This window comes from Dendropsophus ebraccatus, chromosome 12 (assembly GCF_027789765.1).
Source record: "Dendropsophus ebraccatus isolate aDenEbr1 chromosome 12, aDenEbr1.pat, whole genome shotgun sequence".
Classification (NCBI taxonomy): domain Eukaryota; kingdom Metazoa; phylum Chordata; class Amphibia; order Anura; family Hylidae; genus Dendropsophus; species Dendropsophus ebraccatus.
Genome location: NC_091465.1, coordinates 11,037,329 through 11,109,057, shown reverse-complemented (window position 1 = coordinate 11,109,057; position 71,729 = coordinate 11,037,329). Strand labels below are relative to the sequence as shown.

Genomic DNA, 71,729 nt, shown 5'->3' with positions numbered 1-71,729 from the left:
ACAGCTTGACAGGAATGCTTCTGTGAGCATCTGCCGGCCGGGCTGGAGGGCCTGATCTGTAACCCTGCCCTCAGCGTTTAATATACATTTATATACAAGCTATTGTTCTCTGTTATCAGCCATTCTTGTCAAATTGAAGGTCACTTATAAAAGCTGTGCACGTTGCAAACATCCCAGATATTGCAAAAGAAAAAGAGGAAGGGCCCCATAGCAAAAAATTCCTTCCCTACCCACAACCCAAAGCACTGTGTGTGTGTGTGTGTGTGTGTAATATATATATATATATATATATATATATATATATATATATATATATATATATATGCTTCACTGATGGTGCACTAATAACCCCTGACCTCTGCACAGAGCTCTGCACATTTTCCTTCCCTACTTGATTGCAGCTGAAGAACAGAGGTCAGAGGCTATCAGAGCAGTGAAGCAGAGATCTCTGTCTTCTGCTTGTTAACCCTTTCTTTGTGTTGCAGCATGTAAGTAAACATTGGGACACTTACACACTGCAGTACATGAGGGGTTAAGCAGAAGGACACACTCTCTTACCTTCTCCCCCAGGCCTCCCTCCTGCACGGGCCCCATAGCAACTGCCTACCCTGCCTTTATGGTAGCTACGCCACTGGGCTGAGTCGTGTTTTGTGGAAAATTAGAAGTAAAAAAGTATTTGCCCTTTAAAGGGCTACTCCGATTTTATTTTCTTTTTTAAAATCAATTGGATTCAGAAAGTTATATGGATTTGTAATTTACTTTTTTTTAAAAAAATCTCAAGTCCTCCAGTACTTATCAGCTGTTGTATGTCCTGCAGGAAGTGGCATATTTTCTCCGAGCAGCAGCAAATCCCCATAGAAAACCTCTCCTGCTCTGGACAGTTCCTGACATGGACAGAGGTGGCTCACACCACTTCCTGCTGGACATGCAGCAGCTGATAAGTACTGGAAGACTGGAGATTTAAACAGAAGTAAATTACAAATCTTAGTAACTTTCTGAAACCAGTTGATTTGAAAGAAAAATATTTTCGCTAGGGTACCCTTTTAAGAAGATCTCTTAAAGGGAGACATTTTTAAGATATTTTGATATGTCACTGTCTGATCCCAACCGATCAGGAGAACGGGTTGGGAGGAGTGCACACTTAGCGCATTCTCTCTCAGCTGTGTGTCACATGATTGAGACCGCAGCATAAAAATGTAAGTCTATGGGGCTGTCTGACTCACATAGACACAGACTGAGAGAGCGCTTACACTGTCTCTTCATTCCATCAGTAACGTCCTAGAAAACATCGGCGGAACAAATAGCCTTGAGGTTTTACTGTAGCTAAAAAAAAAACGTAAAAAAAAAAAGTTTAAAAAAAAATAATAGTCCAACAAAAGCAAAAAATTAAATAAAATAAAAAAAGTTGAATTTTCAGAGCTATTTGCCTTGACTTTTTATGTGAGGCTGTAAATATGGTTATAACACCAGTCTGCCCACAGCCATAGAGTTACTGTTACAGCGTCAATGGAAATGTCCACCCAGCTTTTTCAGACCCCTTAATGGCACAGCTGAGCCCACCCTGTATACACCATAGGGGTGGGCAATATATGTGGCTGGGGGGTCAGATTCTAGTTAGTGAGGGGTCAGCGTCTCTTTTGTCTTTGATAAATACACGTCTGGTGTGTGTGACTAGGATAAGCGGCTTACAGGGCCCGGGAGGCCCTCACATCGGCCATTGTGTATAATGCAGAGCTGTCTGTGCGCACCTGAGATACACTCATATAGGGGAGATGAGGCGGCAATAGAACTCTCTGTGAGGGGAGGCTCCAACCTTACATGAGGGAAACATGTACAGTGGTTTGTATCAGAGTGCTGCGGCCTACACACCGTCGTGTTCATCTAATACAGAGATGGGGAACCTTCGGCCCTCCAGCTGTTGCAAAACTACAATTCCCATCATGCCTGGACAGCCGAAGGCTGTCCAGGCATGATGGGAGTTGTAGTTTTGCAACAGCTGGAGGGCCAATGGTTCCCCATCCCTGATATAATATAACATGGCTGCCATAAAAACCCCTGCACACAAGACTGATCGACGCTTATCTCCCAGCGGCTGAGGATGAGTTTACACAAATCCTCAACATGTCTGCTGTGACTTCTCTTCATAACCCCATACTAAAAAGGTTCTGCTTTTTCAGTATGACTTGTTATACAGTAAGTGTGGAAAAGACTGCTTCCTGAAATACTCTGCACTGCTGCTGCACCAATCTTAAAGGGATACTCCAGCGATTTTTTTTAATTTATTTTAAATGAACTGGTTTCAAAAAGTTATATCAATTTGTAAATTACTTCTATTTCAAAATCTCCAGTCTCCCAGTACTTATCTGCTGCTGTATGTCCTGCAGGAAGTGGTGTATTCTCTCCAGTCTGACACAGTGTTCTCTGCTGCCACCTCTGTCTATTTCTATGTCCAGAGCAGCAGCAAATCCCCATAGAAAACCTCTCCTGCTCTGGACAGTTGCTGACATGGACAGAGGTGGCTCACACATCTTTATTCGCACTCTGACATTATGCAGCCTTGTTCTCAACAGCATATGTTAAGCAGTCTGATCTCCTAACTACTATATGGGGGTACAGAGGGAGGCCAAAATTGGGGACACAGAGGAGGCCTTTATACTATATAAACGCACAGAGTGAGCCTATTAATGACATGGGGGGAATACAGAGGAGGCCTAACTACTATACTGGGGCACAGATGGGGCCTAACTACCTCATGGAAGCACAGGAGGGGCCACCTACTATACTGGGGAACAGATGGGGCCTAACTACTATATGGGAGCACGGGGGGGGGGGAACTACTATACTGGGGCACAGATCGGCCTAACTACTATATGGGAGCACAGGAGGGGCCACCTACTATACTGGGGCACAGATGGGGCCTAACTGCTATATGGGAGCACTGGAGGGGCCACCTACTATACTGGGGAATAGATGGGGCCTAACTACTATACTAGGGCTCAGATGGGGCCTAACTACTGTTACTGGGGCACAGAAGGTCTTAATAGACAAGGCACATATGAGGGCTCTAAGTACTATATGGAAGCACTGGGGGGGGGGCTAAGTACCATATGGGCACACGGAAGGGATTTATTAAATGGGGGCACGACATGGACACTACTACTGTGTAAGCAATTCAGGTGGTTAGTTTCCATAGAGATGAGAATGCTGCGTAGTGAGAAGTCTAAAATGTTTGTCCAGCAGATTCTGCAGAGGTAAGTCATGTCCGGGAGACGTCTTTGGAGGGAGAGGATCGGCCGCTGTGACCGGTGGGCTGTTCTTAGGTTACCCCGGACTCAGGTTACTTAATGAAGCTGTGGACAAGAACAATCGATGAAATCTAAACCACCAAATGTCCATGTTAACTTAAACTTTTGACTAAGCAAAGAAGCTGAAATTACCGGCGGCGCACAAAGGGCTCCAGCAACACAAAACCCTTCATCTCCTGCTGAACTGTCACCAAGATGGAGGAGTCAGGAGAGGCAGGCACGTCCACAGCCCCTCCGGAGGACGCAGCGGCCGTAGATAGAGGGACAGTGACAACTTTCTGAGATGACCCTCGGGACACTGATATATAGCGTCACACCAGGGCCCGGGTGTCTGGACATAATTTCCTTTAACAATATATAAAAAGTTTTCCCATGCTGGAGTACCCCTTTAAGAAATTAATTACAATTATTGAATACAAAGCCAGGAATGGCAAAGTAGCGAGGTCTAATGCTGCGTTTACACGGAACGATTATCGTTCGAATTTGCACGATAACGATCGAATTCAAACGATAATCGTACGTGTAAACGCAGCGAACGATCAAACGACGAGCGAGAAATCGTTCATTTTGATCTTTGAACATGTTCTTAAATCGTCGTTCACAAAAAATTCGCAGATCGTTCCGTGTAAACAGTCGTTCACCTATTTAACCTATGTGCGAGATAGGCTTAAGCGATCGCAAAACGATTTTTCCTTACTATATATTGTTCCGTCTAAGCACTGATTGTTATTAAAAAAAAATTGTTACTTCGAAATTGTTAATCGTACGATCGGGCGAATTATTGCTTCGTGTAAACGCAGCATAAGTCTTCCCTTTATAAAAACCTGACCACACAGAGAGGTGTCAGGGCGTGGCGCAGAGTCCCTATCACTTCACACGGCGGAGCTGTCATAGTATGCCGCCATATGATGCTTCTGCAATACTGATACACATGATTCCGCATGAAAACAGAAACTGACAGAAAGCAGAAGGGCAGCACAGCTGGGAAGCACAAGACAGGTGTCCTACAATCCCCACAATAGTCACAATACACTGAACAGCAGTGTATACAGCTGTATACAGCTGTAGTGACATCACATCTGGGATACTGTGTCCCGTTCTGGAGACCTCACATACAGAAAGATATTGATAAAATAGAACGGGTCCAAAGACGGCTACAAAAATGGTGGAGGGTGTGAGGTAAAAACATATCAGGAAAGATTTAGGGTATGTTCACACTTACCGAATCCGCAGCATATTTACTGCTGCGGATCCGCAGCAGATCCACAGCAGATTTCATTTAAATAACTGAACACAGCATCAAATCTGCTGCGGATCCTGTAGGGGTGCGTTCACACCTACAGGATCCGCAGCAGATTTGATGGTGCAGATTTGATGCTGTGTTCAGTTATTTAAATGAAATACGCTGCGGATCCGGTGTGAACATACCCTTAAGGATATGAATCTGTATAGTCTGGAGGAGGAAGAGAAAGAGGGGACATGATGGAAACCTTTATATATGTTACAGGACTAAATAAGGGTCACGAGGGAAGGGATTTTTGAAAAAAAAATAAAAAATGGTCTCAAGAACAAGAGGACCCAGTGAGAGGTTACTGGGGGAAAGATCAGAAGCAATGTGAGAAAATATTACTTTACTGAAAGAGTAGTAGATGCTTGGAACAAACTTCCAGCAGATGTGGTAGGTAAATCTACAATGCCAGAATGTAAATCTGCCTGGTATATACATATATCTATCCTAAGATAATGAGAAGGGAAATACTAAAAGGGAAGACTAGATGGACCCAGTGGTCTTTTTCCGCCGACAATCTTCTATGTTTCTATTGAAACATAAGAAAAGTCAATGAGGGAAAGTCATATTAACAAAAAAGTACTGCAGATTACTACTTTTTGTATTATTTTCTTTCTCTTAAAATCTGTCAGAAAAAGTGAACTCTCTAAATAGTCTTGATTAAAAATGTCCTACCATTTAGCTGCTGCCAATGGTAGAGGAAAAGCTGAGCAAAATTTATAATAAAGACATATGGACAGAATGTTGTCTTTCTTGCACTATAGTTAGTACAATGCAAGAATAATAGAAAAAAAACGACCGTAACATAATGCAAGAAAGATACATAAAGAGTATACAATACAGCATATAGTTCAATGCCTTAAACAGAGATATATACAGTTGCGGGTTGATAGAGCTCCATAGGTTTGTACTACGGGTTTCTACCACTTGGTGAAACTACATCCATATGGCGGTGAAAGCAGGAAAACCTCCTTGTAAATATATACAACTAAGGTTAAGCATGGCTCAGAGCTCTAGATACTGTATACTGCCGGCAGTCCGGTCATTACAGGGACTGTCCGCAGGAATACTGCACTTTACTATTTCATGGATTTTATGTAAATTGGTTTATAATCCATGTGAGGAGGGAAAACAAATGAGAAGCCAGATGGCCCAGGATTATGCGGAAATTACGAAACCGAACGCAGACAATTTGCATCATTTTGTTATGTGACCCATTAACGGTGACCTCCAGTCCACATGGGGCACTAACCAGACCAGTCAATCTATGGAGTATTATACACACCTGACAACGCAGCATTCATATGGAGATCAGCAGAATCAAAGAGAAACCTTCAGTGAACACAGCCATATCATGCATAGGGGCCGGGCCGGATGGGGACCACAAAAAAAAAAAAAACTACCCACAATATCACAAACAAACAAAAAAGTTGCACGGTAGCTAATTATGCTTGGATTCGGTCATTTTTGTGATTCACACAAAGAGGAAAAATCAGAAGGTGGAACATAGAAACAAAGGACAGGTGTATGCTACTACTATACAAGTACCAATATATCTAACACTACCGCCATGCAGTGACCATATAGTGCAGAGGTAGGGAACCTGGGCTCTCCAACTCTTGCTGTTTCGTACTTGACGTACTTCTTCCGGCCAGGTCCTTCCTTAGTGTTCGCTAAGTGCTTGACTTGTGTTACAAACCCCATTTAAATCAATGTGAGATTTAACCAGCTTTAAGCTGATGTCCTATAGAAGTATCACTAATAGTGGGGAATCTCTCTGTATATTGGCGGACATGGAGGTCCCATACAGCAGCATGGTGGTGCCTACAGCACGGTGTGTCCCTGCTTAGCGAGGTCCCTCCTCAGTTTTTCCTCATTTAATGGCTTATTCCTGCTGAATGGAGACGGCTCACTGTAATGTAACTTATTTTCAGTGCAGTGAAATGACTGATGATTCCAGGAGCTCCAAAACTGACTAAGAGACTCTGTCAGCAGGTTTATTCTGACCTATCTCAGGGTAGAATGATGCATCACTTACATCGTTATGTGCAGCTGATCCAGAGATCTCCTCCTGAATAACATGGACAATAAGTAGTCCTCTCCATTATGTGCATGAGCTCAGTAGTCCAGGATATTCATGAGCAGCAGCAAACTCCGCCCACCAGCTGCTGATTGGTAGTTATCTATCCATGCTGTGTATAGGCAGTCAGCTGGAGAGCAAGAATCCTATTCACCTGGATATTAGGAGAACGGCTGAACAGAACGATGTCAGTAATACACCAATCTGTTTAGCATTTTTGTCGCTAGTTTATGCTTCCCTCATTTAAGGCAACATAAACGTAGTGACAGATCCCCTTTAAATATTTGTGCTTCTGTACTGACAAATATTAAGGTGGCTAGAATTACATTACTTAGCAGCTGGCTAAGGCTCTGTTCACACTACTGTCAGGTTCTCCATATAGAGCCATGGTATGCTGCAATTATCTTCCCATCAAAACAACAGAAACTGCTACAGATGCCACTAGATGCCATTCTACATCAGTGGGGTCCGACGGCCACAGTTGATGTCCGTTAATGGTTTCCATTGTGACAGAATCCAAGATGACAGTGTAAACAGAGGCTTTAAAGGGGTACTCCGGTGGAAAAAAATCTTTCATAGCAACTGGTTATACAGATTTGTAAATTACTTCTATTTTAAAATCTCCACTCTTCCAGTACATATCAGCTGCTGTATGTCCTGCAGGAAGTGCTGTATTCTTTCCAGTCTGACACAGTGCTCTCTGCTGCCACCTCTGTCCATGCCAGGAACTGTCCAGAGCAGTAGCAAATCCACATAGAAAACCTATCCTGCTCTGGACAGTTCCTGACATGAACAGAGGTGGCAGCAGAGAGCACTGTGTCAGACTGGAAAGAATACACCACTTCCTGCAGGACATACAGCAGCTGATAAGTACTGGAAGAGTGGAGATTTTTAAATAGAAGTAATTTACAAATCTGTATAAGCAGTTCATAATAAGATTTTTTTTCTTCCAGATTTCCCCATTAATATAAGTGTAGTTACAAGCAGCAGGGGCGGCCATGTTGTCAGGTGATGGGGTCTAATCTAATAACGGTGTTAGTGTAAGTAGTGAGGCCCCCAGCCCCACCTCCTCCCTCTCCTGTATTGTGAGGCATCACCTCCAGTTACTCGTCTGCTTAGAGGAATTCGCTGACAGTCTCCTTGGAGAGAATCTTCTGCACTTTCTAACCGCCTCGAGATTGCAGAAAATGAGGGCAATTTCCGTAAAGTGACGGATTTACCGCTTTGTATGTAAGAGGGAGCCATTATCCTGAGAGTGCGATGATCTGCAGGAGACAGAGGAGCGCTGACAGGATGGAGGATGAGGCCGCAGCCATGACAGAGAACAATGTCCATGATATACCACATGGAGAGCTGTGGCCTGACATAGAGATATAGCTGAGATGAGGATGGAACAAGTCAGTTATAATCAGTGTCAGACATCTTTTATTTTTATTGATGACCTGGTGGTAACCGATGATCAGCTGACTGAAGATAAAGGGGAGATCCTCACTTCCTGCCAGGCCATACGCTTAGTGGTGGTTGTCTCTGGTACTGCAGCTTGTCCCATTGAGGAAGTGAATGAATGCTGTGCCCCCTTCAATCAGTTGACCGGTGGGAATGTCCAGGGTCAAACCGCCACCAATCTGATATTAAAAGGGTACTGTTTTTGCTTCAAATAAACTGGCTTCAAAAAGTTAGATTTGTAATTTACTTCTACTTAAAAATCTCCAGTCTTCCAGTACTTATCAACTGCTGTATGTCCTGCCAGGAAGTGGTGTATTCTCTCCAGACTGACACAGTGCTCTCTGCTGCCACCTCTGTCCATGTAAGGAAGTGTCCAGAACAGCAGCAAATCCCCATAGAAAACCTCTCCTGCTCTGGACAGTTCCTGACATGGACAGAGATGGCAGCAAAGAGCACTTGTGTCAGACTGGAGAGAATACACCACTTCCTGCAGGACATACAGCAGCTAATGAGCACTGGAAGACTTGGACCATGGATTGCACACATCATGTATTATCACAGTAATATTGGGTGTATCACTGTATACCTAGGGTGCAATCTGTACTATTACTATGTAGTATGATGATGTAAGGGACTTGTATAAAGGGTCCCGGACACCGCTCTGTTGGGAGATGCCGCTATCGCTTTGTCAACTGTGTGATTTCTCTATTATTACACAGGGAAGTGCGGTCCCCAGAGGTTTCACTTTCATCCAAACGTATGAGTTTTGGTTCCTTATCTGCTTTGTTATCACTGCCGCCCAGATCCCCTGAGACGAGTCGGAGGAGAGCAGCGGCTGCGTCACAGTGTCGCAGTGTACGTGGGAACCATCAAAATCCATGGTATCCATGAGAATGCCTAGAGACAACATAGTTCTCAGACACCAGTAAATAAGGGGTTTGTTTTTTTTTAACATATTTGATTTCTCAATATTATCAAGATCTATGCATGGATGCACTTGGAGGGCTTAAAGGGGTTATCCAGGACTAGAATACCACAGCTGCTTTTTACTAAAAACAGCGCCCCTTCTGCTCTCAGGTTGTAGAGCTGAGCTGCGGCACCACACATGGATAAAATTGGTGCGGTTCCTGGAAGAAAGTGGCCATGTTTTTCTAATCCTGGGTAACCCCTCCTTTAAGCAATGCGAATATAATCACTATATATATATGTATATATAATTTGTTATGAGACTTGATGCTGCGCAGTCACAATGTAGTGCTCACTACTCCTGATCCCATATACCAGAACAACAGTGACACCTTCAGGATATAAGGGGGTACTACAAGAAGGGATAAAGGAAATTATTTTAATATGCTCTGATGCCATTACAGACAGATAAAAAATTATATTTTTATTTCGTCCTACGGCAGCACAGGTACATAATGGGTTAACTTAGTTTCCTCATCCTGCCAGGCAGAAGGAACAACATGTTTAAATGATTAGAGTAATTAACCATCCAGTGAGCCCTATAAAAGGCCCCAGAGACCACACAACCTCGTGTTTTGTTTCTTCTGCAGGCAGAAGGGAAAGGGCGTCCCTTTCCATGGTTTCTTTGGTTATAGCAGCGACAGTGCTGTTCAGGATCCTGAGAAAGCCTGTCATCCCCCGCTACCCTATCAGCAGGGCCGATTCTAGCTTTTCTGCCGCCTGAGGTGAAAACTGACAAAGCGCCCCCCCCCTCAGAGCAATAGTCAGGGAGAGAAGATCCAGGACAGGCACAGTGCAGCGTCGCAGTGTGTATGGGACAGCACTATAGATAATAGTGTGCTCTGTGCGGTGACCAGATTTTTTTAACTGTTTGAGCCACTATGGGCCCCCTGGGAGCTTCAAAACAAACAACAATCTACAACTGCTGACCTCTGACCTCAGGAGCCAGAGAAGAGCCATAAAACAGGCTGCTCTGTTAACTCTTTCAGTACTGCAGAATGTAGAGTATTACTGTGCATCACTTACATTCTGCAATACAGAAAGAGTTAACAGCAGAGCAGAACATGACTTTTATGCCTCTTCTCCTGCTCTTGCACTGTGGTGAGGTCAGCTCGGAGTTCGGCAGGGCAGAGAAGACATAATATAGCGTCCCCGCTGCTGTTAACTTTTTCTTTTCTACAGTGTGTAAGTGATGCAGAGTATAATAACTCTGCATTATTGAAAGGGTTAACAGCAGGAGACACTATATCTATGTCTTATGTGATGTGAATACCTGTGAATACGAGGCTTCCAGTGCCTCCTCAGCGCTTCTCATGAGGCAACTGACAGGAAACACGGCCGGGCACTGAGCCGTGACTAGTTGTAATGATAAGGACACAGGAGGCTGATGCCGCCCCCCTCAAGGGCTGTGTTATCTGCCGCCTGAGGCAAACACTTCACCTCGCCTCATGGCAGATACGGGCCTGCCTATCAGGTTTACCGGTAGACGTCCCAGCGGCTGCCAGTTGTACGGGGAGGCTCAGCGGCTCTGTTTGCGGGTGTCCGCCGACTTCCGCTGTGCGGTCCGCCGGTGGGAGATCATTTCAAGCTGACTCCCGGCGTTAGACCATGCTGCAAGGGATGATACGCCGCCATCTTCCCCGCGAGGTCTCTTCCGGTTTCGTGGAACGCAGAAGGGCGGTATCCCGGTACCATAGACTTCCGGTTGGTCAGCTACGTCATTTCAGGTACCGCGCATGCACGAGCGGTCTCAGTTCTGCGCGTGCGCTAGAGTGTTTTTCCGGGCGGCAGCATTTTCTATTTAAACGTGCTGGCGGGCGGTCGCCTCTGCCAGCACTCTGCCGGGAGCACTCTCTGTTAGGAGTAAGGTATTGCTCTGCACTACAAAGATGGTTTGGCCCTGTGCATATTTGTATGCCACATTTCCCTTATGCTACCTTTCGTTGCAGATGTCTTCCAGGAATCGCTCAGGAAAAAAGAGAAGCAAGTCCAGGCACAGAATGTGCTCTAACTGTGAACAGCCATTGCCGGATGAAGCCACCTCTAATGTATGTGGATCATGTGCTATGCCTGGAGGAGGTTCTAGCTTCCAAACTGAAGCCCAAAATTTCTTTGGTTGGTTCAGATCCAAGATTTCTGATGTCTTTAATGAAGCATCCACTTCTAAATCGGCAAAGAAACGTAAGACAGAGAGAAAACCATCCTCTTCATCTGATTCAGACGTGAGAGTTTTGTCAGAAGGGGAAGTGCTTTCCTCCTCAGATTCTGATGCTGGAGCTCCAGAAGATTATTTTCTCTTTAAGAAAGATGATGCCAGCTCTCTAATAAAGTCTGTAAAAAACACCATTGAGGGTGATCCCTCATCTAGTGGGTTACCAAAAAAAGAAGGTCTCTTCTATTTTCCTAGTACACCACACCGGGTCTTGCCATCACATAACCTGTTAAAGGAATTTATGGAAATAGATTGGGCTAAACCGGATAAAAAATCTGAAGCCAGTGCTCGCTTCAAAGCCGTTTATAAACTGGATCCTAAGTGTTCGGCGGAATGGGAAAACCCGCCAAAAGTGGACTTAGCCGTGACGCGCCTAAGCAAAAAATCGGTGTTCCCCATGGAAGAGTCCTCTCTTCTGAAAGAACCACTAGACAGGAGGGTGGAAGCTTCTCTAAAACGCATTTATTCCACTGCAGTCTTAAATGCCAAAGCAGCCATGGCTACGGTACCTGTGGCAAGAGCTTTACGAGTCTGGATCAGCCAATTATCTAAAGACATTGCTTCAGGGGTACCAAGAGAAGATCTCTTGAAAGATATCCCTAACATTAAAAAAGCTTCGGATTTTCTGGCAGATTTGCCTCTGGACTCTCTCAAGCTCAGCTCTAAGACAATGGCCATGTCTACAACTGCAAGGAGAGCTATCTGGATTAAAGAGTGGTCTGTGGACGTTTCATCGAAAAACCATTTTTGCTCATTACCCTTTCAGCCAGAAAGTATGTTCGGGCCTCAATTAGAAAAAATCCTGGACTCTATTAGCAAGAATAAAGGTTCAGACTTTCCTTACACCTACAAACCGTCTAAGCGATTTCGGCCCTTTCGGAGGCACACCCGCAGATCACCAGCGGGGAGGAGAACCTGGCCGCAAAGGAATCAAGGGAATTACAAACCGAGGAAAGACTCCAATACCACAAACTATAAGAAGAAGCACTTCTCAGACAATAAAGATCAGAAGGCATGACGCCAGGCCTTCAACTCACCCAGTAGGAGCCAGGCTCGCTGCGTTTGCCCAAATCTGGCACAATACCACCACAGACAACTGGGTCAGATCAGTCATTTCAAGGGGATACGCCATAGAGTTTGCCCGTCCCCCTCCAACCGCCTTTTTTCTCAATACAGGAAAACCTCATCTTCTGAACCTCTTGCAGGATTTCATAGACAAGGGAGCTTTGGAAGGAGTTCCTTTCCACCAACAGGGTACTGGCGTGTACTCAAGGATTTTTGCCGTTCCGAAGAAAGAAGGAAGCTGGCGTCTTGTGATAGATCTGTCTTTCCTAAACAAGTTCATACACTGCAGACATTTCAAGATGGAGAACATCAGGTCTGTCATAACTATCATCCAGAAAGACGACTTTGCTGCCACACTCGATTTAATGGATGCATATCTGCATGTCCCTATACTCAGATCTCACCGCAGGTTTCTCAGAGTAGCAATCTCTCAAGGGAAGAAGATTCGCCACCTGCAATTCACATGCCTACCCTTCGGTCTCTCCACTGCCCCAAGGGTATTTACCAAGATCATCGTGGTGCTAGCAGCAGCCCTAAGCGTGCAAGGCATTTTTATAGTACCTTACCTGGACGATTGGTTCATCAAAGCGTCCTCCCAGGAGATGCTGCTTCTCCATATTCAGACCACAGTGGACATGCTTCGGAGTCATGGTTTCATCATCAACGAGGAAAAATCCAATCTAGTTCCATCGAACTCTTGCAAGTTCCTGGGGTTTGTCATCAACTCGACAGCGATGAAGCTATTTCTGACGGAGGACAGGGCGAAGAATTTGTCCTCAGAAGTCCAGTCTCTGTTATCCAGTCCTCAGAATTCCATCAGGAGGGGGATGAGAGTCCTAGGGTTGATGACTGCCTCTCTCGAAGCGGTGCCATGGGCCAGGTCTCACATCAGGTTACTTCAGTACGAAATTCTATCTCAATGGAATCACCTTCAGTCAGGACTAGACCATTCTCTGTCCCTTTCCAGTCAGTGCAGACAAGATCTTCTTTGGTGGTTACGGGAAGACAAAATCTGCTGCGGGAGGTCTCTGTCCAGTGCTCCCCAACTCGTGGTCACGACAGATGCGTCCAAATCAGGTTGGGGTGCTCATGTGGAGACCCAGTGGGTTCAGCGGAGATGGTCAGCCCAGGAGGGCCAGAGTTCTTCCAACCTGAGGGAGCTGAGGGCAGTTCATCGGGCTCTTCGTCACTTCTCATCCCTGGTCCATCAGAAGAATGTCCTGATCCAGTCCGACAACCTGGCTACGGTATTCTATATAAACAAGATGGGGGGAACCAGGTCCCCGACTATGATGAAAGAATGCAGTCAACTTATGCTCTGGGCAGAAGATCATCTCCAAGAGATCAGAGCGATTCACATCAAGGGGGATCTGAATGTGACTGCGGACTGGTTGAGCAGGCATCAAGTGCTTCAAGCAGAATGGAGTCTCCATGCAGAAGCATTCGATTGGGTCACAAAGTGGTTCGGCATGCCCGAAATAGATGTTATGGCGACGAGGAAGAACAGGAGGGTAGACAAGTTCTGCTCAATCTACAAGGCGGATGCCCCGGATTGGCTGGACGGCCTATCCTTCAGTTGGAGCAGTCACCTAATTTATGTTTTTCCTCCCCTTCCTCTCATACCCAGGGTGCTCAGGAAGATACAGGAAGACCGGGCCAGAGCTGTGGCGATAATCCCCTTTTGGCCCAGGAGGGCGTGGTTTCCGCTCGTGTTAGAGCTATCGAGGGGCTCTTACAGAGAGATTCCTCTTCGCCCGGACCTGTTAGCCCAGAACGGTCTAATCCATCCAGCCCCACAGCATTTGCATCTCACAGCCTGGAGTCTCACAGGACATCTTTGACGCAAAGGGGCTTTGCAAGTGATGTGATCGACATCTTGGAATCTTCCAGAAAACCCGCCACTATTAAAGTGTATGACAGAATCTCCAAAATTTTCAATTCTTGGTGTACCCAATATAATATCACAGACCCTGAGCTTCCAGATGTACTTAAATTTTTGCAACTAGGTTATGCTAAAGGATTGAAGTTTAACACACTTAAAGTGCACTTCTCTGCTATCAACTACCTTTTTGAAGGCAAATTCTCTAATCAGCCTTTGACGCGCAGGTTCTTTAAAGCCATCAAGAATCTTAGACCACCGGTCAAAAATCCTGTAGCCTCCTGGGATCTAGCCGTGGTCCTAGAAGCATTATCATCTGCTCCCTTTGAACCGTTGCAAGAAGTGTCAATAAAATATTTATCATTTAAGGCTGTTTTCCTGGTGGCGATTGTCTCAGCTAAAAGGGTTGGAGAGATTCAAGCCCTCTCTCACAAAGAGCCATATCTCCTGATCAACCAAGAAGGTCTTATCCTGCGCACCCGAGCAGGCTTCTTACCTAAAGTCACATCAGTGGATAATATTAATCAAAAGATCATCCTACCTTCACTATGTGAGAATCCTCAAACTTCAGAAGAAGAGAAGCTGCATTTATTAGATGTCAAAAGAGCGGTTCTGACTTACCTAGATCGTACCAAGGAATTTAGGTCTTCAGACTCTCTTTTCATCCAGTTTCAGGGCCCGAACAAGGGCCAAGCTGCCTCAAAGGCGTCGATATCCCGTTGGATTAAAGACACCATAGCTGAATGTTACCGTCATCAAGATCAGCCTCCACCAGCAGGTATTAAGGCACATTCTACCCGATCTACCTCAACATCATGGGCCGAGCTAGCCCAGGTGTCATTGGACCAGATATGTCAGGCCGCTACATGGTCTTCACCATCGACATTCGTGAGGCACTACAAGATGGATGTCATCTCTAACAGCAGAGTGTCCTTTGGCAGGAAAGTGCTGCAATTGGCATCCTCAAGTTAATTGCCCCCCCTTTCATTTCTATTGCTTTGCTTTCCCATTATGTACCTGTGCTGCCGTAGGACGAAATAAAAAGTCAAAATTTACTCACCGAAATTTGTTCTTTTTATGAGTCCATAGGCAGCACAGCATCCCACCCTAATAAATTTTGTTATTGCTGCAAACTAAACACGAGGTTGTGTGGTCTCTGGGGCCTTTTATAGGGCTCACTGGATGGTTAATTACTCTAATCATTTAAACATGTTGTTCCTTCTGCCTGGCAGGATGAGGAAACTAAGTTAACCCATTATGTACCTGTGCTGCCTATGGACTCATAAAAAGAACAAATTTCGGTGAGTAAATTTTGACTGTATACACACATCATATATATCTCAATCTTCCATTCAAAGGAATAACTCATGGCAGGTCTGATAAACACATGAATTAAAGGGATTATCCAGCCTTGTAGTATTGATGGCCTAATCCTTAGGATCACTATTATACCAGTAAGATACTAGATACTACAGCACTGCCTCATTGACTCGGTTAGAATAATGCTGCAATATCACACACTGCTGCTATGAAGGGTACGAGGGAGGGATCATGAACCAGATCCAACCCAAGGGACCTGAAGCTAACAAAAAGTTATGGAATACATTGTGGTACACTGATGGCAGATACTGATGGCAGTCATAGTAACCTACTGGCACCTTGCAGACATATTGCAGTGTTTTGATGGCCAGCTTTCTCTACATCAGTCTAGATGCCGTGCCTGCACTAACTAAGGGGTGGGAGCAGAGTTCCCTCCGATCACTGCAGTTGTGCCCGGCTGTATACAACAGGCGCCATCTTGTGGTTACACTGGGCAGCACCTACAATGACATGTTTGTCATGGTGCAAGAACCGCTCCTGTTGGATATATCACTCAGGCATTGTAAATATGGTGGAAACAAATAGCTGCATGGAGGAAGACCTCTATATAATCAGTAAATTCCTAGGATTCTGTAGCGAGGCCTCACAGCCGCTCCCCACATCTGCTGCCGCACATTCCTGGACTTGGCAGGGAGCCAGAGCTTGTGGTCTTAAAGGCGCATTATACTGCAGTCTCTTCTTACCAAGAATAGGGGGGGATCCTGGAAACTAGACTCACACCGATCATAAAGCCATGACATCAGTCTCTCACACAACTATAGTACAGCTGGCAGACATCTTAGGTGTGAGCAGGCTCTGAGCCTCTGGCTATAAGCACTGAAAGTAAGGAGCACTTCCTTTATGATGGCAATATAAACCATGATAGATCACATGGGATTATACACACATTTATATTTCATACAAAATGACATTATAAGTCCTTGTCAGAAGCAGCAATAAATGGTTAAAGGAGAGGTCCGGCCAGAATGACAACTCTGCTGAAGGCAGGGGGTGCGGGAACTTTGTAAAGAATGGATACTCACCTGTCCCCATAGTGCTGTGTTACCAGCTCCCTTACCACTATCATGATCCATTGTCTCTCGGCTTACTGGTATGTCACGATCCTGGCCTGACTACATTTAGGGTAATTCACACATCTCCCGGGTCATTGACGGCCTGCTCAGCCAATCAATGGCTACGGCAGGACAGAGCACTGATTGGCTGAGTGGGCCATCAGTGACCCAGGAGCCAGAGAAGCAGGCAGGAGCAGGGGCAGGTAAGTGTGACCTGTTTAAGATCCAGCAGCTAATGAGTTAAATAGGCAGCCATAAGCCATAACAGCAACAAGAATATCTGAGCGTGAAGTCTGCTGCAACTTCAGTACATGTGAATCCTCGCTTAAAGGGATTTTTCTTCAGTAGAAATGAGTTGCAATACCACACACAAAGGAGGACAAGGGTGGCGCGGTTTCGGTAGATGTTGTTTTGTAATCCTGGAGTACCCCTTTAAAGTGGTTGTCCTGAGTAAACTGCTAATCTAGGATACTGCCAGGGATATAACGGACCTGTATACTTACCCATACTGCTCTGCTGCCGGTTCCCAAGTCGCTCATTGGTCTTTTCTGCACCATTTGCGCTGATGTGCCAGTCTAACAGGACGTGATCCCTCAGCACAGAGAGTCTAGTTCTGTCTGCTAAGTGTCATTGGAAGGTGTAAAACTGATGACAGCGTGTGCCCTGGGAGACAGCGGCTGCAGAACAGGATGGGTAAGTATTAGGGTATGTTCACACTGAGTAAATGTGGTGGAATTCCGCAGAGGAACTCTCCACTATGTAATCCCGCCTGCCTCAGTGTGCCATAGCCTGTCTATGGGACAGCTAGTGCACCTCCGCTCCCAGGGCAAAGAACGGACATGTCAATTCTTTGCAAGGAGAGCGGCGGCATTCAAGCCCTCTCATAGACTATGGCACACTGAGGCAGGCGGGATTCTGTGGTGGAGAAGAAAGTGGCCGTGTGAACTGGCCCTTAGAGATGGGCAAACCTTAAGCATGCTCAGGTTCATCCAAACCTGAACGTTCTACATATAGTTACTGGTGGCAGAAGTAGTTGTATGGAGTCCTGGGAAACATGGATACAGTATATGACCTCTGGCTGTATCCACGAAGCCTTAGGGTTCTAGTAAGTATAAAGCTCCCTCCTGTCCTCCGCAGCATCATCATCATAGATCAGCAGTTCACACTAGACAACCCCTTTAAGACAGCAGCCAGCCAATAATAACCGCTCTGTCTAGGAATAAAACTGTTTGTTGCCCATAGCAACCAACTTTCATCTTAACCAATGCAGAAAACAAAAGCGGAGCTCTGATTGGTTGCTAACCAATCTCAGCTTTTGGTGTTGTTGGTGCCCATAGCAACCATCCAGGACTCTGCTTTCATTTATTATTAGAGTATTAAGAGGACTAAAAGCTGAGCTGTGATTGGTTGCTATGGGCAACAGACAAGATTGATATATGTTCAAATGTTCCATTTTGAAGTTTGTATTGAAATGAGGAGTTATCCAGCGGTACAAAAACACAGCACCACTCTTGTCTCCAGTTCAGGTGCGGTTTGCAGTTAAGCTCCATTCACTTAAATAGAACTGAGTTGCAAAACCTGCACCCAAACTGGAGACAAGAGTGGAGCTGTCTCTGGAAGAAAGCGGTCATGTTTTTCTAAGCCTGGACAACCCCTTTAATGGAGGTATTAAAGGAGAAGTCAGACCAAAAAGAAAGATCTGCTGCAAGCAGGAGGGTGCGGGAACATAAGAATCTATACTTACCCTTCCCCATGCCCCTGCTGCTGATTGACAGTAGACTGCCTATACACAGCATGGATAGATAACTACCAATCAGCAACTGGTGGGCGGAGTTTGCTGCTTCTCATGAATATCCAGGACTACTGGGCTCATGCACATAATGGAAAGGACTACATATTGTCAGCCAAGTACTTGTAGAGCAAGGAGCGTCCATTAGACCCCCACCCATCCAATCTTCATTCTGTGATTATGGGAGGATAAGAACGAGACGTTTATTCCGGAGTCTACGGACAAAAATAAAGCCAATACGGGTAAAACAATATCTATTCACAGTTCTTTTATAACGCAATAAAAATATAATAATAATAATAGTTCATATAACACAAAAGCTTAAAATTCCTGATACATTTCCTATATGAAAATCAGCTTATATGGAGGAGATCCCGGGCGTCCTCACACTAACAGGACGGATGGCTCAGAGACACGATCGCCAGTACCCATGATCCTCTGGGGTCCATGACAGCACTGCTTCCTATGTGCAGAGCGCATTCTGCAGCCTTCCCATACAGGACAAGAGGCCAAGGATATAAATAAAGTATAAAGCGACTATAAAAATATAATCTGGAGTCAGTAGCAGTTCATATAGACCGTATACACCGCTCCTAGACTTCATACTGTAGCGTCGGGATGTACAGGGGTAATACCTGTAAAGGGGTGTGGAGGTTAATGCATGGCAGTCTATAGGGTCCAGCACTTTGTGGGGGAGGGGTGGACTTGTGGCCCCCAAGCTGTTCTGTATTCCATGAGGTAGGCAGCGGTAGCCATGGTCTCACAGTCACTGCTCAGAGGGATTATCATGTTCCTGGAAAGTGTCCTCCATCACCTGCCACAGACAGTTCTCCAGGGGGAAGTCATTGTCCACCAGGTTCACCAAGTAGTAGTTATCATGAATGTATTGGACGATCATGCGGGACGGAGACTCCTCTTCATACAGTTTTGCCCACTGCTCGATCCATAAGGCAAAAGCTTCATCCTGTGGGTGAGACAGCAATAAAGTCACTAGAACTTACCAAGTTACATCCTGTATTATACTCCATAGCTGCACTCACTATTCTGCTGGTGGGGTCAGTGTGTCCATACATTATATTACTGATCCTGAGTTACATCCTGTATTATACTCCAGAGCTGCACTCACTATTCTGCTGGTAGGGTCACTGTGTCCATACATTACTTACATCCTATATTATACTCCAGAGCTGCACTCACTATTCTGCTGGTGGGGTCACTGTGTCCATACATTACTGACCCTGAGTTACATCCTATATTATACTCCAGAGCTGCACTCACTATTCTGCTGGTGGGGTCACTGTGTACATAAACCCCCTGTCCAGTACTTATCTATAACCCAGTAGACCTGGTCTGTAACCCAGTGGCACCATCTTACCTTCCAGTACATGAAGCTGACTGGATCCACCACTGTTGGCTGGATGATCTCCCGGCCGGGGAATATGCCCCAGGTGACAGCATTTGGCTGGAGGTCGGTGGAGTTGGTGATGTTCTTACCCTGCGGTTACATAGGAGAAGTCACATTATCTGTCATTCCTTCTGGATAGATCACCGCTCAGTGTCACAGATAAGGCCGTACCTGGACGTTCACTATATGGTAGTTGACACGAGGCTCGTATCTCTTCAGCACTTTGATGAGAGCCGTCACCATCTCGCTGGAGGTAAAGAACTCCAGGTAAGCCTGAGCAGACAAGGGAGGGGAAGATCACTAGAAATCCATGCTAGTCTTACTTATTAGACTGTCTGAAAGAAGTTTTCCCATCCTGGACAACCCCTGGTGGTGGAGAGAGAGTCCTGGCACTACCATTGTGCAGTTGAATGAAGGAGTCAATGCTTTCAGATGAGCACTGCAGCCTCATCATTACCAGGCACAGCGCCATACATTTTGTAGTGGCTGTGTCTGGTACTACATGGAACTCCATACCATTCACTTGAATGGGAGTGAGCTGCAGTGCCAGGAACAGCCACTACAAATGGTATGGCGCTATGGCCATTAACGAATGGGCAGTTACACCTGCCCAAGCGCTGTAATCTCTTCAATCATGATGGGTGACGGTGCCAGGACTAATGATGGCCTAACTTAATGGCGTACTCCAGCGCTAATGTTTCAGAAAATTCTATCGTTTTGTAAATAATTTCTATTTAAAAATTTCCAGTACTTATCAGCTGCTGCATGTCTTGCAGGAAGTGTTGTATTCTCTCCAGTCTGACACAGTGCTCTCTGCTGCCACCTCTCTCCAGAGCAGCAGCAAATCCCCATACAATACCTCTCCTGCTCTGGACAGTTCCTGACATGGACAGAGGTGGCAGCAGAGAGCACTGTCAGACTGGAGAGAATACACCACTTCCTGCAGGACATACAGCAGCTGATGAGTACTGGAGATTTTTTTTAAATAGAAGTAATTTACAAATCTACAACTTTCTCGGTTGATCTAAAAGGAAGAGATTTTCGCCAGAGTACCCCTTTAAGGCTAAGTCATTGATAAACCCTTTAAATTGCACCCTGATAAATATATATAGTTGCATTGCATTCTCGCAGGGGGATCCGCACTCTGAATTTCCCCCGCGGCCCCCTACCTTCTGAAAGACGTAGCCTCGGCTCGGGCCCCAGCCCACTATGGGGTCTGTGGAGGGTTTCCCGTTCACGTTCGGCTGGGAGTTAATGGTCAGGATTCCTCGCTTATTCACCCGCTCCAGTTGGTCCTTCAGCAAATTGGTTTCTTGAGCCAGAGGGTCGTCGTTCCAAGGGAGGCATGTGACCTGGAGAGAATAGGTTGTAGGGTTAGATGCCTTCACCCCCCACACAATGTGATGACCTCCTCAGGGTCACGTTACAGATCCTCACACTCACCTTGTGGCCGTTCTGGTTAGTGGTTCCGGTTATGTAACATGTAAACACCTCGAAGACGCTCTCCTCGCCGCTCAGCTCCTCCCCCCACATCTTCAGTAACTGATCCCGGGGAGACTTGCTCTTCAAGTAGAAGAGGTAATAATCCTTCAGCTCCCCGAAGGCCGGAGAGGACGAGTTTCCCCTATAAAAACAATGTTGCATAAGTCTCTATGATCCTGAGAGGATGAAGAAACAGACCGAGACAGATCCCGACAGATACGAACCAGCGGCCATTGGGGAAGTCGTCCCACTCCTGGGTCCTGTGGATGTAACTCTTAGGGCGAGAGGCCCAGAAGATGGGACGGACGTCTTCTTCTCGTCTCTTGGGATGAGCGCTCACCGCCCAGGGCAGGGGTCGCCTAATGAGAAAACAACAATGGTCGCAGGTTATTCCACAGAAAGGCTGTCAGTCAATGGGGTGCGTGAGCAAGATGAGAGTCCTATTACTGGGATCCCCACCACTTTGCATCCGTGCCCATGGGATATGCCCAGAAAGCCAGGGCCAACCCCTTTAACGTTTATAGAAGATTTGTCCTACAAAAGTGTATGCACACCATATAGTAGGGCACCCGCTCCATTGCAAATTACCACTGTAATTAAAGGGAAACTCCTGTGAATTTTTTTTCAAATGACATTGCTTTCAGAAAGTTATATCGATTTGTTATTTACTTCTATTTAAAAATCTCCAGTCTTCCAGAACTTAACAGCTGCTGTATGTCTAACAGGAAGTGGTGTATTATTTCCAGACTGACACAGTGCTCTCTGCTGCTCCCTCTGTCCATTTAAGGAACTGTCCAGAGCAGGAGAGGTTTTTTATGGGGATTTGCTCCAGCTCTGGACAGTTCCTGACATGGAGAGAGGTGGCAGCAGAGAGCACTGTGTCAGACTGGAGAGAAAACACAACTTCCTGCAGGACATACAGCAGCTGTAAAGTACTGAAAGACTGGAGATTTTTAAATAAAAAACACATTATAAATCTATATAACTTTCTGGCAAGTTGATTTGAAAAAAAAAAATAAATAAAAAAATTATATATCTATATCACCGGAGTGCATATCACTGAGGGCATACTATGTGCGCATCATCATCATCATCACGCACTCACCTCGGATCCTCCTGCCACAAGCCCAGCCGCCTGAGCAAGTCAATGGTGGCCACTTCCCGGTTTAGAGTATAGAAATGTAGCCCATGCACCAGTCCGCTGTCCAGCAGCTCCCGGCACATGGACACCGCCAGGTCAATGCCATAATTCCTGATGGCGGCATCGTTGTCTTTGATTGGCTCAATAATATCCTTAATTTCTTGCGGCACCTCAAGTTTGGAGAGTTTAACCAGCTGCCGTAAGGAACCGTAACCCTGAGGGAAGAGGATAAGGTGTGTTAGATAATGCCATCGGTTCTCCTCTCCTTTAAAGGGGTACTCCACTCAAACACTTTTGATATGTTGCTGCCCATGGTGAGACCAATATTTCCTTCCATACTTGGTATTATCTATAAAGTATCCTTCCCTCCAAAATCTGTGAGCTTCTCCGCCTCCCCCCTCCCTTCTGAGACAGCTAATGTAAACAAGTCCCTGGCAGGCTTTATCTGCAACTTTGTAATGCTGGGAGGGATAATCACATTGAATTCATCAGCAACTTAACCTCCGAATAACCCTCAAAGCATTACAAAGAAACTACAATGTTACAGATAAAGCCAGTCAGGGACTTGTTTACATTCGCCCCCTCAGAAGGGAGGGGGGAGGAGGGGAAACAGAGAGAAAAGTTCACACATATTTTTGTGTTTTCAGCAGAAAGCAGCAGCTGAGAAATGGGGGAAGGAGACTGAATAGATAATAACAAGTATGGAAGGAATTGTTAGTCTCACTATGGGCACCAACATATCAAAAGTTATGTTTGAGTAGAGTACCCCTTTAAGGGGTGGGGGACATTGGGAATCGACTAACAAGTAGGAATAATTCAAAGCAAGGACCCCCATTAATAAAGCGATATACACACCTGGATGGGGAATATTCCCGGCAAGATTGGACACATGATGCCGATGGCTCTACAATCCTTCAGGAACTGCAGGAAGGTCTCCGACCGGAAGAAGAGCTGAGTGATGATAAAGTCAGCTCCGGCATCCACCTTCTCCTTCAAGTGCCGGAGATCGGCCTCATAGCTCTCGGCCTCGGGGTGCCCCTTGGGATAACCTGTACAGGTAGAGAGGTCCTCAGATTACTGATACTCATCATCTACACAAAGTGGAAGAACCCAGGAATGGAGAATTACCGGCAACACAGATGTCAAAGTAATCGTCAAATTCATTGCGGATGTGCTTCACCAGATCCACCGCGTAATTGAAGCCTTCAGCTTCCTCCTCCCACTCCTCACCAACGGGATCTACAATACGGGAAAACAGGAGAACTATTACTATACACCAAGGGAATGTCCTCCAAATAGCTGCCTATAGTCTCCACCGAGAACAATGCTGGCAGCTAGGCGGTTAATTTATGTTTGCATCTTTCAGCAACACACTCCAGTCCAGCAAGGTCACTATTGTTGACTGTATGGGTATGGTTAGATATATGCTTACCCAGAGAACTACTACATTCCTGTATATAGGGAGCAGTATTATAGTTGTTATATTCTTGTATATAGGGGCAGTATTATAGTAGTTATATAATACTGGGGATTGTGGTCGCTGACCGGCACAGTGATGTTTTTTGGTTAGGGACTCATGTGTATCAGAAGACCTGCACGTGGTACATGAGGCAATATGGTTTGGCCAAATTATATACTAACTTCTGATGTTGGTTTTAAATGTAGCTGAATAGGCTTTCGTGTCGGCCATGGGTGCGATGTGCAGCCATTTCTGTCTTTTTGGCTTGTGCATATTTTATGTATTCTGTCCCTTTTTTCATTGTGGCTAGCACTCGTGCTTTGTAAGACCCATGTGATCCAAATTAGCAGGAAGCACCTGTGTACATAAGGGGAGGATCTCCTAGTATTCTCCCCTTCTACCAGCAGAGGAATGGAGAGAGGTAAGAGCTTGTTCACACTTGTGTTGCTTGGCGTCCACTTTTTCCGCCGGTGGCGCCTGCAGGGTTTGGGGGGGCCCTTCAGGGTCTGGTCCTGTGACAATGGGGTTGCAGGGCCATTCCGTGGCCCCCCTTCTCTGCTTGCGCACGTTTTGCGGGGATTGTGGTCGCTGACCGGCACAGTGATGTTTTTTGGTTAGGGACTCATGTGTATCAGAAGACCTGCACGTGGTACATGAGGCAATATGGTTTGGCCAAATTATATACTAACTTCTGATGTTGGTTTTAAATGTAGCTGAATAGGCTTTCGTGTCGGCCATGGGTGCGATGTGCAGCCATTTTTGTCTTTTTGGCTTTTGCATATATTATAGTAGTTATATTCCTGTATATAGGGAGCAGTATTATAGTTGTTATATTCTTGTATATAGGGAGCAGTATTATAGTAGTTATATCCCTGTATATAGGAGCAGTATTATAGTAGTTATATCCCTGTATATAGGGAGCAGTATTATAGTAGTTATATCCCTGTATATAGGGAGCAGTATTATAGTAGTTATATTCTTGTAAATAGGGGGCAGTATTATAGTAGTTATATTCTTGTATATAGGGGGCAGTATTATAGTAGTTATATTCTTGTATATAGGGAGCAGTATTATAGTAGTTATATCCCTGTATATAGGAGCAGTATTATAGTAGTTATATCCCTGTATATAGTAGCAGTATTATAGTAGTTATATTCTTGTGCTAAGTGTGAAGTACAAGCACTGAGTGGTACAACATACCCCCTCGAAGAGCCATGATAGTTTTCAGCCCGTTGTGTTTCGCCTTTTGAAGATGACCTGTAATCTCCTCCCTGGTTTGGTTACAACACGTCATATGCAGAACGGTCTCCAGTCCACAGAAATTTACAGCTGTACTTGCAATGATCATGGAGGAGGTTTCTTTGTCTGATCCAGGGTCACCAGCAGGGTGCCAGGTCACATCGATGAAGAGGGGTCCCCCAGAGCCCATCCGATCGAACCTACAATGTGAGAAGACCCGATAGAATGAATCCTGGAAGGGATGAAAGTGACACAACTGTATACCATGGAGGGTCCCCCGGCAGTACCGCGATCACCCACAGACCTGGAGATGAGGTTGACGGCGCCGCTGGCTGTCCGTGGTGGGAAGAACTCCAGCGAAAACCACTTGTCTCCTGCTTCAATGCGTCGACGCATTTTATCCCGCAGCCGCTCGTGCCGCTCTATGTCGTGGACCGGGGTGGAACATCGGGAGCTGTCTTTGGAGGTGTCCGTGCTGCTGGCGCTGCTGCCATCTATGCTGTTTGCCTTCACCATGGTGACCTGCAAACAAAAAAAAATTATTTCTTAGTTTATCTGTTCCTTGAAAAGTTGGGTGAAAACCAATATGGCCGTTATAGGTGTGTCACCCAGCATTTCTACATGAACGTTACCATTCAGGAGCCTGGGAAAGCTGAGTGACAACACCTCATCCTCCATCATCCTGCTGGTCCCCTGGGGATTGGACACGGTATATGGTGAGGTATCGATCTCCTCATCCAGGGGGAAGGACATCTATCTCCCAGGAACAGTTAGACTTTAGCCGCTGAGTCATCACAGGGCCGGGGTCCCGCGGTTCATACACAGGTGACACATGGGAACTTTCCCTGGTAGCAGGAGGCCATACATGACCGCTACCTTATAATAGAACAGGCCTTATCTACTCCGCCTCACAATTGCCCGTCCCAAAATGGAGCGGAGCTATATAAAGCGGCCGGTGACATCTGATCCTTACACACACTGATGTTTAAACTGTGTGAAAGTCTCCGGGGACTTCTAAGAAGGTCCCTGCTCAGGTATTGTGGAAAGGGTTAATCACACAGAGCGTGGAGCGGCACGTAACCTCCTGCCTCTAGAATATCTGGGTCACAGGTGTCTCCAGCCAGAGGTAGTGTGATATAACACGAAGGACAACTCCTAGCGGAGCAATCCCTGTCCTGTATATAGGACCAGCATGGACCCCGGGGATGATCCTGTGCCATGGGAGGTGCAGTCAGACACAATAGGGCAAGGATGGGGAACCTTCTGCCCTCCAGCTGTTGCAAAACTACAACTCCCATCATGCCTGGACAGCCGAAGGCTGTCCAGGCATGATGGGAATTGTAGTTTTGCAACAGCTGAAGGGCCGCAGGTTCCCCATCCTTGCAATAGGATGAGGAATCAGGATCAGGTCCATCAGCTTGTTAAAGTGTACAATGGGGGTCCAGCAAGAAACCCACCACAGTCCTGTCCAGACCAGACTTTTGTAAGGTATACTAGGTTTATGAATGGAGGATGGGGTCTGACCTCTGAGACCCCCCATGATTGTCAGGGTGAAGGGGGACAGCGCTGTTGTAGTGTGGCGCCCCCTTGAGGCTACGTCAGCTCTGCACCCCCTATATCCTCAGTCACGGGGGTCCAATCCACAAAGCTTTAGTGACACGCTATCACTCTGGGATGGGAGGACCGGAATCACATGCGTAGGTTATTGAGACACAAAACTGCATGGACACAAAATGAATGGAAAGTATATGACTAAAAGCAGTCACACACTATAATGCTAGAATGGTAGCCAAAAAAACAATGTGTATGGTGGGGGGGGGGGGGGGCTTCAGATTCTCTCCCAACAGATGGAAGAAAAAGATCAGGAACGCTGAAATTTAAATTTAACATAGAAAATCTATAGAATAATGCAGCAAGAAGAGAGAAGAGCTTAGCCGAGCACTTCTCCCTGCTGTATCTAGAAGTCATTGGGGGTCTGAGCACCCGGGTGACAAAGAAAAAACAATTTAAAACGTTTCTATGATAGGATCCTATATACAGCTGCGGGGAACGCAAATACCTGCAGGGCCGACAGCTGAGGAATCTGCAGAACAACTTCGAGGAATCCCCCCCACCCCCATACAGTCTATTTTGGGACCTTGTGCAGCTGATGGGATAACAATAACCCAGCAGTGTTATCATGTGAACCTACAGTACATGGGGCACCACAAGTCTCAGCGTTGCAGGAGTCAGGGACTGAGCGTGCGGCGCTGATCCGCACCTGCTACATTCCACTATGCGATCCTCAACGTTTCATAACCAGGAGCACTGAAAACTAGGTGAAAAGTCAGCGGCTCCTGGCGCCAAGTCAGGTGTGGTTACAGTATTACATCCTCCCAGCCAGGGATGCCCAGACAGTGCCAACAGCAGCGGCATTGGCATGTCAGGACATCTAGACGCTGCAACACCACAACTCCCAGCATGCCCTGCAACCATCTGTGGGTCAGCAACTGGGCCTCATTGGTCTATACTCAGTAGTCTGTAACTACAACTCCCAGCATGCCCTGAAACCATGTGTAATATGTCATGCTGGGAGCTACATGTTCTCATTCAGTCTCTTATGACCTGGTACCCTTTAATTTTCTAAAGAAGCTGTCAGGGCATGATGGGAAATGTAGTTTTTTTTTTTAACAGCAATGGAGCTACGTGTTGGAAACAATTATAAAGTACAACAATTGTTAAAGGGGTTGTCCAGGCTTAGAAACAATGGGGGAGATTTATCAAACATGGTGTAAAGTGAAACTGGCCCAGTTGCCCCTAGCAACCAATCAGATTCCATCTTTCATTCCTCACAGACTCTTTGGAAAATGAAAGGTGGAATCTGATTGGTTGCTAGGGGCGACTGGGCCAGTTTCACTTTACACCATGTTTGATAAATCTCCACCAATATGTCAGCTTTCTGCTAGAGACAGCGCCCCTCTTGTCCTCAGTTTGGGTGCAATATTGCAGATGCATTAAACTGAATGCTGGACAGGATGATGCTGTTTTATTAAGAAAGTAGCTGTATTTTCTAATCCTGTATAATCCCTTTAAGGATAAAGTACACAGCACAGGCAGCCGGGGGAAGGGGGGCTTTCCAGATATACAACAGCTCTGGGGGCCATTTGCTGCAGCTGTTTCCCACCCTCAGAGGTGAGACATCTTGCTGGGATGCATTAAGCGGCCATTGTTCTATATGTTTGCTGATTGGATCCATGCATATAAAGGCTGTGGGTGGAGTGGCCCTTTAAGACACGTGAAATTCTGCCTGGGGGGTGCATATTAAGGATTGCAGCACTGAAGGCCAATACTGCTTCTATTGGGGACAACAAGTCCTCTACCGCTACCTGTGCTGGATTAAAGCTGGGATGGGGAACCTTCGGACCTCCAGCTGTTGCAAAAATTCCCATCTTGCCTGGAGAGCCAAAGCTTCGGCTGTCCAGGCACAACTCTTTCTGTGTTAAAGGGGTACTCTGACAAAAATATTTTTGTTTTAAAATAACTGGCTTTAGAAAGTTATACAGATTTGTAAATTACTTCTTTTCAAAGATCTCCAGCCTTCCAGGATTTAGCAGCTGCTGTATGTCCTGTAGGAAGTGATGTATTCTCTCCAGTGGGACACAGTGCCCTGCTGCCACCTCTGTCCACTTCAGGAACTGTCCAGAGCAGGAGAGGTTTTCTATAGGGATTTGCTGCTGCTCTGGACAGTTCCTGACATGGACAGAGGTGGCAGCAGAGAGCACTGTGTCAGACTGGAGAGAATAAACCACTTCCTGCAGAACATACAGCAGCTGATAAGTACTGAAAGACTAGAGATTTTTAAATAGAAGTAAATTATGACTCTCTGGCACCAGTTTATTTGAAAGAAAAAGATTTTTTCTGGACAACTCATTTAAGGAGTCCAGTGGGCGGTGTCAAAGGACTGGAATCTTTAGCATGGAAACATAGGGATTTTAACCAATAAATTACAAGTTATACTGAATATTTCCCCATAAAGATATATATCAGTCCGCTCAGCTCCTCCTGCTCTATAACATGATGGCAATATCTTACGGAGTATTTTAATTTCATGGGTCCCCTTTAAGAAATGATAAAAACAGGGAATTCTCTGTAGTTTTGCATCATCTGGGGAGTTACAGGTTGAAAAACACTGAAGCAAAAGTTCTCAAATCTCTTATGGCTGATAACAGCGGACAATAGACTGCATAGAAAAGCATAGGACTGCCCCTTTAAGGTTTTATTAGGAGACACGTGTGTGTTGCTGGGTTCTCTTGTTTTGGCGCCGTGGTGAACAGGACGCTGATCTGGCAGCGATGTTCGGCTCCGGACGCCAAGTATGATGTAAGGTTCGGATTTCTTCTGACGGAATTGTTTGTAACTATCAGAAACATAATACGAGGTTCTATGTAACAGCGGCCGGCATGGGCTCAGGGTTTCAGATATGAAAGATTAGTTATATGGGGCTGACATATTCTGCAGCGCTGTACACAGGCAGCCATTCACATGAGGATCAGCGAGCCCGGTGATAACTGCTGTCGGCTGATCGTTGCCTTTCAACAGGTTGAAAAATAAACGATATTTCACGATAGCAGCGATCTGCTGCTGTCGCTCCGAGTGGCGGCAGCAGACCGCTGCTATCTTCAATGGGCTGCACTTACCCGCTTGCTGCTGAAATGTGAAATAGCGCCGGCATCAGGCAGGGAGACGAAAAGCAAGCGAGCGCTGACCTGACAGGTTGGCGCTCTCTTGTTGCCCCGTGTAATAGGGTCTTTAGTTTTGTTTTATTTATTTGGCCTCAGTACAAGCATATATGGGGCATCACTACTGAGCAGGGGGTGGTAAGGGTTAATATAAAGGGCAGGGGGTGGTAAGGGTTAATATAACTGAGCAGGGGGGAAACAAAGAAGGAAGGGGAAAGTGAAGACTTCGATCAGATGCCCCCTGTAGTAACTGGATGTAACTGCACTGTAATCACTTCAGGCCTATTCTATCCTGCAGTGCTGGGAGGAGACTGCTGTATAGTCCTATGGGGGTGGGGGGAATTATTTGGCTCTTGTAGAGTGATATTACAGTATTTAGCAGTTCTGGATTATTCTAAACCTGTTCTGGGGAGGCAGAGCAATCTAAGCCAGTCCATTACAGAAAGCAGTGTATCTAAGCCCCCGGCGGCGGGTCTGATGCAGTGTGTATCTAAGCCCAGGCGGCGGGTCTGATGCAGTGTGTATCTAAGCCCAGGCGGCGGGTCTGATGCAGTGTGTATCTAAGCCCAGGCGGCGGGTCTGATGCAGTGTGTATCTAAGCCCAGGCAGGTCTGATGCAGTGTGTATCTAAGCCCAGGCAGGTCTGATGCAGTGTGTATCTAAGCCCAGGCGGCGGGTCTGATGCAGTGTGTATCTAAGCCCAGGCGGCGGGTCTGATGCAGTGTGTATCTAAGCCCAGGCAGGTCTGATGCAGTGTGTATCTAAGCCCAGACAGGTCTGATGCAGTGTGTATCTAAGCCCAGACAGGTCTGATGCAGTGTGTATCTAAGCCCAGACAGGTCTGATGCAGTGTGTATCTAAGCCCAGACAGGTCTGATGCAGTGTGTATCTAAGCCCAGACAGGTCTGATGCAGTGTGTATCTAAGCCCAGACAGGTCTGATGCAGTGTGTATCTAAGCCCAGACAGGTCTGATGCAGTGTGTATCTAAGCCCAGACAGGTCTGATGCAGTGTGTATCTAAGCCCAGACAGGTCTGATGCAGTGTGTATCTAAGCCCAGACAGGTCTGATGCAGTGTGTATCTAAGCCCAGACAGGTCTGATGCAGTGTGTATCTAAGCCCAGACAGGTCTGATGCAGTGTGTATCTAAGCCCAGACAGGTCTGATGCAGTGTGTATCTAAGCCCAGACAGGTCTGATGCAGTGTGTATCTAAGCCCAGACAGGTCTGATGCAGTGTGTATCTAAGCCCTGGCGGCAGGTCTGATGCAGTGTGTATCTAAGCCCTGGCGGCAGGTCTGATGCAGTGTGTATCTAAGCCCTGGCGGCAGGTCTGATGCAGTGTGTATCTAAGCCCTGGCGGCAGGTCTGATGCAGTGTGTATCTAAGCCCAGGCGGCGGGTCTGATGCAGTGTGTATCTAAGCCCAGGCAGGTCTGATGCAGTGTATCTAAGCCCAGGCAGGTCTGATGCAGTGTGTATCTAAGCCCAGACAAGTCTGATGCAGTGTGTATCTAAGCCCAGGCAGGTCTGATGCAGTGTATCTAAGCCCAGGCAGGTCTGATGCAGTGTATCTAAGCCCAGGCAGGTCTGAAGCAGTGTGTATCTAAGCCCAGGCAGGTGTGATGCAGTGTATCTAAGCCCAGGCAGGTGTGATACCTACATTCTTACCCCCATGCCATTCATTCGGCTGCAGCAGGTCTGCAGGATTCCAGTATAACTACAAGGCCCAGCATGCTGCAGAGGACACTATGAGTGCACGTCCTGCTGATACTTGTAGTCCCCCTGCAGCTGCACAGAAGGAGATGGCAGAATCCATTCAATCCCTTAGGGCTATCACACAGCTTGAAGCGCGGGGCTACAGACACGCAGAGCCCGGGTGCATGGCTGTGATCGCTCCCCGGTGTCGGTGCACTCACACCCGACCGCACTCTCACCTCTCTCCGCTCTCTCCACGCAGCCGAACCGATCCGCGCACCCGATCCGTCGGAGACGAGCATTAAATCTCGTGACGTCACCGGGAGCCAGACACTGGCCAGCAACACGTGACCACACAGTCTATCCACCGTAGCCCCGCCTCCTTAGGGGCGGGGACTTCCAGAAGGAGCTCGTACCAGTGGAGCGATCACGTGATTCGGCCTGGGCGTGTCCCACTGTCTGCCTCCAGGGGGGCTCCTGGGGACTGCTGTGCTTGTCATGTGACCGCCGCCTGTCTGTGAGGAGGAGGGGGCGACAGAAAGATGGCGACGTGCGGGGGGCCGGTGTGCTGCTGCTGCTGTGCTTGCTGCGGGGACCGGGAGAGCCGCACCCCGGAGGAGCTGGTGAGAGATGGGGTGCGAGACAGACATGACAGGGGGCGGGGCCTGCCCGGACCTCCAATTGTCACCTCACTCATGGTTTCCTTTGTCACCGTGATGCCACATGACGCCCGAGTACCTGACACATCACATATACATATCACCTCATACCCCACCATATATATATATATATATATATATATATATATATATATATATATGTATATATGTATATCACCTCATACCCCACTATATATATATATATCACCTCATACCCCACTATATATATCACATACCCCACCATATATATATATCACCTTATACCCCACCATGTATATATCACCTCATACCCCATATGTATATATCACCTCATACCCCATATATATATATCACCTCATACCCCATATATATATATCACCTCATACCCCATATATATATATCACCTCATACCCCATATATATATATCACCTCATACCCCATATATATATATCACCTCATACCCCATATATATCACCTCATACCGCACCATATATATATCACCTCATACCGCACCATGTATATATCACCTCATACCCCACCATATATATATCACCTCATACCCCACCATATATATATCACCTCATACCCCACCATATATATATCACCTCATACCGCACCATGTATATATCACCTCATACCCCACCATATATATATATATCACCTCATACCCCATATATATCACCTCATACCGCACCATGTATATATCACCTCATACCCCACCATATATATATCACCTCATACCGCACCATGTATATATCACCTTATACCCCACCATATATATATCACCTCATACCCCACCATATATATATATATATATATATATATCACCTCATACCCCACCATATATATATCACCTCATACCCCACCATATATATATCACCTCATACCCCACCATATATATATATATATATATATATATATATCACCTCATACCCCATATATATATCACCTCATACCGCACCATGTATATATCACCTCATACCCCACCATATATATATCACCTCATACCCCACCATATATATATATCACCTCATACCCCACCATATATATACATATCACCTCATACCCCATATATATATATATCACCTCATACCCCATATATATATATATATCACCTCATACCCCACCATATATATATATATATATATATATATATATATATCACCTCATACCCCACTATATATATATATATATATCACCTCATACCCCACTATATATATATCACATACCCCACCATATATATATATCACCTCATACCGCACCATGTATATATCACCTCATACCCCACCATATATATATCACCTCATACCCCATCATATATATCACACCCATATACCCCATCATATATATATATATCACCTCATACCCCACCATATATATATATCACCTCATACCCCACCATATATATATATCACCTCATACCCCACCATATATATATCACCTCATACCCCAACATATATATATATATATATATATATATATCACCTCATACCCCACCATATATATATCACCTCATACCCCACCATATATATATCACCTCATACCCCATATATATATATATATATATATATATATATATCACCTCATACCCCACCATATATATATCACCTCATACCCCACCATATATATATCACCTCATACCCCACCATATATATATCACCTCATACCCCACCATATATATCACACCCGTACCCCATATATATATATCACACCCATACCCCATATATATCACACCCATACCCCATATATATATATATATATATATATATATATATATATATATATATATATATATATCACACCCATACCCCATATATATATGTCACACCCATACCCCATATATATATATCACACCCATACCCCATATATATATCATACACCCATACCCCATATATATATATATATATATATATATATCACACCCATACCCCATATATATATATCATACACCCATACCCCATATATAAATATCACGCCCATACCCCATATATAAATATCACACCCATACCCCATATATAAATATCACACCCATATATATATATATATATATATATATATATATATATCGAACACCCATACCCCATATATATATAAATATCACACACCCATACCCCATCATATATATATCACACCCATACCCCATCATATATATATCACACCCCTGCCCCATCACATCTTACACCTGCCCCAATTTTTTATATATAAATATATATATCAATCTATCACAGCTATCACAATATATATATATATATATATGTGTATAATATACCTGCCACATCACATTTTATATATATACATATATATATCACCTCATACCCCTGCCCCATATATTATATATATCACACAGCGGCCCCATTACATCATTTATTTATATCACACAGCTGGCTGCATCGTCCCTGACATGTTGTTCTCCCCATCACCCACAATCCACCAGGCACCTGCCCATCATGCCACATCTCCCTCGGGCATCCACCTGGTAATCCCTATGTCTACCAGAGACCCCCTAATCAACCGGACAGCTACCCATCACACCCCTAATTCCCCCAGGCACTTGCCCTTTGCCCCCCTCCTCCGCGTCACACCCGCTCACACGCCAGACACCTGTCCATCATATACAGTAACACCAGTTACATTACTTGTCACCACAGAACATACCTTGCATGCCCATGATGTATCCAACCCATCCCTCATATCCATCATACACCCAGCCCTGGCACCCATCATTCACCTCCATAGCTGCCCATTACAACCTTCATACCTATGCTGCCCACCCATCACCCCCGCGTACCTCCATATAGTGAGAACAGTCAGTCCCATCCATCACACTCACTGCTGATCACCTTCTCCCTCTGCGGCTGCCCACCAGTAAGAGGCAGGCACACAGATGAGGGTGGTGCCAGGTGGACCCGCTCACCGCCGCTGTTGTATTTGCCTATTGTCCAATACCCTTTCCTGGTACTAGAATGAGGGGGCTGTGGACCCAAACTGAACCCATTATGGAAATGACATCGCCATTGAGATCCCGGGTTATGGAGAGGACACTGCCATTGAGATCCCAGGTTATGGAGAGGACACTGCCATTGAGATCCCGGGTTATGGGGATGACACTGCCATTGAGATCCCGGGTTATGGGGATGACACTGCCATTGAGATCCTGGGTTATGGAGATGACACTGCTATTAATATCACCGTCACACACTCCTGCCCATAACGCCATCACACACACTCCTGCCCATAACGCCATCACACACACTCCTGCCCATAACGCCATCACACACACTCCTGCCCATAACGCCATCACACACACTCCTGCCCATAACGCCATCACACACACTCCTGCCCATAACGCCATCACACACACTCCTGCCCATAACGCCATCACACACACTCCTGCCCATAACGCCATCACACACACTCCTGTCCATAACGCCATCACACACACTCCTGTCCATAACGCCATCACACACACTCCTGCCCATAACGCCATCACACACACTCCTGCCCATAACGCCATCACACACACTCCTGCCCATAACGCCATCACACACACTCCTGTCCATAACGCCATCACACACACTCCTGTCCATAACGCCATCACACACACTCCTGTCCATAACGCCATCACACACACTCCTGTCCATAACGCCATCACACACACTCCTGCCCATAACGCCATCACACACACTCCTGCCCATAACACCATTACGCTGGCACGGTTGCTGTTATGTGGTCCTGACATAGTCTTAGAAATAATTTCCTCCTGATCCTCCGTTCCATGGTGGTGGCTGAGGATGCAGGACTTAGAGGGATGTATCACCTAGACTTTCTTTGATCACTTTTACCACTCTTTTATTTATGTTTTTTTTTTTTCTAATGTTACCATTTTCTGATTGTATTTTTCTTCAGTTTATGTTAGCAGCCATCTTACCTGAGCTGTTTTTAACAGCATTTAGAGATGTACTTTACAGCAAGCCTCATGGACATAGACAACAATAGACAGGAGCCATCCTATTAACATAAAGTAGCTGCCACTTGATCTGCCTCCTCATTATGCATGGGGCTGTCATGCGGCCGTTCACAGACCTGCACATGATAACTAGAAAGCAAGGAGAGACACAGAAGGAGTGATCAGGAGGCAGCTCTCCGTACCCTTCCATGGCTTCCTGTCACCTGCAGGAGGAGCAGCTCTGGGGCACAAACTGCTGCTGTAACAAGTGAAATACCGTGCATGCTAACAGAAGAGGAAACGTTCTGGATGTTTTTTAGGTGTCCGCTGTCTCTTTCATCAGTTTAACGATTTTGTGTCGCTGATTTCTCTCTTTTTGCTTTTCAGACTATTTTGGGGGAGACGCGTGAGGAAGATGAAGAGATCTTACCGCGTAAGGATTATGAAGTGAGTATCAGATTAATGGGAAGTAAGACGCCATATAATCACCTGAGCAGCAGTGCAGCATTGGCAGACTCCGCATCCGGCAGTCTGAACCGAGTTGTGATCTCTTCTTGGTCACTTCTTATCCATCTTAAAGAGGACCTGTCACCCCGGCTGCCGGGGCAGAGCCCCCCTGACCACTCAGGGGAGCCCAGCATACTTTATCCTTCCAGGAAGTCGTGTGCTATATGCAGAACAATAGAAATGAATCCGACATCCATAGAAAATCACTGGAGCAGTCATTTTCTATGGACAGTGGACTCTCTATGGATTTGCATGTAGATCGCGCACCGCTTCAGGTTGCGATTTCTCCACCCCCGAACCAGGTCCAGGAGCCAGACTTCCTGAAAGGATAAAGTATGCGGGGCTCCACCGGGGGGTCGGACAGGCTCTGCCCCAGCAGCCAGTATGACAGGTTCCCTTTAAGGGGAACCAGTCAGCACGATTGTGCTCATGTAGTTCCTACAAGCTCAGTATAGATATACTGTGTAGCCCATTGAGCATCACAGCCACAGCAGTAGCTTTAAAGTGTCACTGTCGTGTTTTTTTTTTTGTTTTTTTTTTCAGAAATCAATTGTACAGAAATTTTGTAATTGGGTTTATTAGACAAATCTGCCATTATCTGCATTCAAAAAGACTTTCCCCAGGCCCCCCCCCCCCTCTCTCTCATTCATTGCTCATTATCAGGAAATCTCCACTCATCAGTTGGGCCCTGTGTAACCTATAGAGAGGGGAGGGGGGAGATTAGTCGACAGCAGAGAACAAAGGATTACACAGCGGGACCTGTGTGAAAGCCGGTATTCAGAGGTCAGAGAGGTCAGTGCTGACATCAGAGGCGATAGCCTGGTGATGTAGCTGTAAATTAACTCTTTGTTGTCCTGTTTAGTGCCTCATCTCCCTCCACCCCTCCCCTCTCCATAAAAGAACCATGAAGACAGGGGGGAGAGCTTCAAACTGCTTTCTCATGATAAAAATGCATTTTGCAGCTAATAAACTCAATTACAAAGTTTCTTAAAATCGCTTGATTTCTGCAAAAAAACCCCAAAACATTAAATGACAGAGACACTTTAAGACAGCCCAGATGACTAGTTGCCGCCCCTCTCACTGCACAATAAAACATCTTTTTCCGCTTTGTAAGGCTACCACTGCAGCTGAGGCTGGTATGCTCTGCAAGCTGCACATAAGATTTACACTGTGCTGCTGGGAACCATGCTGATTGGTTCACTTTATAAGGGAACTATCATTAGGTTAGACAAATGTTACCTGCTGATATGTCTCTATTGCACAGGAGACGCTGAAGATGAAGATATGTGCCTATGTGCCGTTTACCGCGTCAATCCGGCCTGCCCACTCCATTCAGTATCATTACAAAGGGGCAGGCTGGCCGGAGGTGGATGGGTGCTATAAGGGCGGGGTAGTGGTCCTAACTGCGGGGAACACAACTAACTGCACTGGAACAGCAAGCACAGAGGAGGAAGGTAAGAGACAAACCTTCCTCCTCGGTGTTTCCTATGAAATAGAGACACATCTGCAGGTTAGACAAATCTGATAGTTACCCTTTAAGAAGTGTTATCATACCTCTGAATATGGCGGCCATCAGTTCCCTGCACAGCCGGGTGGCCGGGACTCTCTGTACTGGAAAACTGTTGAGTTGTGCACCACACTATACCAGCACCTCGATTTTCAGGATCAGTCTAAGAGGTCGGAACCCAGCTGTATGGTGGAACATTATAAGATGGCTGTACCCCCACCCTCTGGGGTGCACGTGTACAGCATGCCGTCCATCAATCATAGAAGGGGGATGTCAGCATTAATAGATCCTGTTATTACAGGGCAACTCCGCCTATACAGATAATGTGCACAATGGTCATCATACGTTTGAAGACGGGAATAATTCTCATTCTTACTCTGGTCATGAAGTCAAATCCTGATGTCCAACCCAGGAGGCCATCATCTCATAGAGCGTGTACACCGTGCACTTATAATGCATCACAACAACCCTCTGTATACATCCCTGGATTGTTGGGGGGGGAGACCTGTAACCGTGTAATAAGCAGCTGTCACTCCATAATCCGTTCAAGCCTAAATATTATGGGAGTATGGCGTCTTATTACAGGGGCCCCTCTTGTATCATTGTCACATACTGCCAGGGGCCCACTGAAGTCATAGCGTGCCAGCAAATCTTTCAGAATACTGTAGACTGGTGTCACAGTGTGTTCTATGATAGGTTTACAGTGTCCTGTATGGGGTTAAAAGTACAAGTAACAAAAGGAGAGAAATGTGAAGCTGCAGAACCTGTCACCGCTGCTAATAGTATCCGGATTGCAGAAACAAGCAGCGGTAAGCACAGGAGAGGCGGCAGCGCCGTCACCCGGCTGGTTGGGTGGTGCTAGTGATTGGACTCGGGTCAAGGGGTTAATGAGAATCTGCCTTTGGAAAGATCCCTTTAAGAACCCTGTGGTTCTATACATGGAGGCGTCTGCTGACGTCTGGTCATTAAGTTTTGTGCTGTGTTCAGTCATGTGTTTTATATCCGTTGTTTCTTGTTCTGCAGAGTCTGGACTATGACCGATGTATCAATGACCCCTACTTGGAAGTATTGGAAACCATTACCCACAAGGTATCATTCTGCAAGACGAAGAGAGGAGGCAACACCGCCCTCCCTTTGTGCAGCCACCTGCCCTCCTCTAGTGCACCATACACCCTTCCCAGTACAACCATACTCCCTACCTCAATGCATTGTACGCCCTCTTCGAGTGCAGCCACCTGCCATCTCCTATTGCACCATACAGTACCCCCCAGTGCACGATACACCCTGCCCTAGTGCAGCCACCTGCCCTCTTCTATTGCACTGGACACCCTCCCCCCAGTCCCGCCATTGAGTTATTGGCAGTAATGTTAATATTATAGGGTGTCATACACACCTACAAATGTAGGGCAGATTTGGTTACCCTGCTGTATTGTATTTGCCAATAGATAATGGTAGCATTATTGTCTAGGGTCCTATTACTCCACCCTATGCATATATTACACAGGAATCTATATTGTAGATGGGCGCTCACCTAAAGAGCCTACTACACAGCTCGGTGGTCACATGTGGAGGCTGCACATATGATTGCCGAGTCATTCATGTGGCGCTCTGCTTCTGACTATTCATCAGCTGCATATCCCTTATTACACACAGAGGTGACAGCTGGTGAGTGATGGCTTTTTAGAAGGTAAAACCATATAATCAGCTAAAAAGTGTGATCTGCTTATTGATCAGCTGCTCCCTGACCCTATCACTATCACATACATATTATCCAACATGCACTGTTGTTCTGACGCTGCTATCCTTTCTTCTCTCTGCACAGAAGTCCCGGCGGTACGAGGCGGTGCGGTGGATCATGGTGTTTGCCATTGGCGTCTGCACAGGACTGGTACAAGTTTATGTCTTCTTTTCCCTTGTATAGTTCTGTACTGCACTGTACACTTTCAGAACAGGTTGTCGGCAACAGTTGTTGAGTTTTTGGTGCTAGACATTTTTAGTTTGTAATGATGTATCACATGACCCGACCAGAGTGACGATTTAGATTGGCGTTCATATACCGAGCCTATTGCACAGCCTGGGCTGCAAGGAGATCACTAGTCGTTCGCTTCAATCAGTCATCTGTTAGGCCTCTCCTGTTACACAGAGAGATGTGTGGTCGTAGGAAGATTATTTTTTAACATGCTTAAAGTGACACTGTCACCCTATTTTAGCATTATGACTTTTCTACACAGGTGTAAAGGGTAAATTTTGCAGTTTTCATACCTTATTTTATGGTGCTTGTTTCAGTTAAAAGTGATCTATTATCTGCGGGTTGTGACACCTGGGAAGGGCTTCCCGGCAGAAGCGCCACTTAGCCCCGCCCACAACGGCGTTGTAGACCCCACCCATCTGTGACATCATAGACGTCTTGGCCCCGCCCCCTTAATGGCCATTGGAACAGGCTTCTTCCTGTCCTCATACACAGTAACCAATCTGAACAAGCAGAGATGGGTGTAAAGCGAGGAGTAAGGGTGGAGCTTTATGGTCGGACAACCCCTGTAATAAAGATTGGCTCATTCACATTTGCTTTTCCTCTGTGTGCAGGTCGGGCTGTTCGTGGATTACTTTGTTCGCCTCTTTTCTAAATTTAAGTTCCGAGTTGTACAAGACTGTATCCTTCCCCTGTGTGCCAGGCCCCATATGGATCGCTTCACTGCCTCGTTTGGTATTGCCCTTAATTAAAGGGATACTCTGGAGGGAAAAAAAAACTTTAAATCAACTGGTGTGAGAAAGTTATACAGATTTGTAATTTACTTCTAATAAAATAAAACTAAACGATTTCCAGTACTTATCAGCTGCTGGATGTCCTGCAGGAAGTGGTGTATTCTTCCCAGTCTGACACAGTGCTCTCTGCTGCCACCTCTGTCCATGTCAGGAACTGTGCAGAGCAGGAGAGGTTTTCTATGGAGATTTCTTGCTGCTCTGGGCAGTTCCTGACATGGACAGAGGTGGCAGCAGAGAGCACTGTGTCAGACTGGAAAGAATACACCACTTACTGCAGGGCATGCAGATACTGATGGAGATTTTTTATTAAATTATTGACACCAATTGATTTGAACATTTTATTTCCTCTGGAGTTCCCCTTTAAGTATACACACCACATGATTTTGTATGTATGGGGGGGGGGGGGGGCTTGTGTAAAAGCATTAGATCTATGTATCTATAGATGGGATCACGTGTCCTTCCCATATGTACTTTGGTTCGTAGTCTTTCCTTAACATGGTGCCAGCTGTGGAGGACTGTACAGACCGGGGATGCCTTGCCCTCTCTCTGCTGGAGCTTCTTGGATTCAACTTGACTTTTGCCTTCATTGCAACGTTATTCGTCCTCATACAGGTAACTTCTTATACAGTATAAGGGAATGGGCCAGTGGGGAGCAGAGGAGCCGAACTACATCTCTGTGTCTTTCAGCCTGTGGCCGCCGGTTCTGGAATTCCTGAGATCAAGTGTTACCTGAATGGAGTGAAGGTCCCCGGGGTGGTCCGGCTCAGGACACTCGTCTGCAAAGCTCTGGGGGTCTTATTCAGCGTGTCTGGAGGTAAGGAGTACACAGGGCATACTTTTAACACCTTCTTGTATAACACCTAGAAGCACAGGTCACGTGTGGCACTACCTTCAGAGGGGTTCTAAGGGCTTTTCACACGGGCTGGTAATCTGCCCATGTAAAAGTGTGAGCGAACAGCTGCACTAAAATGCATCACTATCAGCTGCACGTCTCCCTGTGAAAACAGTGACAGCAATATAATAATGGCCGCACAAAGAAACGGGCTGTTTAAAAGAAGCCTAAGGTGGATTTGCTCCTGCTCTGGACAGTTTCTGACATGGACAGAGGTGGCAGCAGAGAGCACTGTGTCAAACTGTAGAGAATACACCACTTCCTGCAGAACATACAGCAGCTGATAAGTACTGGAAAACTCGTAATTTTTAATAGAAGTAAATTACAATTATCTGGCAATTTCTGGCACCTGTTAATTAAAAAAAAAATTTGGTGAACAACCCCTTTAACAATTTTAAATTTGGTTCAGATTTTCCGCTGCAGATTTTCTTGTCTTTTACCAGAAACTCATGATTTTCCTCCATTTTCCCCTACAGGACTTTTTGTAGGAAAAGAAGGACCAATGATACACAGTGGGGCTGTTGTGGGAGCGGGACTGCCTCAGGTGAGGGCTTCTGGGCATATTGCTTACATCACATTTGGTGAATAGGATGACCTGCAGACACAGCTACTCATATGTCTAAGCTTCATCATTGTAAAGTACCAGAGAGCCCCTTTAAATGCTTAGATTCAGGTAATTAAAATTAAAAATACACAATTTGAGACCTGCTCTCTAGAGCGTACAGACTAGGATGACTGGGGGTGACACAAGAGGCAACAAGGGCTTTATTTGTCAATGTTCCAGTCAGTTGTACATAGAATCTCAAAGTGTCTGTAGGTGATTGGACAAGCCAGTCACAAGCCATTTTCTGAGCTAAGGTGGCAAGTACAAAGTAGATCTCACCAAAGAGGTTATAGAGAGGATGCAGAAGGGATAGCAAAGAGGGAGACGAGATTAGGAAATGTTATAAGCCTGAAGAGATGAGTCTTTAGGGCACGCTTGGGGGTGTTGGAAATAAGTCTGAGGTCTTTGGGTAGGGATTTCCAGAGAACTGGTGTAGCATGAGAGAATCTTGGAGGCGGGAGTGAGAGGTTCTGATTATAGAAGAGGTTAGTGTAAGGGCCCTATTCCACAGTAACGATAATCGGCCGGATCGGCCCCATTTGGCCCGATTCGGCCGATTATCGTTCGGTGAAATAGAGAGAACGATCAGCTGATGATCTTGTCATCGGCTGATCGTTCATTTAGGGCCAGACCTAAAATCATCATTCCCCCACCGCGCATCGCTACAGTTGAATAGCGGTGCGCGGCGGGCGACCGACGATTTGAGAAGCAGCAGCAGCATACATTACCTGTCCAGGCTTTTTCTCCCCGCTGTCTTCGCCCCCAGGTCCCGCGCGCTCTTTCTTCAGAATGGCCGGTCAGCTGACTGAGCGCTCAGCCAATCACAGGCCGGGACCGCCGCGGCCTGTGATTGGCTGAGTGTGGCCTGTCAGCTGACCGGCCATTCTGAAGATAGAGCGCGCGGAACCCGGGGATGAAGACAGAGCGGAGAAGAAGCCTGGACAGGTAATGTAAGGGCTGCAAGGACATCGGTAACAATGTCCTTGCAGCCCTCGCTCAACGATCATTGGGCCGTGGAATAGGCCCAGTAAACGAGCGGCGATCTAGCAGATCGACGCTCGTTTACATCGTTGATCGGGCCCCCATCGGCCCGTGGAATAGGACCCTAAGGTACTTAGCAGAACGCAGAGCATGGGAAGGATGGTAGGTTGAGATGAGATGTATGGAGGGGCAGAGTTGTGGAGAGCTTTATGGGTGAGGGTGAGGAGTTTGAACTGTATTCTGTATTTCATGGGTAACCAGTGCAGTGACTGGCACAGGGGGGAGACATCAGTATAACGGCTGGAGAGGAAGATGAGTGTGGCTGCTGCATTCAGGATAGACTGGAGAGGGGAGAGCTTAGAGAAAGCAAGACCGATTAGTAGGGAGTTACAGTAGTCAAGACGGGAATGGATCAGGGCGACAGTCAGAGTCTGAGCGGTGTCTGTGGTGAGAAATGGGCGGATTCTGGAGATGTTTTTCAGATGAAGATGACAGGAGCTGCAAGAGCTTGAATATAGGGAGTGAAGGATAGATCAGAGTCTAGCATAACCCCTGGACATCGAGCTTGATGCACAGGAGTGATGCTAGTACCACAGACTGAGAGGGAGATGTTGGGTTTAGGTTTGTTAGAGGGCGGGAATACAAGAAGTTCAGTTTTAGAGAGATTAAGTTTGAGAAACAGAGAGGTCATAGTGTTAGAGAGAGCAGATAGACAGTCACTAGTATTTTGTAGGAATGCAGGGGTGATGTCACGGGAGGAGGTGTATAGCTGGGTGTCATCGGCTTATAGATAGTATTGCAGACCAAACCTGCTGATATGGGCTGTATAGAGGGAGAAGAGGAAGGGACCCAGGACTGATCCCTGGGGAACCCCAACAGAGAGAGGTAAGGGAGAAGAAGTAGAGCCCAAGAAGGATACACTGAAGGAGCGGTCAGAGAGGTAGGAAGAAAACCAAGAGAGAACAGAGTCCTTAAGACCAAGAGATCTGAGCACGGAGAGGAGGAGCTGGTGGTCCACAGTGTCAAATAGCACATTATTCATTGTTTTGCTGGGATCAGAAGGAATAAATGATCACAGTAACGATAGCAATAACGATCGTAGTATTGATCGTAACTAACGACTATCGTCCTGTGTAATATAGTGAATGATTTCAGGTTAACGATAAACAATCTCGTTTGCGATCGTTAATCGTTAAAAATCACTGCGTGTAATAAGACCCTAAGGCAAACCTGTCGGCAGCAGCAGCGTTTAGCAGACATTACTACGGACTATGGGCACCAAACAACTTGGCTCCTCATCACAGTTCTGTTTTCTGTTAAGCCACACCTTTTTGTTAGACCAAAAAAATTTTTAAAACACATAAAGTAGTGCCCAGCAGGTGTAGCAGTGTTATGGTGGATTTTTAGTAGTAAAACTTCCTCCAGAGTAATGATGACGTCTTCATATATGTAATTCACAGGGATCTATCTGGGGGTAAAGACAGGGTTAATATTGACTGTAAATCCTTGTCTTTCCCCCCTTTAGTTCCAGAGTATTTCCTTCCAGAAGATCCGCTTTGACTTTCCTTACTTCCGCAGTGACAGGTGAGGCTTTCATGGGAACGATTTCCCTCCACGTATTCTGGTTCTAGGATATTGCAACAAGTCTTGTTTTCCTGTTAGGATAATCTACCCCCCCTCCCCCTTTAGCTCAGTGGGGCTTTCAGTGCATGATGGGAGTTGTAGTTTTGGCTACAGCTGAAGAGCCCCTGAATGTTGGGGAATCCTTCCTTAGTACATGAGAGGTACGCTGCCCACCAGCCCAGGTGAGTTCTCGTGTGGTTCCACCCTAGCTGATGCTATATACTGAAGCTGTTCTCCCTGTCTTTAGGGACAAGAGAGACTTTGTGTCTGCCGGAGCTGCTGCAGGGGTGGCCGCTGCCTTTGGTGCTCCGATCGGGGGAACACTCTTCAGTTTAGAAGAAGGATCGAGCTTCTGGAATCAGGGACTGACATGGAAAGTGGTGAGTAGGACGCATTGTCTGCATGAAGCTTTACAGACTGATACAGATTATGTATTACACACATGGGCTACGTTCACACAACGTACATTTAATGAAAAGAACGTCCGTTGTTTTTCATCAAAACAGCCGTTCTTTTCATAGTGTAATGTATTGCATTAAAGTCAATGCAAACAACGGCCATTGTTCACACAATGTACTGAACAATGGCTATTGTTTGCTGCGGCCATTGAAATAATTGTCAATTATTTCCAAGCGTTGTGCATTGATTCAATGCAATTTTCGATGCAACAACGTCCGTTATTTGATGCTCAATACAACAGCTGTTGTTTTTGAGTGACAAACAACCGCTGTTGTCCATATGAATATAGCCATAACATATATTAATCCTGTCGTTGATATTGGGGGGGGGGGGTTGTGGACCTTATTCCCAAATCTCTTTTCTTCTCAGCTCTTCTGCTCCATGTCGGCCACATTTACATTGAATTTCTTTCGATCTGGGATTCTGTTCTCAAGCTGGGGATCATTCCAAGTGCCCGGACTGCTGAACTTTGGGGAATTCAAAGTGGGTATATACTTCATACACATATATACTGTATCTATATCTCTCCATAGCTGATGTATGATTCACAACTCTCACTAGGGTCCTGCATTTATGACCAGCTTTGCCACACACAAGTGTCTGTGGGGTTGATGGTGATCAGAGAGACGTCACTCCCTGATATTATTATTTGGCTGTTTGTTCTGTCCCTTTCTTAGTGTTCGGACTCTGATAAGAAGTGTCACCTGTGGACGGTGCAGGATTTGGCCTTCTTCATTATTATGGGGATGATTGGGGGGCTTCTTGGAGCCACATTTAACTGCTTGAATAAGAGACTGTCAAAATACCGGATGAAGCATGTGCACCCCAAGCCAAAGCTTATCAGGTAATCTGCTGCCCCTGGTGCCCAGAGTCCACCTGATGCCTCCGTGTATGACACCATGACACGTCTCCTTCTCTTGCAGAGTCTGTGAGAGCCTCTTGGTCTCTTTAGTCACCACCGTCATTGTGTTCGTGTCATCAATGGTCCTGGGAGAGTGTCGGCCACTATCGCCCCATAATGACTGGAATAACAGCACCTCCGCCATACAGGTACTGATTGTTACTGCTGTATGTGATATAAGATCTGCCATTATTCCTCTCATCCTGCTTGGTCACATTGAATTTGTTGCAACTCACAAGAGGCTGTGACCTAACAGTCTCAAGAAATTATTTATTACAAGAAAGTGACCATTTACTAACCTTGGCTACATTATAATCCGATTCACACAGTGTAACACAGTGATCTTTGGTCGCATGATCCCTGTCATGGCCAGAAGGTCTGGAAAAAAAAAATTCCCAAAAACTACTGTCTGTAATCTTACCCCTAAAAACCTTAGTGTGCCTTTGCTGTAACTCACCTCTATACCAGACCCCATAACCCCTTTATGGGTAATTTTCAAATTGTTTGTTTTATTCTTACTTGATCACATGACCAGCAGGAAGGAAAGCAGGAAGTCTATTGGCTCCTGCTGAGCTATATATTTATGTTGCTCCTTAAGTCCTGTGTATACAGCGATCATAAAGGCAGGGATTGTGGTCCCTATCTCCAGTATGGAGGGGCTTGGCTGTATATCAGGTAAAGTTATTGCAGTTACTCACCAGACGTTGAAGAACAGATGGGTAGATAGAGAGAGAAATATCAAAAAAGGTTCTAAAGCACTCAGAGAAAGCAGGGGTGCCAACCAACACACCAGTGTCCAAGGTGTACCAAGAGCCTCATTATTTTTGTGGGAATTTTTTTTTAGCAGTTGGGGGGGGGGGGCTGCTAAAAAAAAAATAACAATTTTCTTCTCTGTATCTTGCCATTGCGGTGAGCTGTTGCATTTTTTTGTCTTGTTTTTGTGCTGACCAAATTTGTCTTTTTTTCTAGGGTCCAAGGTGTTGGTATATAGCAATCCAATGACGACAGAACTCCCAAATATGATCAGTGGTGATTTATTAAAGCTCGTGCAAAAAACAGCGACATTTCGGTTCAATACATATGAACCATTCTCACTTGAACCAAAATGTCGCTGTTTTTTATGCACAAGCTTTAATAAATCACTGTTGATCATATTTGGGAGTGCTGCAGTCATTGGATTGCTAGATAGAGAGAGAGGTAGACAGAGAGATCGATAGATGGGAAGGGGGCCTGTGGGCATGTCACCATGGGTGGGGGAGGGCGGCTCTGTGATTTCTGTCCTCTCCTGGCTTCACCCTTATTTCTATGTCATCTTAGGTCTCGTCTTCTGATGAAGTCAATTCCAGCATCAAAACGTTCTTCTGTCCTAATAACACATACAATGACATGGCAACGCTGTTCTTCAATCCCCAGGAGTCGGCCATCTTGCAGCTTTTCCACCAGGACGGTAAGTCTTTCGATGGTTGATGGTACACTGTGTTGGTGCCCCAGTCTGTGCCTATAATGGTGGGCTCTGTCGGTCTCTTGTGTTCCAGGGACTTTCAGCCCCATCACTCTGTCTTTCTTCTGCTGTATGTACTTCCTCCTGTCCTGCTGGACGTATGGGATGTCTGTTCCCAGCGGTCTCTTTGTCCCCTCCTTGCTCTGTGGAGCAGGATTTGGTCGCTTGGTTGCTAACCTCCTAAAAAGGTAGAATATACACAGCAGGCTGGTCCCTTGTATAGTGGCTGAGGTTTGGATTGTTAACAGTCTCTATTTTCGTCCTAGTTACTTGGGACTGACTCACATCTACTCTGGAACATTTGCCCTGATCGGAGCCGCTGCTTTCCTGGGTGGAGTGGTTCGCATGACGATCAGCCTCACCGTCATCCTTATTGAATCCACCAATGAGATCTCCTATGGATTACCCATAATGATCACACTTATGGTATGTATGTAGTATGTATGTAACAGCAGCTGCCGTGCTGTTTTTTTTTAGTATATTTTCTATATACTTTGAATTTATTATTGGGTCATTTTGCAAGTAATTGGCTTCCAGAATCTTCTCCAGATCTTAAATGGGCACTTACACTTACACTTTTTTTTTTACACTTTTTATCACTGTAAATCAGTGTTATCGGTGATCTATGTCTGAGAGCAGACTCTATACATGAGATAAGTGACTTACCCCCGCCTGTAGGCACAAGCGATTACTCAGTGACAGAAGCTTGTCACTGAGTGCCTTAAATGTCGTGATCGGTATAGATTGCAGCGTTTAAGGGGTTAATGAGACGCAGCTGTAAGATCGCAGCTGCCTCTCATTACCTCCGGCCCCAGACACACTGCTATGTGCAGGACCACTCTTACTGCAGCAGTCCCACACACATCAGAAGCCCCTCAGTCAGGAACGTATATATACATGTTACTGATGGGAAGGTGTTAAGGCAATATCCAGTCTAAGTCACTGAGAATTTCTGTGTTTTTCTATTTAGGTCGCCAAGTGGACAGGTGATTTCTTCAACAAAGGCATCTATGATATTCATGTGGCACTGAGAGGCGTCCCCCTCCTGGAGTGGGAGACAGAGGAGGAGATGGACAAGTAAGATGGTCATTGGCTGGTGCAGTAGAGATGAGTTTATTTCAGGAGATGTAGTCAAGCTCACGTTCTTGTATGATCACTGGATATATACAGTGTGTGTATGTGTGTGTATATATATATATATAATATAAATTTTTTTTTTTTTTTTTGGGTCACCTACAGAAGCTTTTAGGACAAACTCATAAGAATTAAAGGGGTTTCCAGAGTTCGAAAAACACATCCTCTTTCTTCCAGAAGCAGCATCATCTCTACTCAGTTTGGGTGGGGGGTTTTGCAGCTCAGTTCTATTAAAGTGAATGGAGCTGAATTGTAATACCACACACAACCTGACTATAGGGGTGGTACTGGGTTTGAAAGAAATCGGCCATGTTTTTTTTGTCCTTGAATGTGGAGTTTGTCCAACTTTTACAGGTATAACAGCCTTGATTCTTGTGGAGAGACTTTCTATAAGATTTCAGAGGGGTGTGTGGGAGTTTTTGCCCATTGCTCCAGAAAAGCGTTTTTGAGATTGGGCTCGGATATTAGATTAGAATTCCAGTCTCGCATTCTAGTTGTATTTTGGGATCTAAGCTGTATCCTAAATGACACCCCCATAGCATTGTCCCTCCTCCATCCAATGTTTTTTCTGGCACAATGCAGGCAGGTAACGTTCTTGTGGCCTTCACCAACCCCAGACCTGTCCATCAGACGCCAGATAGAGAAGGGGGATCTGTGACTAAATGAAACACCTGAACTCAATGATTAAGAGCTGGCCCAATACCTTCCTCCCTATAGTTTGTATGCAGTATTCAGCTCTTGAGGAATGATCCTATGCCAAGTCCTCTGTGCAGTCCAGGGGTAGGGAACCTTGGCTCTCAAGCTGCTGCAAAACTACAACTCCAGCTAAAGCTTTGGCTGTCCAGGCATGATGGGAGTTGTAGTTTTGCAACAGCTGGAGGGCCAAGGTTCCTACCAGTGGTGTAGGCACTTGGTTCATATTAACCATTTGTTTCCAATCTCAGGGCCACCATCATCTGTTGGAACTGTATCAATTACTCCTCAATAATCTAAAAATTTATGACTGCAGATTAAGAGCCTGTGACATCATGGAGCCCAACCTGACCTACGTGTATCCTCACACCCGTATCCAGTCTCTAGTCAGCATCCTGCGCACCACCGCCCATCACGCCTTCCCTGTGGTGACTGAGAACCGAGGAAACGAAAAGGAATTCATGAAAGGAAACCAGCTGATCAGCAACAACATCAAGTTCAAGGTCCGTATATGTGAAGCGGGGTTATGTCCACAGACAGATTACTTGTTCTGCTACCTTCTAATATCTATTTTTACATTTCCAAAATCTTGCTGACTGTGAAAGAAAACATTCATCAGAGTCTGGAAAAAAGGCTCCAACCTTGTCTTGGTGCTCACACAGCTGCCGTGCGTTACATTATATATGTATGTATATATAGGTATGAATCCAGGGCAAAAAAGAGCTGTTGGTTTTGCCCACAGTAATGTGCCTGTGAGCTGGACTAGGTCGGGGGGTTTTCAGGCTGTAGATATAAGCAATGGATGATCCTATTCACTGACTTCATGAAGAGATCCTAAAGGGGTCTTCTACTCAAGCATAACTTTTCATATATTGCTGCCCATGGTGAGACTAACAATTCCTTTCATACTTGTTATTATCTGTTCAGTCTCCTTCCCCCCAGTTCTGTTCAATATTTTAAACTTTGTGTACATAAGTCTGGACACAGTCCCTTTTAACATAACAATCCAGAACATTTGTCTTTCTTTGTGTAGAAGTCCAGTATACTGACCCGAGCCGGAGAGCAGCGAAAGAGGAGTCAGTCTATGAAGTCTTACCCGTCCAGTGAATTGCGGAACATGTGCGATGAGAACCTGGCTGCTGAGGAACCGGTCGAGAAAGAAGACATGCTGCAGCAAATGTTAGAACGGAAGTAAGGAAATCTCATCCATCCTTCTTAGGGCGCATTCACACGTTCCATTGTTCCGCACGGAACCCGGACATGGAATGCTTGTAACGGACTTCTCCCCCGCCTGAGCAGCTTCTGTAATAAGATTCTGGGAGCGGAGGAACTGTACAGATATGCGCCGCGCTGTAAAGGATCAGCCGTGCGGCGCTGTCATTACAGCGTGGCGCAAATGAATACAGTTCCCCTGCATCCCTTATCACAGATGCTGCCTGGCGGGGGAGAAATCCGTACGGAACACGGAACGTGTGAATGCGGCCTTATATGGTGGGTTGCGTAGTATTGTTCATCCCGCTTTTCCTGGTTCATGCACAGAACACCGCGACTGCAGTGATGAGTGATACAAATGGTGTATTTACACAGACAGATTATCTGACAGATTATTGAAGCCAAAGCCTGGAACAGACAATAAACAGAGAAAAGGTCTTAAAGGAAAGACTTAGATTTTTAAATCCACCCCTGACTTTGGCTTCAATAGTCACATTACACAGAGCCTAAGGGGATGTTGTCTGCTCATTTAGAGTTTGTGAAAAGTTCCCTGTCATGTCTGCCATTAAGGGTGTCCTCTCATCTCTTAAAGTTATGATGTATTCCTAGGAATATAGCTCAGAATAAAATGGACACAGCGCTAACTTCTACCCAGCACATCATCACTCCTGGAACACACTGCATCCTCTTTATTATCATGATCCTAGAGATATGACAGCACTTTGTGAGATAATAAGATTTTTTTTTTATTCTTAGGTACACCCCTTATCCGAACCTCTACCCTGACCAGTCACCAAGTGAGGAATGGACCATGGAGGAACGATTCCGGCCCCTGACTTTCCACGGTCTCATCCTGCGCTCCCAGTTGGTCACATTGTTAGTGAGGGGAGTCTGTTATTCGGAGACACAGTCTGTAAGTTCCCAAACACCGATATCTCTTCCCTCCTTGTAACAGCTTCCTCATACTTCTGTGACCAGCCATGTTTTCTTGGATCATATATGTTCCCTTTGTGTTACGGTAGAGTGCCAGCCAGCCGCGCCTCTCCAATGCCGAGATGTCAGAGGATTATCCCCGTTACCCTGACATCCATGATGTCAACCTGACGCTCCTCAATCCACGGATGATTGTGGTAAGGACACGGCCGCTATAGCAGTAAATGAATCACCCCCTCCTATAACTTTGTGGGGTCACTGGGTAATATAGAACAGAGACACAATTTAAGGGGGAGAGTTATCAAACATGGTGTAAAGTAAAACTGTCTCCGTTGCCCCTAGCAACCAACCAAGTCCACCTTTTATATTCCAAAGAGTCTGTGAAAAATGAAAGGTGGAATCTGATTGGTTGCTAGGGGCGACTGAGCCAGTTTCACACCATGTTTGATAAATCTCCCCCATTGTGTAGCCTCACCACCCATATACTAGGCCTCTGCCCTTGATCATCCAGTGTTATATCTCCTGTTAGCCTATGTTTTATCTTCACCTTTCTTTCTTGTGTCACAGGATGTCACACCATACATGAACCCATCACCGTTCACAGTGTCACCGAACACTCCCGCCTCTCAGGTGTTCAACCTCTTCAGAACCATGGGTCTCCGGCATCTGCCAGTGGTGAATGCGGTGGGAGAGGTGAGTGGTCGAGAGGCGGATGGTAATCACAAACTGAGAACTGCTACATCTGCCATTGTGGATCCTACGTTACTGAGGTCTAATTCAAAGGACAATCCAACAGTTATGGGAAAAGATGGTGAAGACCCTGAGCAGCATTTTCCTTTTCATACATATGTGATCAGCCACTAGTAGAAGCCAGGAGACATGCTAAGCAATTCTGTCCCTGACAGGATGATGAGACAAAAAAGCTGTTACAAACAATGGCTGCCGTGGGGAAGGGATGGATGTTCTCATTTCTGAACCTCACCTGTGCTTTGAGTCCTGCAGTACTAGATTTGGAACATTAGGTGGCAGCAAACCTCTATATAAAATAGTAATTTGGTTTCGCTGATCTCTCTTGTTTCTCTGTTACAGATAGTGGGAATAATAACGCGGCATAATTTAACCCATGAATTCCTACAAGCGCGGCTGAGGCAGCACTACATGACGTCCTGATATCGCCATCTTACTTGTAATAGGAATATATCAAGGAACTGGAACCCTACTGTCGGCCCTGGTCCGGGCGGTCGAGCTTTCCAAAGACTCCTGCCATATTGAAGATGGACTCTTGTAATCTCTCCAGCGCCGGCCCGCTCCAGCTCTCCTGTTTCTGCACCTTCAGTTACCTCCTTATATATAAGCTAAGGTCTTCATTCTCTTACATACTGGTCTGTATCCTGGGAGGATGTTACAGTTAGCATGAGAACAAAGTATTCCAGTCTAAAAGGGGCCAAGTGTCACATCCGTCCTGTCTATAGATACGTCTCAGAGCTTCTGGGGCTACTATTGGTCCCATATGGAGATGGGCTGATCTAGGGCCGGGGCCGCTCACATCCTATACATGTAATGATGTGAACTATCCAGTCTCCAGTGTCCATTCCATATACATGACGGTTATGAGGGTCTATCCATCTGTAGTTATGAACCAATGACCCCATCACATGGATCCTGCTTTTCTCTCCATATACAGGACCATTCATTCCAATGTGTATACAGCTGCTTCTGGCTTCTTAGCCCACACCACTGCAGGATGTGGAAGACATGGCTCCATGGGAGCCTTTAAAACTACAACTCCCAGCATGTCATCTATGTAACAATATTGGCTCACTGGACCTTTATTTCAAGGACTAAAAAGTCTGTCCTGTTACTAATCTGCAACCATGAAACCTGAAAATGTTGTTGCATGCTGCAGCTGTCGGGGCATGCTGGGAGTTGTAGTTTTACTTCAGCTAGAGAGGCACAGGTTGCAAGCTGTTACTATAGATTAGCTCCCCTCCCCCAACCTGTGACCCTTTAGCTGCTGCAAAACTACAACTTCCATCACTCCATGACTGCCTTCAGCTTTTGGTGTGCTAGGAGCTGTGACATCCGTAGAGCCACAGGAGCTTGGTGCTTGTGCCGAGTAGCATGGCCCAGCCTGAAGTAGTTGCAACCTATACGCTTATGACAATGGCCTTCAATCCCTGTTGTTCTTAAAGGGACTAAATGTAAATTGTTACCTGAAGTTATGATTCCTGAAGCTTGTGCGCTGCACTGGAATTGCTAATGCTTATTGCATCGCTACATCGCATACCTGTATCAGGTGACAACCCTAGACCTCCATCATCATGCTAGCTTATCCCTTGTACATGACCAGTTCCTATGCCAGTCAAAGCCGCCATGTCCACTGTTTCCATATGTAAGGAAACTTGTTACATTCCTATTATTTCCTTCATCATACCGCAGCACTAGGCACTTAAAGCCGGTAACCAGGGCATTCTGCAACTTGTAGTTCTCTAGCTATTAGGGTATCATGGGAAAGTAAAGCCTGGATTCTTAATGTCTTCAGCATGTACACTAGTCATAGTCGCCTCTGTATTACACCATACATCTCAGACCTTGGAAGCTTAAAGGGGAATTCGACCCAAACCTTTGTACACTGCTTAGAGATGCCTCCTCTCCTGGAATATACACTTATTCAGTCCTGACTCCAGCTGGTCTGAGCGTGCATGTGCTCGGAGAGGGGAGAAGGCTGCTGTTGGACACCTGTCTGTCAAGATTTTAGTTGTCCAACCAAGAACAAAAGGAACCTGCCTGATCCTCCCCATCCCATGCCAATATCTGCCATCCAGGGGCAATCAGGGGGCTCTATACATATTAGATAGTCAGCCTTTTAGACAAAAATGGCTGACGCTTATCCAATTTGTGTGACCAAAGGTCCTGCGGAGCCTTTAGTATCTTAGGTTCCTATTAGACAAATCGATTTTTAATTGTTAGTGATACACGATTGCAAGTGAGATCGTTCATCATCATCCTGAAATTGCTCACCATATTAGGGTCCGTTTACAAAGAAAGATTATCTGACGGATTATCTGCCAAAGATTTGAAGCCAAAGCCAGAAACAGACAATAAACAGAGATCCAATCTGATAAAGGAAAGCCTGAGATTTCTCCTCTTTTCAAATCTATTCCTGGCTTTGGCTTCAAATCTTTGGCAAATAATCTGTCAGATAATCTTTCTGTGTAAATCGACCCTTACACAGAACGATAGTCGTTGTTTACAATTGTTACTACAATCGTGGACTCCATCTGATCCCAGCAAATGAAGAAGCGATGTGGAATTACACTGAACGATTAGTGACCGAATGCAGAATTACAGCGAATAATTAACGATGATTTTGGTGTCTGCACCAAACGAATGATGAACGATTTCTCGTTTGTCGTTTGGTCGTTGCTGAATTTACACAAAACGATTATCGATTCAATTCAAACGATATAACGATAACTCGCACGATAATCGTTCTGCGTAATAGGGCCCTTAGAGAGGACACACAGGGCCTTATATCTCTTCTCCCATGCTCCTTCCCGATTATAGAACATCCGGCTGGACTATTCTCTCTCGTCGCTAAAGTCCCCAACTTTCAGCTTTGTCACGTCTGGGCCGACTTTTCCTTTAATCTCTCTGTAACGTCTGTGCATAATAATTCCTGTGACCTGAAAGTCGCGTTCTTCAGATCACGCCGGATGCCAGCGCTACTCCAAGGATGAATATGCAAGAAAAATTACGCACCGATGCTTTATTTTTCCCTCTACAAAGGCAGAACATTTATTAATACTAAAATGTCACGGAAATCAGTCATCCTGACTTTGTGCCGCCACCGCCACACAGGCATCATTTCCTATGCTGCTAAGGAATTGGGCATATTTTATTATAATTTTTTTTTATTAAATAATTTTGTGTCTTGCAATGTAGGAAAGTTAACTGTGAAAAGCCCTGACTGTGTCTACTGCCACGGAGCTGGTAAATGTTTTATGACACCTAAACCTGCAACAGAAGGGTTAATTAAAGAGAATATCCTGGGAAAACATATATTTTGTAATGCCTAGTTACAAGCGTTCCTTGGGGGCGGAGCATGGCAGTCACTGAAAGCTCAGAGACCACATGCTCCGCCCCCGCAGACCCTCCACCAGATGTAACAGGATATCAATGTTGCCCAGAGTGGCTCCTATAGACATTGAATATAGCAGTAGCCTGCGTGCTTGACAAAACTGATACTTGGGACCCCCTTTCTTGTAATCGGTGGAGGTCCCAGCAGTTAGACCCCTTGATCAGACACCATCTGTCCTATTGTGAGTAGGAAATAACCCTTTATGACCACTTGGGAGGTTTACCAGCAGGATGTATTTGCCCATATAAAAGTCACAGGCAGTAAACAACATGAGCTGTTTTTTCAAAATGACAAACGTGGCTCTTCTGCATGTATCCTGCACCGTCTTGTATGAGGGGTTTGTCGCAGGTTGCGGCCGCAGACCGTCCGCTTGCCGTGGTTCTCTCCTGGTATCGCCATGTAGTAACCTGACACCACTAACCATTGGTTTGCACTAATCGTCCGCTTCCCGTCATTTGTCTTCTCATCATTGTACATTAAATTGTTAAGATTTATTTTTGTTACTTATTTAATTTAAGTTGCGATTTTTCAGTATTATCACCTCACATCTCAATAAAGAGTAAACCTCACCAGCCGTGGATCTGCTTCATGTGTCACAGGTTGAGCGTCTTATGTGCCGTATTACATTTATTTATTTTTTCTGTTACATATAGTTTTCTGTGCACAGTGGACTGGTGAACTATCCACAGGACACCCTGCACCCCTACTGATCATCCGCTCAGCACTCACACTACACAGTGAATGGACTTTGTTATTTTGCTCAGAACCCCCCTGAAACATGGCTGCCACCAATGGCTGTGTTGGGAAATGCAGGGCTGCTGAAGCGCCAGTCCTGGCGCAGTTGTATACATCCCTAGTATTGCTGCATGCAGATACTGATACTCCCCTGATGTCTATATAAAACATATTACTATTAGAATAGACATTAGACTGGGGGAGCTGTCTGTGTCACTAGTGCTGCAGCCTCCCCTGTTGTCTATATAATACATGTTATCATTAGAATAGACATCACACCGGGGGAGCTGTCTGTGTCACTAGTGCTGCAGCCTCCTATGATGTCTATATAAAACATGTTATCATTAGATTATACATTACACTGGGGGAGCTGTCTGTGTCACAGGTGCTGCAGCCTCCCCTGATGTCTATAATATGTTAAAATTAGGGAAGCTGTCCAAGTCAAGAGTGCTGAAGTTGTACAATGTATCAGATCATCACCGACTCTTCTACATGGTGCAGCGGCTGCAGCGCTAGTGACACAGACGGCTTCCCCCAGTGTCATGTCCATTCTTATACTAGCCTGTAGTATTATATAGACATCAGGGGAGTCTCGGTATCTGTAGCCATATCTGACTGTGGGGACCAGAAGTTGCAGACTCTTCATATATGTCATATGTTGTTTTACTGCAAATAACGGGTAAAATCTGCATTTGTTACATGCGGAATTTGTTGCGGAATATTTCTGCGTCTCAAAGGGTAAAATCTGCTGTTCCGCCATTTCCACAAAAATCCAGACAAGTTCTGTAACATACCCGATAAACTTCAGAAAGTCTCAACGACTTCAATACAAGAACCTGCTGCGATCAAAGACCACCAAAAGTCCCACGGAGGACTGACCGCCAGTCCTGGAACAGTCGAGACGTCACAGAAAACGGCTGAGGACGCCCCCTGTGCGGATCATGTAGGGATGAGAGATCATTATACTTCTGTATGGGGGGGGATCAGTGGGAGCCGACACTACGTCACATCTCGCAGACACCGTGAACAAAGCTGCAGAGCCGACACCGTGAGGGTTGTAAAAACAGATCTTTATTCCATACAAGACAAATACAAGGTGAATGGGGTCTGAGCATTAACCCTCTCATTACTCCCCAGCGACCCCCGGTGGTCAGGTAGAAAAAATAGATTTTTTTGCGGCTGTTTAAATAATTAGTGTTGTGTGCAATGTGGCAACAAGTAGGGATCATCCTTAAAGGGATCTTCCCCAAAATCCAAAAATTCCCAGTGTCTATAACTGCTCCAATAGAGGTTGTCACTCAGCTTTCCCATCTCCCTGAATGTATATCAGGTCTATAGTGATCACTCACAGCTACTACTCGAGTATAGGTGAGTGACAACCATCCCTGCCACCGCTGCTTCAGATGCAGTCACCTATCTCTTACAAATGGCTGGCTGATTCCCTGGTACTGAAGCTCAGCTCACATGAACAGAGCTGCAATACCAGACACTTCCTACGGACCTGAGTGGCGCTGTTACAGGGAAAATGAAAATAGAAAATTTTATGTGAGACTGCACATAATGTCTATCTGCAGCACCACACCTGTCCACAGGTTATATGCGGTATTACAGTTCATCTTAAAAAAAGAATGGTACTGAGATACGATGTCACATGCAACCTGTGGTCGGGTCTGTATAGGTTAAAAGAAAAAAAAACAGCTGGTGGTTTTCAAGCTGCTATAAAATAACAACAGCCAAAGGTGGCCAGAGAATGATGGGGGTGGTAGCTCTGTGTGATTTCTAACACATCTGTAAATCACTTTATTTACCAAAAATGATTCCTTACCCAAGAAAGACCACTCTAAAGTTTGGCCACTAGATGTCTCCCTTTCCTGCAGTCTGTGTATCTGTATCTAGTAACAGCTAGATCAGGACAGAACACAGGAAGTGGGGTAGAAGCAGGAGCCTGAATGGTGTACTTGCAAGCTGCCTGCTCCAGATGATCCATGCTGTTCCTGAAAGGTAAATCAAGGCTTTCCTCTCACTGTCTGTCTCCCATACAGTTCACAGCAGCTGTCCCTGTGCAGTTATTGGTATACCTGCAGTGTAAAGGGTTAATGTGACAAAATCAGGCAGGTTTTTAAAAAATCTTTGAAAAAAAAGAAAGCTTTAAAGGCGTTATCCAGGATTGAAAATACAAGGTTGCTTTCTTCCCCAAACAGCTCCGCCCTTGTCCTCAGTTTGGGTGCGGTATTGCAGCTCAGTCTCATTAAGGTGAATGGAGCAAGGTTGTCATACCGCAAATAACCTGAGGGGACACTGTTTTTGAAAAAAAACAACAATTTTTTTTTTTTTTTCCAAATCCTGGATAGCCCCTCTAAGTCTGGCAGGTTGCAGAACTTCACGCCCTCCCAGGTAAATATGAGAATCCTAGAAAAGCTGGGTGACAGCCGCTGCAGGCATCGTGTTCATTATCACCCGGGCTTCCTGCTATAGCTGGGAAATGATGGAAAAAATATTTCCAAAGAATCTTACAGATAGAATTTTTTTTTTTTTTAACGTTACGGTGAATGTCCCTTAAAAATGACGGGCGAGGACGTCTCCGGTGGTTATTTCTGTGCTTGTTGGGCTTCACTTTCCCGGGAAAACTGTGGGAGGAAAAACAAGAATTGGTTATGTTTCTAGTATATATAGAGAATATATATGTAGGTATTTAGGTGTATTCAGTATTTATATATGTAGTTATGTATGTAGGTGTATATATATATATATATATATATAATGTGTAGGTATACACATAATGTATGAAGGTAGGTAGATATGCATGGATATACTGTATGTAAATAGGTATATGCAGTATGTATCTAGGCATATATGTATATACTTTATGTAGGTATATATATATATATATATATATATATATATATATATATATATATACCTATATTGATCCCAACATTCTGTAAATGAAACCTCCAATTACAGAGACGTCTATAAGAATAATCAATCTCCTGCCTCCTCCTTGTATCTCTGTGTGTTACATTCAGACACCACAACCAGCGAAGAATAAATCAATAACCTGAGAGAAACACATGGGATACAGGGCAGCCTGGTCATGGCTGCTCTACCTGCCCGGGGGCAGCAGCCTCACCATACAGATATATATATATATATATATATATATATATACATACAGAAAGGTCTACAAGTAGCCTCAAGGAGTCCTCTCAAGGCCATACTGACTTAAAGGGGTTATAGCTGCTTCTACTGTTTACAGAGCACTGCCGCTCCTCAGCTGCTGCCTGGGAATGCTGGGAATTGTAGTTTTACAGCAATTTGAATAATATCTAGAATATCCACCCTTGTCTTTAGGTTGTTTGTGGTATTACAACTCGGCTCCATTCAGTTCACTGCAACTAAGCTGTAATACCACATTCAAACTGAAGACAAGGGTGGCGCTGTTTCTGGGGGGGAAAAAATCTAATCCTGGATAACCCCTTTAGTTAAGCCCAAAAATCTGTAGTGAATAAATTCACAAAATCTTGGTTTAGGGGGCGCTCACTGGTGTATAAATCAGTATGTAGTGACCCCCGCCCCCAGCAAGGAGAGCAAGTCAATACCTCTGCTACCTGTCAGTGACCCTGCTATATACAGCCAGAGCCAATGCTTCACACAGCTGAGGGTTTGATACAATGTATCCAGTCTGATCTTTTATCAGCAGCCGCCATATCTCCCCTGTTCTGAGATTTTGTTACATTGTATCAGTGCAGGTAACATATATTAGGATATGTACGAATATACAATGTATCTATATGCCCCTGTATATTCTAGTCTATATAGTCCCCATATACATATGAGTAATACTTACCCGGCGGCCGCACCCCATTCCACTCTGAGCCCCAATCCTGTCAATCCGAGACCCAAAGCAATCCGAGGAGCGCCTCATGCTCCGGGGGGCGCTCATCAGCTCTCGCAGCTTGTTCTTCAGAGGAGACATCCTATCCGGCTGGGCCCAGGACCCTCTGTAGCCCATGTCTGCGGGGGGCCGGGCGGCTTCTCCAGGCCAGGAGGATGAAGCTGAGTTAGGAGACTGAAGGGAATCGGAGGAATCATAGTTTCCCATAAATAAGTCTTGTGCTGGGACTTCTGGTTCTTCTACTGGGAGTTTATCCTCCAAACGCTCCAGGAGACCCTACAGAGAAGACCACCAATGTCAGCTCACACTCTGCTGGTTACTGTCATTACTTTACATTTTGCTGTATACAGCGGTGTCGTCAGCTACGCTATGGTATACGGCTAAAAACATCACTTCTTATAATATTCAAGAAATTAAAATTTAACATAAACAAAAGCTCAATGTGACCCCAGCCCGATCCGCAGCTGACGCCTCATAACCTGTCTCTTTAAGACGTCCCATAGACTATAGACTAGTGTATTCATAGGTGCCCTATATATTTGGGTGACACTCTACAAAACTCCCATCATGCCCTGAACAGGTTCATTCTTTGGACGGACGACGGAATCCATCTGTGCATAGAATGGAGTCTATGACACGGGCGGAGATGGGCACATCCATCACAGTCCGCGGGCGGGTGCCAACTGCAGAATGCGCAATGGGTTTTCCATCGCCGTTCTGTAGTGTGCACGCACCCTAAAAGAGACTCTGTCAGTAGGTTTATGCTGCCCTATGTAAGAGTAGCATAAACTAGAGACAGAGAAGCTGAACAGAATGATGTATCACTTACATCGTTCTGTGCAGCTGATCCGGAGATATCCTTCTGAATAGCATGGACAATAAGTAGTCCTGGATATTGATGAGCAGCAGCAAACTCCGCCCACTAGGTGCTGATTGGCAGTTATCTATGCATGCTGTGTATAGGCAGTTAAATGTCAATCAGCAGCTGAAGGGGGGGGGCAAGAATCATATTCTCCTGCATATTAGGAGAACAGCTGAACAGAATGATGTAAGGGTCCGTTTACACAGAAAGATTATCTGACAGATTATCTGCCAAAGATTTGAAGCCAAAGCCAGAAACAAACTATAAACAGGGATCAGATCATAAAGGAAAGCCTGAGATTTTTCCCTCTTTTCAAATCCATTCCTGGCTTTGGCTTCAAATCTTTGGCAGATAATCTGTCAGATAATCTTTCTGTGTAAATGGACCCTAAGTAATACACCGATCTGTTCAGCGTTTCTGTCCTTAGTTTATGCTGCTTTCACATAAACCCAGTGACAGATTCCCTTTAAGGTTTATTTTATTCCCTTTAAGGTTTCCCACTGGCTATTACAAGACTACAACTCCCATCATGCCCTGACAGCTTTCATCTGCAAAAGGTTTCTTGTCTTCTTTTATTATAGTAATCCCCAACCTGCGGCTCTTCAGCTGCTGCAAAACTACAACTCCCATTATGCCCCAAAAGCCTTTGATTACAAAAGATTTCTCATTCTCCTTAATGTTCTCCAATTTGTGGCTTTTCAGCTGTTGCACAACTACAACTCCCATCATGTTCCCACAACCTTTGGCTGTTGTAGCGGTGTTCTCCAATCTTTGCACTTCAGATACAAGGAAATACTGAGAGTTGTAGTTTCAAACAGGTTGCACATCATAGTAGTAGACTTGGGGGATTCCAGCTGCAGTGCCGACACCAAGGGGCCCCCAAACCCTCACATGATATTTGCTGCATTGCTATCCTGTTATGTAGTATAGGGACTCTGGGGAAACTATGACCTCTGAACCCCTATAACTGCCCCATAGGGATATTATAGACATTAGGATACCATGAAAACATGAACCAGAAGTCCGTACATGATGTCTAGTTACATCACTCATCTTATTCATCAGAAAACTCTGTAGAAACTTTGGCAAAAAAAGTTATGCTAAATGGCAAACTCAGCTCTGCTACATACGTAGTGTGTCTATCTACATGTATCACTGTCCTTACACCAGAGTCCCACCATATACTTCCCTGACATATTCAGCTCTGCTACATACATACAGTGTCTATCTACATGTATCCGTATCCTTACACCGGAGTCCCACCATATACTTCCCTGACATATTCAGCTCTGCTACATACATACAGTGTCTATCTACATGTATCCGTATCCTTACACCGGAGTCCTACCATATACTTCCCTGACATATTCAGCTCTGCTACATACATACAGTGTCTATCTACATGTATCCGTATCCTTACACCGGAGTCCCACCATATACTTCCCTGACATATTCAGCTCTGCTACATACATACACTGTCTATCTACATGTATCCGTATCCTTACACCGGAGTCCCACCATATACTTCCCTGACATATTCAGCTCTGCTACATACATACAGTGTCTATCTACATGTATCCGTATCCTTACACCAGAGTCAATCCCAGCCTATACCTCCCTGACATATTCAGCTCTGCTACATACATACACTGTCTAGCTACATATATCCGTATCCTTACACCAGAGTAAATCCCAGCATATACCTCCCTGACAGGTTCAGCTCTGCTACATGTATACACTGTCTATCTACATGTATCCATATCCTTACACCAGAGTAAATCCCAGCCTTTACCTCCCTGACATATTCAGCTCTGCTACATATATACAGTATCTATCTACATGTATCCATGTCCTTACACCAGAATACATCCCAGCCTTTACCTCCCTGACATATTCAGCTCTGCTTCATCTGTAGATATAACCTATCGTTGTACGTCTATGTCTCACCTTTAGGTCGGACAGGTCTGATGACATCATAGAGCCGTACACCGGACCCCCATGGACCGTCGTCAATGCCAGAAGAAGCAGAAGGCAAGTAAAGCGCCCAATGTCTGAGGTCCCCATGGCTCCTGCTGGCTCAGTTCTCCTATCCGCTAGCCCGAGCCTTCTCCCCGTCTGTCTGGAGGTTTGTGGCGCGCTCTGTCTGTCCGTCACCCACCACACTGACTGGTTATATAGGTGGCAGGCGGACACGAGTTTGTCTCAGGAATTAACTCATCCACATTCTATCACTTCCGAAAGATAAAGCGGCTGTTTTCAGGCCACTAGAAGATTCCCTTTTAAAGCTATCCTCCCCTCGCCATTGCAGCGAGCCCGCCGATCAGCCAACTCGCCCACTTGACCCCTTGGCTGCTGGCAGCCGGACATTCCTGCCATAAGAGGCTTCTCACCTTCTCTACCTGAATTCTTTCTATGTGTCTCATGGAAAATAAGAGAATTCAACCTTTTGACCAATGCTCTGTGTGCATATGACTATGGAATGAGGACAATGTGACTCCGGCGTCTACCAATCTTATAGCTCTATTTTTGTATCAGGACGTCCGTACATCACATGGTTACTGGCGACTATAGTAGCAGAAGACAATAAACAGAACGACTCTGTAAAAAAACTAAAATTATTATATTACCTAAAACATACAATTATACTGAGGGTGCAGTACCTGCTATGACCTTCAGGTGGTGTTAGAGAGACCTCCAAATCACACTATGCATTTCTATAGTCTGTAATTTGTATAGTGTCCAAGGCAGATATTGTATATACCGTAGGGGGCTAAATATTTCCTGACTACCCATCTATATGCCATTTCCAGACAAGTCCGTCCTAGGGTCCATCCCTGATTGACTAATATATAGGTTCCTGTTAGATGAGTATATAGACACTGGGCTGGGCACATTCGCATGCATGGTGCACGGGCCAGCTCATTTTGTAACTATTATATGGACGTTGCTAGAAGCAATTCTTGGGGCAGTTATAATGGTATAGGAATCACTGTGCTGGCACTACCCACTGTCATACCCCCTTCTATCTTTCCCTTATTGAGTATAAGTGATCAAGAAGTAGGGGACACTGGAAAGAAGAATGATTGTGGCATCAGACTACACAAGGATTGTTTGTAGTCTGTTACTATGGAGACAGTCCATATAGTGGAATTTTTATTTATTTCTTATAAGTCATGACCTGTTGTAGAGTTCTCATATTGTTAAAGGGTAAAAACGTTTCTTTCAAATCAACTGGTGTCAGAAAGTTATATAGATTTGTAATTTACTTCTATTTAAAAATCTCCAGTCTTCTGCTGTATGTCCTGCAGGAACTGGTGTATTCTCTCCAGTTTTACACAGTGCTCTCTGCTGCCACCTCTGTCCATGTCAGGAACTGTCCTGAGCAGTAGCAAATCCCCATAGAAAACCTCTAGAAGTAAATTATTACAAATCTTTATAACTTTCTGAAACCAGAATTTGCAACAGTGCCAACAAGTGATGCTTGCAAATCACAAACGTAATGGTAAATCTCAATAAAGGTTTTATGAGGAATCCGGAGGAGCGTCCCTCATGTCCGTCAGCGCTAAGAATTGATTTAAATAGAATACAAAAATTCCTAAATGACCCCTTTAACGGTGAGACTCGCAAATGTCAACTTAATTTCCTATGTTATGTACCAGCTAAACAAAGGTCAGAGCAGCAGTATACTGAGCGGGAACTAACAAGGTGACATTAATGGGGGAAGGGGGGGGGCAGGATTATTACGATAATTAACTTCTAAATCTATGTAGTTAGCGACAAGTACTGGTGGTTTATTGTGCAGCGGAGCTTGCAATCCATTCACCCCTTCTTAAATATTATTTGGCATCACTATCAGTTTTATTTTTCTGTCCCCTAAAAAGGTTTCAGTTAGGTAGAAACAAAGACGACTTCTTTTAAAACAATGTAACAAGTCTTAAGAAACTTCCACTATTGTGCATATACAGCCCCTATGCAGACCTATGTGTCTCCATGGTAACAGACTACAAACAGACCTTGTGTAGTCTGACCTTGCCTTTCATATTCCTTCCTTTAAATGTCTCTTACAAAATGACCACTTTTACTTCTTGGAGGCCAGATAGGTGAGAGTCTGACAGTATGCAGAATCAGACTACACAGGGTTTGTAGTCTGTTACTATGGAAACACAAATCACTTTCACAATATTTGATTGCAGTCATTGAAAAAATACACTTACATTCTTAGGCTGGAAATCCATATACACCTAGTCCTGCTATTAGCTGGTAAGTAGTTAGAACTGTATCCAACCTAGTCAATTCTCTGGAGTTTTCTACAGTGTATCAGACTGTTTGGCTCACAGAGATACTCCGGCAAAATGTTTTTTTTTCCTATAAATCAGTTGGAGTCAGAAAGTCATAGTTATTAGTAGTTTTGTTCTATTCAAAAATCTCCAGTCTTTCAGTACTTATCAGCTGCTGTATGTTCTACAGGAAGTGGTGTATTCTTTCTAGTTCCACACAGTGCTCTCTGCTGCCACCTCTGTCCATGTCAGGAACTGTCCAGAGCAGGAGAGGTTTTCTATGGGGATTTCCTACTGCTCTGGACAGTTCCTGACATGATTCCAATAATTATACTGACAAGTAGATGCGTTTTACAAGCAATTCTTAAACTGTATCAAATTTTCATATTATAATTTCACAACATTAGGCTTAAATCAGACAAGTGCGAACACATTAAGGGTGCGTTCACACCTACAGGATCTGCAGCTGATTTTCTGCAGCAGATTTCAGTTAAATAACTGAACACAGCATCAGATTTGATGCTGTGTTCAGTTATTTAACTGAAATCTGCTGCAGAAAATCAGCTGCAGATCCTGTAGGTGTGAACGCACCCTAAAGGGGCTCAGTCTTCAAGCCCAGCATGGGCGCTCCTGAAGTCCTTGTGTCCTTAAGCGGCAGAGACCTCCATACCGGACGGGAGGCCAGTAGTTGGCGTAACCACGCAACATTTCAGATTTAATACAGTTTAATTTAATTGTCACTTGAAAAACGCATCTATGTGTCAGTATATTTATTGGAATTGTGGACATTCAGGAGTAGGCATCTCCGGTGATTGGCACATGGCACTCCAAGGAGTAAACGGTGTATTGAGTTGTTTTTACAGAGGTGGCAGCAGTGAACTCTGTGTCAGACTGGAGAGAATACACCACTTCTTGCAGGACATACAGCAGCTGATAAGTATTGGAAGACTCGAGATTTTTAAATTAAATTACAAACCTATATAACTTTCTGATACCAAATTATTTTTAGGAACTTTTTTCCCACTGGAGTACCTTTTTTAAGGATTACATGGAGGGCCGCTGTTGTTTTTCACTACAATATGGCCACTGATTGCTGTGATCTTGTAGCATCCAATGACAGCACAGGTGGAGGCGGGGGACATTACCACCTCAACCACCTTTAGTAGATAGCGACCTGATATTCTTCAGGCGCTGCAATGGTGGAGACAAGGACCTTTAAAGTTTACGAACCCTCATATATCATCATATACTGCCATATAGTGTATAGTGCCATACTGTACCTGTATAGGGCCATACTGTGCCTGTATAGTGCCATACTCTGCCTGTATAGTGCCATACTCTGCCTGTATAGTGCCAAACTGTGTTGTATAATGCCATACTGTGCCTGTGTAGTGCCAAACTGTGTTGTATAATGCCATACTGTGCCTGTGTAGTGCCAAACTGTGTTGTATAATGCCATACTGTGCCTGTGTAGTGCCATACTGTGTTGTATAGTGCCATACTGTGCCTGTGTAGTGCTATACTCTGCCTGTATTGGGCCATACAGGGATCAATACAGGCACATAAAAGTGTCCATTATGGCATTGCTGTACATTATAAAATGATGTAACATAAGATGATGGATATAAAGGGATATAAAGCAATACGACTACGAGCATAGATGTATGATTACAATCAAACGCAAAACTGCTAAATGTTAATGATTAAAGTTGCGTTCCTTTGAAGACTGGTGGAAGGATACGGATACATATATTATATACGCCCTTCGTGATACATATATTATATACACCCTTCAGTGATGATGTACCAGGAATGATTATATACCAGGAATGTGGAACCTTCCCCCCTCCAGCTGTTATAAAACTACAACTCCCATCAGCTAAAGCTCTGGCTGTCCAGGCATAATGTCCAGGCATCCCAGCTATATATAATATGTCCTCATTGTTGTCTCCTATATTCTCATATATCAGCCATTGATATTTGCTCCCACTCCTCTGCGGCAGACATTTTGCTTTTCCGCCATGTTGATATGTTAATCTTTCTGCTTATACAGTTGGAGGATGCATTGGACCAGTGGTAGATTTTATTGCTTAATCGCAGGTTAAAGGGACATGATGCATATTTATTATTGGACTTACTGTCTATATGAAGATTTACGATCTGAAAACATGAAGTCCCTACAGATCCGGGGGGATGGGGGGCTATTGTGGCATGTGTCCCAGGTGGTGGTTGTCTTGTCAGGGGGCAACTAAGCCAGGGTACAGCCAATTATTACAGCTTATTACAGCCTGGTAGCACTCCATGTGCCGCCCTATGATGCCCCCGGATAGTAATCTGACACACTGGAATACTTACAATATGTCGTCCATCCATAGGGAAGTCTATAGACGTCACATCATGGATAGACAACACAGACGTGTAACACCTCTACGTGCATGGGCCTTATAGCCAGTGGCCTAATAGCTATGGGGGTAGCACGTGTAACACCTCTACGTGCATGGCCCTTATAGCCAGTGGTCTAATAGCTATGGGGGTAACATCTCGCCCCATTATGTAATATATACTATATATGTATATGTATATGTAACAGGTCCTGTGTACAGACTTTTGCAATGATTGCGACGGCTCCCTGTGCGCCCCCTATAGTCACACCCCTGGTAATAGTAAATAATACAGGGGACATGTTAACATTCCCAGTGATGGCGCTCATTGTAATTCATGGACCGCGGAGACGGAAGGAAAGTGTCGTCATCTCTTTATTATGATCTATGAAGTGTTAGAAATTACAATTATAAAACAGGAAATAAATACTTATAAATAAATAAATATGAGCGGCGGCGTCATAAATAGAAAAGTTATGTCAGGGTGAGTCGCTCTGCGAGGGGCTTCAGGATTCTCCCACCGTCCCGATGTGTCAAAACCTTCGAGATCCTGCGGAGAGGAAAAAAAGAGAGAAATAATCAAACTTATGTAGAATAAAAGAGTAAAAATCACTCCAGGGACCCTCACCGCCATGGTCGTCTCAAGGGTCTCTGTTGCCCATAACAACCAGGAAGGCTATGTAGCGGGAAAACATTGGTTGCTATGGACGCTAGGGACCCTCACCGCCATAGTCATCTCAAGGGTCCTTGTTTCCCATAACAACCAGGCAGGCTGTTTAGTGGGAAAGCATTGGTTGCTATGGACGCTAGGGACCCTTAGCGCCATAGTCATCTGAAGGGCCCTTGTTGCCCATAACAACCAGGCTGCCTGTGTAGTGGGAAAGCATTGGTTGCTATGGATGCCAGGGACCCTTAGCGCCATAGTCATCTGAAGGGCCCTTGTTGCCCATAACAACCAGGCTGCCTGTGTAGTGGGAAAGCATTGGTTGCTATAGGAAACAAGCCTATAAACTTGTTCTAAATGCTATATAGTTCCCCAAATACTACAATGTAATAATATAAAGCTCCTCTTACCATTGCAGCCCAGTCCACTGAAGGAATCAATCCTATCGATCCTCCTGCCGAAGCAGCCGGACCCCCTCATCATTTTGGGGCTCTGTAGTGACCTCAGCCCTTTGAGGATAGAGTCATTGATGGAGAGTGACTTGCTGGGGACCCCTCTGGGCTCGACTAACTGGGCTGCAGCCTCCTCTGGGCTCATCGCCTGTGCCCGATCCTCCGATCTGGTCTCCAGGATGCTGGGATTCGATTGTTGTAGATCTTCGATGGCTGACAGCTTCTCCTCCAATTTCTCCAGGACATCCTGTGTGCACAATGTAAAAGCCGTCATGTTCTGTAGGTTCCCTGTCCTTATATCCATTGACACCCCCCCCCCCATATATCATCCCATAGAATCATAGTACAATTTATACCAGGAGGCTCAATCACCTGGAACTACAACACCCAGGAATCCCAGCTCTTATTTCCACCAAGCATAGGTTGTGCTTCTATAGATAGTGTAGCACTACAGATATCAGCATGCCTTGCCTCCTACATTGTTCTGCATCCTTTATATGTTGGAGCACTACAACTCTCAGCATGCGCTACCCTTAAACCTATGCCATATTCCATATTCCCCTACATAAGCAGTAGTAAAACAACTACTCTCAGCATGCTCTATTCCTCCTACATACTCCATTTGTATCGCTTGATAGAATAGAACTACAACTCTCATCATGCTCTATTCCCCTTCTTCCTCCATATATATAGCTTAATAGAGTAGAACCTCAACTCTCATCATGCTCTATTCCTCTTGCTTCCTCCATATGTATAGCTTAATAGAGTAGAACTACAACTCTCATCATGCTCTATTCCTCCTACATCATCCATATGTATCGCCTAATAGAATAGAACTACAACTCTCATCATGCTCTATTCCTCCTGCTTCCTCCAAATGTATAGCCTAATGGTGTAGAACTACAACCTTCATCATGGTCTATTTCTCCTGCTTTGTTCACTTGTATAGCTTAATAATGTAGCACTGCAACTCTCATCATGCTCTATTCCTCCAGCTTCCTCCTAGCTTAATGGAGTAGAACTAGAACGCTCATCATTCTCTATTCCTGCTAACGCTTGGGCAAACTCCTCCTTCCTCCATATGTATAGCCTAATGGTTTAGAACTACTACTCTCATCATGCTCTATTTCTCCTTCTTCCTTCATATGTATAGCCTAATGGTTTAGAACTACTACTCTCATCACGCTCTATTTCTCCTCCTTCCTTCGTATGTATAGCCTAATGGTTCAGAACTACTACTCTCATCACGCTCTGTTTCTCCTCCTTCCTTCGTATGTATAGCCTAATGGTTCAGAACTACTACTCTCATCACGCTCTGTTTCTCCTCCTTCCTTCATATGTATAGCCTAATGGTTCAGAACTACTACTCTCATCACGCTCTGTTTCTCCTCCTTCCTTCGTATGTATAGCCTAATGGTTCAGAACTACTACTCTCATCACGCTCTATTTCTCCTCCTTCCTTCGTATGTATAGCCTAATGGTTCAGAACTACTACCCTCATCACGCTCTGTTTCTCCTCCTTCCTTCGTATGTATAGCCTAATGGTTCAGAACTACTACTCTCATCACGCTCTATTTCTCCTCCTTCCTTCGTATGTATAGCCTAATGGTTCAGAACTACTACTCTCATCACGCTCTGTTTCTCCTCCTTCCTTCGTATGTATAGCCTAATGGTTCAGAACTACTACTCTCATCACGCTCTATTTCTCCTCCTTCCTTCGTATGTATAGCCTAATGGTTCAGAACTACTACTCTCATCACGCTCTGTTTCTCCTCCTTCCTTCGTATGTATAGCCTAATGGTTCAGAACTACTACTCTCATCACGCTCTATTTCTCCTCCTTCCTTCGTATGTATAGCCTAATGGTTCAGAACTACTACTCTCATCACGCTCTGTTTCTCCTCCTTCCTTCGTATGTATAGCCTAATGGTTCAGAACTACTACTCTCATCACGCTCTATTTCGCCTACTTCCTCCATATGTGCAGTATAGCTTAATGGTGTAGAACTACTACTCTCATCATGCTCTACATAGACTTTAGTCAATAACCTACTCTTTCTCCTGCATCCCCTATATGTATCGCTTAGAACTACAAGTCTCAGCATGCCATATTATCTAAGCAGTGTTGATCCAGCCCCCTTATACTCACAGTGTGATTAATAAAGGTTATAGGACCACAAGTCCCAGCAATATTAGTTTCCCTATAGCCCCTTAGAGTGGCTAGTACAGAGGAGCTTGCAATCTAACGCTTACCTTGATGGAGTCGAGTTCCCTGTTGGTGTCTGGGTCAGCTATAGGGTGAGCGGTGGTGGCGAGCAGCTGCAGGGTGGCACAGAGCAGGGTGCACAAGGCTGAGAGCTTCATCTCCATTGTGAGCAGGTGATGGAATAGACTGGTGTGAGTAGAGTTGCTGAGGTCCCTGCTGCTGCT

At 45.2% G+C, this 71,729-nt stretch overlaps 4 protein-coding genes across 9 annotated transcripts; 1 reads left to right on the top strand and 3 right to left on the bottom strand.

The window, feature by feature from the left end:
- Positions 1-18,715: 18,715 nt before the first annotated feature.
- MTHFR (methylenetetrahydrofolate reductase) lies at positions 18,716-31,946 on the bottom strand. Of its 5 annotated transcripts, none has more exons than XM_069947223.1 (12): positions 31,840-31,946; positions 25,493-25,710; positions 25,150-25,388; positions 23,619-23,729; positions 23,346-23,539; positions 22,455-22,705; positions 21,574-21,708; positions 21,311-21,491; positions 21,037-21,219; positions 20,039-20,140; positions 19,838-19,957; positions 18,716-19,426 (listed from the first exon to the last, which is right to left on the bottom strand). In XM_069947223.1, the coding sequence occupies exons 1-12, from the start codon at positions 31,900-31,902 to the stop codon at positions 19,229-19,231; spliced, it is 1,995 nt and encodes a 664-aa protein (XP_069803324.1). In that variant the 5' UTR covers positions 31,903-31,946; the 3' UTR covers positions 18,716-19,228. The 5 variants fall into 5 exon arrangements, with proteins under 5 accessions (XP_069803324.1, XP_069803325.1, XP_069803328.1 ...); XM_069947224.1 differs by lacking the exon at positions 31,840-31,946 and adding an exon at positions 31,574-31,617; XM_069947227.1 differs by lacking the exon at positions 31,840-31,946 and adding an exon at positions 31,566-31,585.
- Positions 31,947-32,035: 89 nt separating this feature from the next.
- Positions 32,036-55,283, top strand: CLCN6 (chloride voltage-gated channel 6). Its single transcript, XM_069947313.1, has 23 exons — positions 32,036-32,223; positions 36,572-36,631; positions 39,222-39,287; positions 40,021-40,086; positions 40,782-40,848; positions 41,467-41,573; positions 41,649-41,775; positions 42,330-42,397; positions 44,964-45,022; positions 45,309-45,441; positions 45,890-46,003; positions 46,198-46,364; positions 46,444-46,570; positions 47,739-47,868; positions 47,957-48,110; positions 48,189-48,348; positions 48,893-48,999; positions 50,066-50,252; positions 50,783-50,940; positions 51,718-51,874; positions 51,984-52,091; positions 52,462-52,587; positions 52,984-55,283. The coding sequence occupies exons 1-23, from the start codon at positions 32,143-32,145 to the stop codon at positions 53,062-53,064; spliced, it is 2,610 nt and encodes an 869-aa protein (XP_069803414.1). The 5' UTR covers positions 32,036-32,142; the 3' UTR covers positions 53,065-55,283.
- Positions 55,284-59,300: 4,017 nt separating this feature from the next.
- NPPA (natriuretic peptide A) lies at positions 59,301-63,591 on the bottom strand. The gene is made up of 3 exons (XM_069948658.1): positions 63,475-63,591; positions 60,618-60,941; positions 59,301-59,397 (listed from the first exon to the last, which is right to left on the bottom strand). Exons 1-3 carry the CDS (start codon positions 63,589-63,591, stop codon positions 59,359-59,361), a joined length of 480 nt encoding a protein of 159 aa, XP_069804759.1. The 3' UTR covers positions 59,301-59,358.
- A 4,951-nt stretch (positions 63,592-68,542) lies between these two features.
- LOC138769791 (natriuretic peptides A-like) lies at positions 68,543-71,669 on the bottom strand. Of its 2 annotated transcripts, XM_069948476.1 has the most exons (3): positions 71,553-71,669; positions 69,260-69,548; positions 68,543-68,735 (listed from the first exon to the last, which is right to left on the bottom strand). In XM_069948476.1, the coding sequence occupies exons 1-3, from the start codon at positions 71,667-71,669 to the stop codon at positions 68,719-68,721; spliced, it is 423 nt and encodes a 140-aa protein (XP_069804577.1). In that variant the 3' UTR covers positions 68,543-68,718. The 2 variants fall into 2 exon arrangements, 1 of the variants encoding a protein (XP_069804577.1); XR_011359307.1 differs by lacking the exons at positions 69,260-69,548; positions 71,553-71,669 and adding an exon at positions 68,814-69,033.
- Positions 71,670-71,729: the final 60 nt, after the last annotated feature.

Bases quoted from the DNA above. Each gene is read 5' to 3' on its own strand.
- MTHFR (XM_069947223.1), bottom strand. From the start codon at position 31,902: ATGCTCGTCTCCGACGGATCGGGTGCGCGGATCGGTTCGGCTGCGTGG. The intron at 25,389-25,492 runs GTCTGTGGGTGA...CTCACATTGTAG, and splicing joins GCCGTCAACCTCATCTCCAG to GTTCGATCGGATGGGCTCTG. The intron at 19,427-19,837 runs GTAAGATGGTGC...TCTCACCCACAG, and splicing joins TCAGCTTCATGTACTGGAAG to GATGAAGCTTTTGCCTTATG.
- CLCN6 (XM_069947313.1), top strand. From the start codon at position 32,143: ATGGCGACGTGCGGGGGGCCGGTGTGCTGCTGCTGCTGTGCTTGCTGC. The intron at 40,849-41,466 runs GTATCCTTCCCC...ACATGGTGCCAG, and splicing joins GTTCCGAGTTGTACAAGACT to CTGTGGAGGACTGTACAGAC. The intron at 46,004-46,197 runs GTGGGTATATAC...TCCCTTTCTTAG, and splicing joins TGAACTTTGGGGAATTCAAA to TGTTCGGACTCTGATAAGAA.
- NPPA (XM_069948658.1), bottom strand. From the start codon at position 63,591: ATGGGGACCTCAGACATTGGGCGCTTTACTTGCCTTCTGCTTCTTCTG. The intron at 60,942-63,474 runs GTGAGACATAGA...TCTTCTCTGTAG, and splicing joins CAGACCTGTCCGACCTAAAG to GGTCTCCTGGAGCGTTTGGA. The intron at 59,398-60,617 runs GTAAGTATTACT...TTCCTCCCACAG, and splicing joins GAATGGGGTGCGGCCGCCGG to TTTTCCCGGGAAAGTGAAGC.
- LOC138769791 (XM_069948476.1), bottom strand. From the start codon at position 71,669: ATGGAGATGAAGCTCTCAGCCTTGTGCACCCTGCTCTGTGCCACCCTG. The intron at 69,549-71,552 runs GTAAGCGTTAGA...TTGTGCACACAG, and splicing joins GGGAACTCGACTCCATCAAG to GATGTCCTGGAGAAATTGGA.